Raw genomic sequence first — 72,089 nt, 5'->3', positions numbered from 1 at the left:
GAAAGCATATTTGATCTTAACTTTCAAAAGCAAATTGGATATGCACTGAAAAGGGAAAAATTTGCAAGGCAATGGGGAAAGGTGAGTGGAACTAATTGGAATGAAAGCGGAAAGTGCTGGAAAAGCTCAGCCAGTCTGGCAGCATCCATGGAGAGAGAAACAGAGTTAATGGGCAGAATTTTCCTGTTGGTGTGCGGGGGCAGGACCCGCACACCGATGCGTAAAATGAAACGTGATGACTTCAGGCGAGTGTCCCGACGTCACTGCGCGCCATCGCAATATTTCAGTGGCCGGGTGTGCTATGATATCCAATGCATGCCCGCCATTAATTAACAGGCCACTTAAGGCCCTGGAGGCGCCAATCGACACCGATTTTTCGGCGCCCGTGCAATCTTCGGGTCGGCCCATGGGTGCAATGGGCAGGCGGGTAGGAGACATTTGTATGAACCTCATCCACGGGCGGGATAAGAGGTCACTGGGGTCGCGAATGTGCTCTGTCAAATATTGATGTTTCAAAGTTGCTCATACTTGCCTGTGTGATCAGCAATACTTCAAAACACATACCAGCTGCTTGGGCAGGACTCACAACCTTCAGGTCAGCACTTTGCAATGAGGAATCTTTATTGGGCCTGCAGATTTCAGGAAGCCTTCCCTTAGCCTGGGAATGGGAGTCAAACTCTCCACTGGAGGCAGTTCCTCTGAGGGAGAAGGGAAGGCCAGAAGGGGGAGGAGGCCAGGTGTGCACATTCAGCCTCCAGGGGAGCCACCTTTGGGAAGACAGGCGCAGGCACAAGGGTTGCAGGGCTAAGAAGTAGTCCAAGGTGGAAGGGGCCGCAGAAGATGCCACTATCCTGCTGCCAGGCAGCAAAGCAGCTACCTCAATATGTCTGAGCTGCAGTGCCGAAGGAGGCTCCATCTCTCAAGGGAGACAGTCAACTATACCTGTCAGATGATTGGGCCTGAGATCTCCACGAGCTGTGTGGGTGGACACCCCATTCCAGTGGCTCTGAAGGAAACAGCTGCTCTCAACTTCTATGTCTCCGGCTCCTTCCAGGGCTCGATGGGTGATCTTTGCGGTGTCTCCCAGTCAGCTGTACACACTTGTGTCAAGCAGGTTACAGACGCTCTGTTCAGGTGTGCATTGACCTTTATCCACTAACGTTGGGACCAAACAAGCCAGACACAACGAGCCAGAGGCTTTGCAGCCATTGCTGGCTTCCCCCGTGTCCAGGGTGCAATAGACTGTACACATGTGGCCATCAAGGCGCCAGCAGGTGAGCCCGGTGCCTTCGTCAACAGGAAGGGCTTTCACTCCATGAACGTGCAGATAGTGTGTGATCACAGGATGCTGATTCTACAAGTCTGTGCAAGGTACCCAGGCAGCTCCCATGACGCCTACATCCTCAGACACGCCCAGGTGCCAAGGCTCTTCAATGCTCCAGCCCGGCTGGATGGATGGCTGCTGGGTGACAAGGGCTATCCCCTCAGAAGGTGGCTCATGACACCTCTCCGCAATCCAAGAACAGAGGCTGAGCAGCGGTACAATAGGAACCACACCTCCACAAGGGCTGTGGTGGAGAGAACCATCGGTCTTCTCAAGATGCGCTTCCAATGCCTGGACCGCTCAGGGGGTGCACTCCAGTACCCCCCAGGTCGTGTGTCACTGACAGTGGTTGCATGCTGCGCTCTCCACAATCTGGCGCTGGAAAGTGGGGACGCAGTGGATGATTAAGACATTAACGCAGTGGCTGCGGCTGCACACGATGGGTCCAGCAGTGAGTCCGAGAACGAGCATGCACAGGGAAATGCTGAGGGGGTAGACGCTGACCCAGGCATACTCCAGGGAGGCAGGGACACCCGGGAGGCTTTAATCAAACGAACCTTCAGCTAGCACAACACATATGGACCTCCAGGATAAGCTTGGGCTGTAGGGTCCATACTCGATGCCTGAGTGCAAAATCTGCCCGGATAGGTACATTAACTAAGGGCCTTGTTAATAAAGCTGAATGTCCCACAAATCACTCATAACAACATTAGTAACAAAAGGAACTTAAGGAAACAAATTGACAAATGTGTTAAACATCATACCAACTCATAAAGACCTCATATCGGGCCAACACAAAAGCACCAGTGATAAGCTCGTGGTGTGCCTAAGGTGCCTTATATTTTCGTTTGAGGGTGTTACGTCTTGGTGCTGCCCCATCGCTCGGAGTGGCATCTGAGACAGCCTGCTGACTCTGCTGTCCTGTTGGCCTTGATGACCTTGGCGGTCGTCCTCTGGCCCGTGGAGCCTGTGCTGGCCCCACCTGGGAGGAATCTGCCAGTGCCACAGCTGGCATCTCCCCAGTCGTCGTGGCCTCACTGGATGCAACGGTCACTGGCAGAGGGGCAGAGGAGCTGCCGCCCTCATCCAGAGTTCCCTGAGAGGAGCCTGCAGAGACAACAGGCAGCTGCTACGCCGACATGAGGTCACTTCGCATCTCCCTGCTCACTGTGGGTGGATGGGTACTGAGCTGGGAAACTTGGTGCCCACACCATCTCCTACACTGGCACTGACCAGCTGAGGTCAATGCTGATGTGAGGACTTGCTGGTCCACTAGCATCCCCAGGAAGCCCTGATTGGTCTCCTGGAGGAGCCTCTCCACGAGAGTCGCCACTCTCTCCATGGAGGACGCATGGCGCTCAGCCATGAGGCTCATTGCATTGGTGAGGGTCCGTGTGGACTGCTCCAGCACAGACACCAAGCCAAGCAAAGCCTCATTTACTCTCCCAGATGCTGCCGCACACCCGGCCGCATTTCCTGCCCCTGCTGTGTCACGGACGACTCCAGAGGCACACCATCAGGCACCGACTGAACATGTGCTTGGTCCCCTGCAGTCCTCCAGCTGCTGGCGCCATGGGCACACTCTGTCTCTGCCAGCTCCTTCAGCGAGTGTGAAGTGCCCTCACTGCTGTGCCCCAGGATACTATCCGATATTCTAATTCCCACTGAGGTGCTAGCATCTGCACTGGTGCCTGCCTGGCGGAGATGGTGTGACACTGGTGAGTCCAAGACTTCAGGGCCCTCAGGGTGTGAGGGGGCCACTATGCCTTCTCCTCCCGGCCCTGCTCAGGTGATGCTGAAAGGAAGAACAAGGACAGTGGATCAGTTAACGTGGAGACAATGACAAAGTGCATCCCTGTCCCCCGGATCATTATGCGCTCATCCTTCCATAAACAATGGTCAAGCCATGTTGCAAACTTCAATCACTGAACATTCAGCACTGCCATGGCTGCTGGGAGAACAATGGTCACCTCACTGCTGGGCATAAATACCTGTCCGTGGCACCCCAGCCTCACCGACACCAGTGGACCTGGGCGCATGGTGCCTCTCCAGATCCAGGGCCTCCTGCTCAAAGTGGCTGAGAATCACTAACTGGGCCGGCCCTCCGCCAGTCCTCACCCACTCGACAGCATTATGTGCATTCTGCTCCTGAAAAGGAGAGAAGAACATGGATTAGTGCAACTTGTACCTGGATTCTTTTCGCAGATGGCCCACCCCAACCAGAGTGGGACATTGCAGGGCTCCAGTGCCTCCTCACCCCGCTACTGCCGAACACTCACACAAAGATGCTAGGCCTGTTCCTCCCCCACCCATCCTCCTGGCCAAACGCTGCCTACATCACATTTGGCACCACACGGTCTAACCTTCCATAGCAAGGAGGCACGAGCATGTGGAGCACAGAGGGCAGCAGATGGATCGGTGCCACACCACCTTGAAGCTCCCCTCCCAGCATGTCATCACCCTGACTTGGACATGTCCTGGAGTTCCAGCACTGCACCTAGGTGCAGCTCCTCCAGGTTGCCCCCAAAACAGTCATGTGGATCTCCGTGTACCACATGCTGCGGGTGCAGAACCCATCTCTTCACCACCCTCTCAGGGTGACCTCGGCATGGGAAATATCTGCTGGACAACCCAGCGAAGGACACATACCGTCAATGATTCAATGCAGTCACTACACTCAGACTTGGTGGGGGGGAAGGGTGGCGGGGGGGGCAGTGGGGGCACTGGGGGAAAGCCTACCTGCTGGGTTCACTGACCAATGCCAACATGGTACTCACCCTTCCCGAGCGCAAAACATCATTGAAACGCTTGTGGCACTGGATCCAGGTGCGCTGTACCACGTCGCGAGAGCTCACCACCTCCGCCACCTCCTCCCAGGCACGGTTCATCATATGGGGGGGCCTCCTCCTCCCATCCTGGGGTATGAGGACCTCCCACTGTGCTGCCACCTCCTCGCGGAGGGGAGCAAGGCAATTGTCTGAGAAACAAGGGGCACAGTGCCCCCCTGCCCTACCCTCCTGCCTGGCCTGCTCACCAACAGTGCTCTGGGGAGCCCTTCCACTGGCCATGTTTCACAACCTTTGAAAGGCTGCAGCAGTTTTTTAAAACAGGCCACCAGGCTGCCATTGGACCCCGTGGTCATTGCAGTCCTGCCCACTCCCGCTGTCCTCGGGAGCCGCGATTCATGCTGGGTGGTCCTTAATTGGCCCGCCCGTGTAAAATGACGGCACCGACCTGATCGCGGGTGGCAATCGGGTCCACGCCCACCCGCACCTGGTCCCACTTCACCCGCCCAATAGGTAGAAAATTCTGCCCAATGTTTTGAGTCCAATTTGACTGTTCTTCGGAACTAACTGAATAACTCTCTCAGAGAGCCAGCACAGGGGCAATGGGCCGAATGACCTCCCACTGAGCTGAATGTTTCTATAATTTGATAAAATGATAGAAGGATTTGATATGGTAGAGGAAGTGAAATTAGGTCCTCGGGTAGGGGAATCCAGAACAAGGGGTACAATCTTAGAGCCTGGCTATTCACGAATGAAATCAGAAAGCAATCTTTCACACAAAGGGTAGTAAAAATCTGGACTCTCTCTCCACCACGCCCCTTATGGTTTCTGAGTCAATTAAAGTTTTCATGACTGAGATGAATATATTTTGTTAAGTAATGGTAATAAGGAGTAAGGAACACATGATCTAATTGAATGGCAGAACACGTTTGAGGATACGAGTGGCCCTCTCCTGTTCCTGTGTAACAGAGAGTGTTATACTGCGTGCTTCACTCTCATTATATGATGACATAGATGCGATTACACAGGAGCAGAGCCTGTGCTAAGGGGCCCTGTGCAACAGTTCAATTTGGGGCCCCAACAGTTTAATAGACAATTCTATTAAATAGTTCTTAATGAAGCCACATAGGGTCCCATGTGATTGTAGGAATGGCACGGTCATAAGACAGCCCTTACTATTACAACCAACTCTCAGCACTAACTTGCCTGCACCTCTGCCTTTTGGTGGGTCCTATGTTCCTCCAGCGCTGCAGGAATTCATCACTTGAAACCAGTGGCTTATTTAACACAAATTACATTTCAGGATTCAGATGCAGCCTCCTCTTGCAGTGCCACCATTAGCAGTTAGGGTTGCCAACTCTGGGCATATTCCTGGTAGATTCATCACATGATCTTCCAGCTTAAGCTGTCCCATCCCAACATTCCGGCCATTGGTCCATCCTCCAGCGTGGCCAATTGGAAAGTGAACAGTCTAACTGTTAACCAATTGGATGGATCTCGAATGTTAACCAAACCTCTTTCTCAATCTCCAATATTTCTGCAACTAATAAATGAAAATGGTCAAAGAACATGGAAAAAAAACTCAATTTTGTTTCATGTATTTTCTGTTTCGATGCTTGCAGCACTGTCCTGGATATTAATCTTCTACTCGTGGAGATCTGGGAAAATCCTGGAGGGTTGGCAAATCCTATTTCCAGGTGAGATATTGACACCTTCAAAACTTTGGCAGTGATCCAATAGGCTGCTGGCCTGTTACACACCTGCCTGATTTTATTATAACCATTGGGACAGTGGTTTCAGAATAGGGAGATGGCCATTTAGGACTGAGACAAGGAGGAATGTTTTCATCCAAAGGGTTGTGAATCTTTGGAATCCTCTACCCCAAATAACAGTAGATTCTCAGTCATTGAATACACTTAAATTAGAGATAAATTTATTTTTGGACACTAAAGGGAAGCAAGACATATGGGGATAGTGTAGGAAGGAGTGGCAGAGGTAGAAAATCAGCCATGAATATATTGAATGGTGGAGTATGCTCCAAAGGTCAAACAGTCTACTCCTGCTCCTATTTCTTATAGTTCTATGTTCTTATGTTAATCTAGCAGGTCCCAGTATGGCCAGTGAATTAGTCCAGCCAAGTTAATGCCTAGACGGGGAAGGTGGAAGTAACCTCTGATCCCTTATCTCTCACTAATTTGCACAAACTATGCCCATACCCAAATGGTCACCCAGAAGCAAATTACAGCAGATGCTAGAAATCTGAACTAAAAACAAAAACTGCTGGGAATGCTCAGCAGATCAGGCAGCATCTGTGGAGAGAGAAACAGAGGTTGGGATTATCCGGCCCTGCCAGCAGTGGGCATCATTGTAGGCGGGAAGGAAAAACTTGCAGTTCTCCAAATTTTCCAATCCCACCCACAACGCTGCCTGCCGGTGGTGGGGGGGGTGGGGGGGTGGGGGTGGGGGGGCGGAAAACCCCACCCAGAGTCAACGATTCAGGTTGTGACTTTTCATCAGAACTGGTGGTCCTTTGTGAGACAGTGCTACATATTGTGTATATACAGCTTCAGAGTCCAGTAACAGTTCAGACTATACAAAGGCAAAATACTGAAAATGCTGGAAAATCTGCCTCCTTTCCCTGCTTCTATACTTACTTGAAACCTGTTACATTTTCAGTTATTTCCTGTAGTGATGAAAGGTCATTGACCTGAAATGTTAACTCTCTTTCTCCCTCCAGAGATGCTGCCAGACCTGCTGAGTATTTCCAGCAATCTCTGTTTTTATTACAAGTCAGACCATGTTGTATAAACACCTGGAGAGCCACTGAACCATTGGAGATAAGAGATCTTCATTTAATCTGTCAATGTCAGATTGGAAAGCTGCCGTTGAGGTGAGACATTGTTATACCTCAGCAGACCATCATGTATATCATCGCCGTCTCCATAGCAACAGTACTGGGCCTAGCCTGGAACCGGACCACGGGAAGTCTCAAATGCTCAATGGCAGAAGATGAAATGACAGCCCGAGGTGTTTTTTTCTCATCGTCCTGCGGTAATATATACAACTCAAACATCACTAAGGAAACAAAGCAGCTTTATTCAGCCTGGCTACAAAAACATTTCAACCCTGTTCCCATGACTGACAAGCCAATTTGCATCATCTTGTAACCACCGGGTGCCAAAACAATCCATTATATAAAGTTCCCAATAACCAGTATTCGATTAAACATCATGCTACAAAAAACTGGGAGTAGGCAGGTCAAGTTAAAGATCATATCACAGACTCACAGAATCACAGAATCACAGAATCTTAACGGCACAGAAGGAGGCCATTCGGCCCATCATGTCTGCACCGTCTCTCCAAATGAGCATTATGACCTAGTGCCATTGCCCTGCCTTTTCCCCGTACCCCTGCACCTTGTTTCTATTCAAATAATCACCTAATGCCCTCTAGAATGCCTTGATTGTACCTGCCTCCACCATACTCCCATGCAGCGCATTCCAGACCCGAACCACTCATTGTGAGAAAAAGTTTTTTCTCACGTCACATTTGGTTCTTTTGCAAATCAGTTTAAATCTGTGCTCTCTCATACTTGATCCTTTTACGAGTGGGAACAGCTTCCCCCTATCTATTCTGTCCAGACCCCTCATGATTTTGAAAATTTCTATCAAGTCTCCTCTCAGCTTTCTCCTCTCCAAGGAAAACAGTCCCAGCTTCTCCAATCTTTCCTCATAGCTGAAGTTTCTCATCCCTGGAACCATTCTCGTAAACCTCTTCTGCACTCTCTCCAATGCGTTCACATACTTCCTATAGTGTGGCGCCCAGAACTGTACATAATACTCCAGCTGAGGTCTAACCAGTGTCTTATATAAATTCAGCATAACCTCCCTGCTCTTGTACTCTGTGCCCTCATTAATAAAGCCCAGGATACTATATGCTTTATTAACTGCTCTCTCCATCTGTTCTTCCACCTTCAATGATCTATGCACAAACACACCCAAGTCTTTCTGCTCCTGCACCCCTTTCAAAATTGCACCCCTTATTTTATATTGCCTGTCTATGTTCTTCCTACCAAAATGTCAAGTCCTTTAGTTGGCCTGCTGTCCAGCAATACTCCTAACACTCAAATGGCTATGTTATTTCTAGTTAATCACATTATCAGCAATGGTTTGAGCCTACACCTTGAGTGGGGCATTCTACTCTAACGAACAGCTCTCCATTGTTGCTGATACATTGGACACTAATGACTGGTTAACACTTCCCTCTTCTAGTTTGTTAGACCAGCTTTCAGGGACAATATCCACTGGACCTAGGATCGTAGCCAACCGGTTTTTGATGAGCAGGCTGATTATTGAATATCCAATCCACAGACCAAAAGCTGGATTCTTCCGATGGGTTTCTGAGTGTGAGTCAGAAAAGACTGCACTATATGGGAAACAGTCACTCGATGTGACTCTCCCTCGAGCATCCAGTGGCCAGAGGCGGCCTCACCGTCCCATTAAGGATGGCCGGCAGACTTCTGGAGCTGGAGGACCAACCAGAGCCCTTTCAGCTTGAAAACAGCAGCAAGATGCAACGGAAAGTGGGGGAGCTACAAAATGGAGGTACCATCTCTTCAACTTAAATAAAAAATGGCTTTTGCAGCCAGGCCACCGCTGTGTGTGTGCATGTGTGTGTGTGTGTGTGCAGAAACCTAGAGACCAACTGGAAAATCCCAGTCAGCCTCCATTAACAGGCTTTAATAGACCTTAAATTGGTTTAATCGGCCACCCACCACGTGCAGGCAGATAGGCCTGCCACCCCACATCCACCCCACCCCCCAAACCTGTCACCGGGAAAACGGCCGGGAGGCAGGAGTGAGCTGGGAAACCAGCACACAAACCAGCAGCACTATATTTAGCATCCACCCGCCTCCATTCTCTTCTCCCACGGAGGCTGCAAGTCAAACACTGGATGTCAAACACCATTTCTCACCACTTCTCCTATGATGTTAACATTAAGGTTAATGAGGTTTTCAGTGAATTCTCGTCAGCAGCAAAGCAAACAGCATAATTGATTCCACACTCCCACCCCTTAGCCACACTTTTCCCATCTGGACCTCCGGTTTTGGATTTGGCAGCCCTACCCTGGGCCTAACTATCCTCAATTCAACTTCAGTTCACAACATTCGGCCAATTAGAACACTGCACCTTCTAATGCTGAGATATGTGAATGAGAGAATCAGTCGACGTCAATCATTCAGTAAATGAACCACAGGCGCCAAGGCCAAAGCAAAATCAGAACATCCACCCACTCTTGCAGTTGGCACTAAAACTAGTCCTCTTTGGATTCTCCATGCTCGCTGACCTAGATTGGCTCTTAGCCCAGCAGTGTCTCCATTTCAAAATTTTCATCACTGGTTTCAAATCTGCCCATAGCTTGCCCTGTAATCTTTTCTACCCCTGCAATCCTCTGTTACCTCTGCTGTTGCACATCCCCAATTTTTGATTGTCAATTAGATATAAACTAATGAACCGGCTGAAATATTGGGGAAATATTTTCCAGCAATGCCATTGTCAGCTATACCCAGTTAAATAAGTGCAATCAATGTAGCATATAAACTAAGTGCCCACAACACCAATGGAGCACCTTGAAGCAACTATAGAGTTAACAGTTTTATTGGCAATCCTCTTTACCCCCTCCCACAGTAAGAACTGACTGCAGAAGCCCATAGTCATTGCTCATTTGCACAGAGCTGCCTGTGGTATAGCAGGGAGCCAGTTTGCAGACAGGACACAGATTAGCCAATTATAAGTTAAACAGAGTTTGCAACATGCACACAGATTTAATAACGAATAGTGGCGCAAAGTCAACTTCAAATATTTATAAATGGAAACATAAATCAGTCATCAAACCAGTTCATAAAACAAGTCATTTTCCTTTGTGAGTTCATTTAGATATAGACTGTCTCTGTATGTTTCCCAGGGACAATATTAACACTGCTTCAATAAATAAACTCGAAGCAATTGATGGCAAGGGTCATGAGATTCCACCATTTGATTGGAGCAGTCTGAGGTCGGCAGACTGGAGCCACGGAGCCAGCTTTGGCTCCTAATGAAATTATTGTTAGCTCTCAGAGTCAAACTGAGGTTCTTCAGTTGGCTGCAAGTCCTGAAACCAAGTTCCTCCTGAGCTAAGGCCAATGCGACATCAGTCTCAGGCACCTCACTCAATCCACATGATTCACTGAAGCAATGAGGAAAGATATATTGAGGCTATGATTGTGAGGAAGAATTCCTTAGTGTGGGGGTGTATCATTGACCTGTTCATGAAGCATGGATTAATGATTTCATGACCATGAACTTGGAGGATATATTTCCCACTGTTTGTCATGTCAGGGCACGAAGAAAACTTTTCTAGCTACTTAAATTCCATTTCAACCAAAGTTCCAAGCATAAGGAAAAAAAGGGCATTATACAGTTTGTCACTCAATTCTATAACATTGTGGGAGACAAATAGTCATTTGGTAGTACAGAACTTGAGTACTGCTGAAAAAAGAGACATACAATCAAAGCTTTTCATCTTGCACTCATCAGAATAGCTCACAAGAAATCAACAGTAGTAGTAGAGTAACAACAATTTATACTGCATGAAAAGAGAGTGCTGATAGGTTGGCAAGTGGACTCTGATTGGTGGAGACATTGCACGGAGAATGCAGCATGGAACAGTTAACTGCCCAGCATTGTTCAAATTCAAACCGGGCAGGTCGGCTTTGATTGGTCAAGGCATTGGGGACAATTATCATGACCTTATCATCAGCAATTTGCAATTTAATAGCACTTTTAGCATAATAATACATCCCAAAAGGATTCACAGGAAGGTAATCAGACAAAAATTGATACTGAGGCAGAGAAGATAGGCTTGGTTTAATTGAGGTGTTTTAAGTTGGTCAGAGGAGTCGATGAGATAGGTGTGGAGTCCAGAAGAAGGGGGCATAACCTTAAAATTAGAGCTAGGCCATTCAAGGATGATGTTAGGGAACACATCTTCACAAAATGGGTAGTCGAAATCTTTGGCTTTCTGCTCCAAAAAGCTGTCAAGGCTTCAGTTGAAAATTTCAAAACTGAGGTTGATAGATTTTTATTAGGGAAGGTTATTGAGGAATATGGAACCCAGGCAGGTAAATTGAGTTAAGATACAAAGTAGCCATGAGTTAATACAACGGGGGAACGGGCTCAATGGGATGAATGCCCTACACTGCTGCTCCTATGTTCAAAGAGGTAGGTTTTTAGGGTGAACTTAAAGGGGAAGAGGGAAGGAGAAGATACAATGAGATTTAAGAAAGAAATTTCAGAGCTTGGGACCTAGATGGTTGAAGATATGGCTGCCAATGGTGGGGTGAAGGAAACAAATGATATAAAAGAGGCCTGAATTGAAGGAACGCAGAGTTCTCGGACAGCTTTAGGGCTGGGAGAAGTTACAAGATAGGGAGAGGCAAGAAATAAAAATGAGAATTATAAATCCGAGGCATTGCCAGCTAGGCCAGGGGTCAATTCCCACCTCCTAGCACAAGGGTACTGGGTGAACAGAACTTGGTGCAAGAGCCTTTTCCAGAAAGAGAAGGGCAACATTCAAACCCACTATGTTGTAAGTGTTCCATTGGACCTTCATTCAGTCTGTCAAGGTTAGGTTGGAAAGCTGCCATAAAGGTGAGAGTCATGGTCTGCTGAAGTAGAATAATCATTAATGACATCACCATCTCCACGGTGACAATGCTGGATCTGGTCTGAAACCAAATCACAAGAATTCTCAAATGCTCAATGACAGGAGGTGAGAGTACAGCCCTAGGTATTTTTCCTAGTTGTGCTACCAATGTACTATACACAACCCAACATCACTGGGGGATGGGGAGAGAGAGAGAGAGAGAAAGCAGACATTCAACTAGCCTGATGGCAACACATTTCAGCCCAGTTCCTGTTACTGACAGGGAACTCTCACTATGTTGTAGTCATGTTCCAAAATGATTTGTTATATGAAGTTCTATTATATGAAGACTATTATTCAATTAAAAACCTCAAAAGCAAATTATAGCACTTGATCATCTTTCACAGGCATGTCCCAGAGTTTTTTCAGTGAAATAATAGGTAGGCAAACATGGCAGCCTTTTCTCACACAGCAAGTTTTCCACAAATGAGTTGAATAATCAGTTACTTGGATTGGTGATGGACGAATGCTGGAGCTGGATTTTAGGAGAACCCCGTGCTCTTCTTCAAATAGTGTTGTACGACCTTTAACTTCCATCTGAGCAGCCAGATGGAGTCTTCCTTTAACATCTCATTAAAGGGACAGCACCTCCAACAATGCAACGCTCCCTCAGTACTACACTTACCATTGAAATGTAAAACAGGATGAGGCCATTCAGTTCCCCCTTCCCTAAGTCTGTTCTGGAATTAAATTAGATCATTATCTATTATTAGATGATCTGTATCTTAACTCCATTTAGTTACCTTAGTGTCATAACCCTTAATACCCTTGCCTAACAAAACTGTATCAATTTTCAATGACCCTCCAGCCTCAACAGCATTTTTGGCAGAAGGAAATTACAAATTCGAGATCCCCCCACAGATAAAATCATTTCTGTCTATCTGTAATAAACTTGGTGTAGCAGACAGGTTTCTTACTTGAAACAGATAACTTTATTTACAGAGCGCTTGAAGAAGCTACATGCTTGAACCAGATCCATGACCAGAAAGCTCCACCCATAAGATTACTTGCATTTAGGGCTGACTCGTCAGTACAATCATGTGACCCCTAAAAGAGTAGGAAAGGTTTTACCCACAATTACTACATTCCTCCCCCTTTAATTTTTTTTTACACTTCTTATTTACAAGAATATCTTAATCCACAACATATATATATATATATATATGTATATACAGTTCATGTGATTATACATTAAGTCTCTGAGGTGGTTTTCTAATTCAGTTAGAGCAACGTAGCTCTACAACTTGAGATTGTCCCACTGGATCGACATGATCAGGAACTGTAGCATTAGGGACATCCTTAGACAATGGCAGTTCAGAATTATATAATTCAACAGAGACATCAGGTATGTCTATTCTAGGTCGATCTGGCACCTCAGGGATTAAAGGTTCAACATCAATAAGAGGTGGAATAACCAGTTGTTGGAATGTCTCTCTACTCCTTAGATGATCCACATGCTTTCGAACAATCTGGTCTTCCAATTCCACCTGGTCCAGGGTCAGAGACAATTATACCAGGAACCCAACTAGGTCCATTTCCAAAATTTTGCATGAAAACTGTATCCCCCACAGTAAATTTTCAAGCTTTGCTATGGATATCATGATTCACTTTCTGACTATTCTGGTTCTTTTCCACCTTCCCCCCTAAGTTTGGAATCACCAGACTTAAACTTATATGAAGGCAGCATTTCATCAGTATTTCAGATGGTGTTGAACCTGTAGCTGCATGAGGAGTCATTCAATAGTTGAGAAGAAAACATGAAATTCTAGTTTGTAATGTTCCTTCAGATAAATTCGTCATTCCTGTTTTGAAGGTTTGACCTGCTCTTTGTGCAAATCCATTGGATGAGGGATGATATGGTGCTGTTTTAATATGTTTAATTCCATTTAAACCCATGAATGTGTGGAATTCCATATTAGGGAAGTCAGTATGGTTATCGAAACAATGACTTCTGGTAGGCCATGTGCACTAAAACATTGGCACAGCTTTTCAATAGTTCAATGATGTCAGTGATCGAACTTCATACACATCCTTCCACTTAGAATGCGCATCACCCAGTTGTGGTTGGGATCCGCCGCGGGTGAGGTGGTGCCCCAGCCAGAAGTCCATTGACTTGCGGCGGGACCAGAAGATCAAGGCGGCGGGCAGGGGAGGAAAATCCCGCCCAAAGTACCTAAAAATGGACCTACATAGTCTAAATGTAACCTTAGCCAGGGTCGACCAGGCCACTCCCATGGATGCAGTGGAGCTGAAACAGGCAACTTCTGTTGTTGCTGACAGTGGAGACAGTGTTTAACCATTTTTTCTATATCGCTGTCTATACCTGCCCACCAGACATAGCTTCGCACAGGCACCTTTATCTTCGAAATGCCTGGATGTGAACAATGAAGTTCTGTCAAGATTTGATAGATTTGGATCCTGGTTTGTCCAATTCTTTATTTGCTTCACACGGGCCATCAAGAAATCCAGGAAATTCAATATAAATACAACTTCTTGTGACACTGGAGCATGTGCGATGCTATCTGGTAACAGAAGAAGATTGAGTGCGTCTGCATTTGCAATATGCACACCCAGACGGTGCATAAAGGCTCATACATTGACAAAATTAAGGCCCATCATTTGAATTCTGGCAGAGGCTATCGGCGGAATTGCTTTATTTTCACTAAATAAACCCATTAGTGGCTTGTGATCGGACACTATGGTGAAATGTCAACCATGCAAATATTGATGGAATTTCTTTACTCCAAATACTACGGATAAACCCTCTTTGTCAAGTTGCGAGTAACCCTTCTCGGTTGCAGAGAGAGTTCTGGAGACATAGCCGATGGGCCTTTCGGAACCTGAACCTTTCACTGCCTGAAAGGGTGATAGAGGCAGAAACCCTCATAACATTTAAGAAGTATTTGGATGTGCACTTGCGATGCCATGGCATACAAGGCTATGGGCCTAGTGCTGGAAAATGGGATTAGCATAGTTAGGTACTTGTTTGACCGGCGCAGACTCGATGGGCTGAAGGGCCTTTTTCTGTGCGGTAGGCCTCTATGATTCTATGACTCTATGACCATCTTCCATCTTGTGTGACAACACAGCTCCCACCCTGTAGGGAGATGCATCACAAGTTAATATTAATTCTTTTGATGGGTCATAGTGTACTAGTAGACATGATGAGTGTAATAGCTTCTTAACTTTTACAAAGGCTTCTTCTTGTTGTGCCTTCCATGACCAAAGATGGTTCTTTTTCAATAATAAGTGTAAAGAGGCTAACACTGTTGGCAAGTTTGGCAAGAAGCGACCATAATAATTTATCATGCCCAAAAAATATTTGAGTTCAGTGACACTGGTAGGAGAGGGCACCTCCTTGATTGCCCTATCCTGGATACAACCCCTGGACATCCATTTGGTGACCTAAGTAAGTGACTTCAGTCACTTGGAAAGCACATTTTTCTTTCTTCAATTGTATACGAGCTTCCAAAAATCTTCTTAAAGCCTCTTCTAAGTTGGTCAAATGTTCGACTTCCATTCTGTGATCAGGATGTCATCCAGATACACGACTACTCGAGGGAGTCCTTGCAATAGGCTTTCCATGGTCCTTTGGAAAATTGCACAGGCAGATGATATACCAAAGGGTAGGTGTGTATATTGGTAAAGACCTTGTGCATGTTGATGCTCACATACCCTCTAGATGTGCCGTCCAGCTCTGGTTGTTGGTATGCATGGCTCATGTCTAGTTTGTTGCAGGATTTTCCTCCATCTAGCTTAGTGTACAAATCTTCAATCCTCGGGGTAGGATATTTATCTAATTTAGCAGCCTTGTTCACAGTTAATTTGTATTCTCTACAAATGCAAATAGTTTGGTCTGGTTTCATCACAGGGACTATGGGTGCTGCCCATTCTGAAAATTGGACTGGCTGGATGACGCCTAGCTCCTCTAAGCAGCACAATTCTGCATCCACCTTCTCCTTTAGGGCAGAAGGTACAGGCCTGACTTTAAAGAACTGGGGTGTTGCCTCCGAATCTACATATTTTTTTTTATGCCTTTTATCTTTCCCAATTCATCACAAATTATGCAAGTGTACTTCTTTAACAGCCCAGAAATCCCTCCTGTTCTAACTTGAAAAATTTCTGACTAGTTGATCTTCATTTTTTGTAACTAATCACAGCCCAGAAGACTAGGAATCTTCATCTGTTACAATGATCACTGGAAGCTGGGCTGTCTGTTGCCTGTGGGACACAGGTACAGTGGTGATACATTTTACCTACATTGCCTCTCCTGTGTACTGAGTCATGGTTTGCTCCAGATTCAGTGGCTGGGTACCTTCGCTTAGGTATTTAAATGTGTGTTCTCCCACTACTGTGGTCGATGCTCCCTTGTCTACTTCCATGACTAGAGGCTTCCCATTCACTTGAAGGGTAACGGTGATTGGTTCAGTTTTTACTGCTTTGACATTGTCTAGGGAATAGATATCAGTATCAGCAGCTTCTGGTTCAGTTATATTGTGCACTTCACTCACCTTGGTCTGCTGTTTGATTGGCTGTCTCGATTTTGCCCTGCATTGCTTTATTACATGCACTTTTTTGTGGCAGGACTGGCATTCTGCCTCTTTAAATCTGCAGGTTTCTGGTACATGGTTACCTCTGAATCGTTAACAAATTAATTTCTGAATCGCTGGTGAGATGCTTCCAGTATGCCTTTTCATTTTTTGAGCAGCAGAGGCTGTCTCCCTCTTCGCAGTTGTCTCTCTGGTTTTGGCGTCAAGCCTGGTGATAGGCTCCTACTCCAACTGAAGAACGGCGCCATGTTACACACTATGCACAGCCTGCAAGTCCCTCTCAGCACTCTCCATTGCTAGCACTATTTCCATGCCCCACTTCAGATCAATATTAACTTCAGCAAATAAACGACACTGAATGGCGTCGTCATGTATGCCACAAACCAAGCAATCTCACCACATGTCATTGAGGGTATCTCAGTAGTCGCAGTGCTCAGTCAACTGTTTTAACTTTGCGATATACATTGCGATTGACTCACCCAGGGCCCTTACTTTGGAATTGAACTTAAGTCTCTGCATAATCACCAATGGTTTCAGCTGAAAATGTATCTTCACGAGGTCTACCAATTCGTTAAAAGATTTCAAATCAGGCGCATTTGGGGCAGTCAGACTGCAGATGAGGTTATATGTCTTGCTACCACAGACACTTAAAATAATTACTTTCTGCTTCTCCTCCGCTGTTATTTCATTCGCCACAAAATAAAAGCCTAGGTGCTCTATGTACTGGCTCCAGTCTTCCATGGATAAGTCATAAGGGCCGATTCTGCAGAAGAGTGGCTTGACTGGTGAGTATACTTTTCTTTCTCGCTTTAAGAATTGATGTACTCACATTCATGAGGTGAGGTGCAGCGTCGGAGCTATCCTATCCTCGTTGCCAATTGTAATAAACTTGGTGTACCAGACAGGTTTCTTACTTGAAACAGGTAACTTTATTTACAGGGCCCTTGAAGAAACTACATACTTGAACCAGATCATGACCAGAAAGCTCCACCCCTAAGATTACCTGCGCTTAGGGCTGACTCGTCGGTGTAACCATGTGACCCCTAAAACAGAAGGAAAGGTTTTACCCACCATCACTACACTATCTAACACAAAAGCAAAATCCTTGCAGAAGCCATGAGTCTGAAATAAAAACAGAAAGTACTGGAACCACTCAGCAGATCAGGCAGCATTTTCGGAGAGAGAAACAGTTTCAGTCTGATGACCTTTCATGAGAACTGGAAGAAGTTCAAGATTTATCTATAAGCTAGTACAGAGCTGGGGAAAAGTCAGGGAGAAGAGGAAATAACAAAAGGGGAGCGCTGTGATACAATGGGGGATGGGAGTGACCTCCAGGATTGGCCTGCAGTCTCCGGGAATTGAAGATCAATTTCCAAGACATTGTAGTGTGCAACCCTGGAGAAAAATCATTGGGAGATTAAAAACGATTGTTTTTTCAGTCATTTTCTTTGAATATTTTTCCTTACCAGATATAAACTTATTGAAAATGGGAAAAAGGTCTGTTTTGCTGACAGTCAAGCATCATCCAATTGGGTTATGAGTCTTTTTGCTTTCCAATTGGCGTAGAAAGGCCATACGTCACAAGGATGGGTGTGGGGGCAAGTCATGCGCTGACACCTCCAGGAATACATTTAACCACAGTTGGCAACCCTAGCTATCACTGAGCCACAGCTGACACTAAGTGACAGAGGCATAGCAGACTCCCTGAACTCAGTCTCCTACAATAAGTCTTTCTGCCTGTGTATCTATCAGCATATTTTGTTTCATTTCACACATTAGTCCATGTTAATACCTTCTTGGAGTTAGATTGCCAATTTCTGCTGTCTTATAGGCTGCTTCACACCAGCAAATTGGATAGTCTTGTCAATAGACACAGCAGCAAGTCTGAAGCATCAGTCAGGGCAGTAAGTTCACTGGGATGTTGAATCAAAGGAGCTTTGAAAAAAACATTTCTGAATATATATTTCAAAAAGCTCTCAGAATGAAAACATTTGTAAACTTCCGTTTCTTTCAAGATTTCAGCCAGACCCCACCCCCCTCCATATTACCCCACGTCCCAGGTAAAGTAGCTGAAGTGCACCAACTGCATTCAGGAGCTAGCACCTTCAGGACAGTAAGAGGTGGAGAATCAAGATGCAACGTGAGGAGGTATTCAATACTGACACATTAATTGGGGAGGTGATATTCAGCTTATTCTATATTATTGTAGATTGGTAGACATCCCCTGGCACTGCCCACAGATATACCTAGTTCTCAAGCCCATTTGTGATGTTCAGTTGTTATCTTGGCCTGCCCCTTTAAGTAACTGGATGAAGTAAGCAAATGCAGGTAACTGTAGCTACTTAAAAGCTACTGAGACCAATCAAAGCGAAATTACAGCTACAGTACTTGTAAATTTCAGACTGCAGCTCAGTGGCTGGCTCTACTAATTGTTTAGTATCTATAAGGACAGATGTACCCAGATTTTCCAATCATTTTCTTTTAACGCTCATGACAAAGCATTTGCTAGATGCAAGATTTTCTAAACATGTAGAAAGATACTATGGTGTATGCATTCAATTCAATAACATCACAAGCTCTGATTAATCCTAGCACATTCGGTGCAGTGTGAATTCTACAGGACCACTTTATTCCTAGCCAGTAATGATAAGAGCTTGCTGATATTGCTATTCAGGTACATATCTGCCATTAAGGTCAGGGTTTTTTTTAAAGGCTTGTGTCTCACAACTCATCCACTTTCACTTGCCAGTTTCTTTCATGCTCTGTTAATGTTAATTTGTGACTGGTTTATCAATCAACTTCCTCTCACTCAAGATCTCCGAATGATTTAGAAACTATCTGTAGCCCATGTTCATAGCGGGTGAGAGATTTCAGGGATAGTCTGCAGATTCTTCATCAATCCCTTAAGCTGTGGAGTACTTTTCCTTTACTGCAGTTTTCCTGAACTGCAACTAACAGGATGGACTTCAAAATGACGAGGAATTTGAGCTCCTGCTGAATGTGTCTGGCCCGCTTCCAGTGGGTTAAAGATCAACACAACATAATGACACACGAGGCAAGAATGTACAATAAGACTAGTTTTAGAATCCCAGTGCACTGTAAAGCTTGTTAATCACACCCCACCCAAAACTTCGGAAGATAAAGACATCACATAGTATAGTACAGAGCCAAACAGATTCCAGATTCACACGGGGACAGGGTGATGTGGTGGTAATGTCATTAGCAATGCAGCACTGCAGGCTAATGTTCTGGAGTCAGGGGTTCAATTCCCCCTATGAAAGCTGGTAGAATTTAAATTTAATTAATAAATCTGGAATCTAAAGTTATGACAACCATCATCAATTGCTGTAAAAACCCATCTGATTTATTAATGTCCTTCAGAGAATGAAATCTGCCATCCTTACCTGGTCTGGCCCAATGACAAACACTGACGGGATTATCGTGGGGATGAGGGGCTGGTTGGAGGGCGGAATCACTCTTAAGGCTTAGTACCACAAAATTAAATACTGTACTCTTCTCAAAATTCTCTTTTGAATTTAAGCCAGTATGTGAATAGCATTTAAATTTTCATTATGCCCTAAAGTAGACACAATTCTGATGACATGCTGTGTTCATGTACCAGAGGCTTGGGAATCTTGGGCCTCATCAAAATAAATGGAAGAAACTAAAAACCAGGAGTGAAGCAAAACACTATCACCTGTTTTATTACTCTTGCAAAGTCTGGGAATTAAATCCCTATTTATCACTAGGATATTGCTTAAAGAAAGGCTTTACAAATCTCTACTCCATCCTAGGTTCACCCTGAATAGGCTGTAAATTCATGGCGTATAACACAATTTGTATGACAGCTTTTGGTGTAAGTGAAAACAATCCAGTTCTTGACTTAAGTCCATACTGAATTTTTGTACCATTTATCATTCTTCTCTGAAAAATGCAGATTAACAATGCAATCTACATTTTTCCTGAAATGCTAGTGCAAGACTGATTGACAAATCCTGGGGATAATGTAATTAGCATAAAAGGGGCAGATGCCATTTAAGGTATATTATGGGTTAGCATCAGAGAGGTCAGAATGGTAAGGTTGTATTAGCTACAGAGTTGAATTGTTTTGCAAATGCAGTGATTTATTTGTAGCCACATTCCTAACATCAGTTGATTGTTCTGTGATTAATTGTCCTCAGAGAATCAGCATTGGGCCCCCAATTACACTACTGCTACAATCACTCTACCTACTGCAGGCAGGTATGATGAAAGAAAGACAAAACATACATTTATGCATCATCTTTCACAATGTTCCAAATCGCTTTACAGTCAATTCAGTACTTTTGAGTTGTAGTCTCTGGTATGACGTAGGCAATGTTGTCAAATGGCGGAGCAAGCTTGAGGGGCTAAATGGCCTCTTCCTGCTCCTAATATGTATGTTCATATGTCATTTTGGATGAATGAGATGAGCCAGGCTAGACGGCCTTTGTCATTCATAATTATCTGCGAGCATAGAGTGAAATCATGGCTGGAGTTCTGTTTATTTTGTTGCTAAAGGAAGTTTACTGGGTATAGGTTTGTGGGGTGAATTTGCCAGGGGAAATGGGCTCATAGTGAATCAGTAATTTGTTTTACCTTGCACATGATTCTCAAGAGTCTTTTCCATTGGCTTAAATCTTGTCCTTTTGTCTACTTACCTATTATTCCATTCTATTTTGGTGCTTTTATGGGTTTTTTAAGGTATTGAAATATCATGATAAAGCTGTGTTGCATAGATTTGAAAATATATTGTAGTGAGAAGCAACAATCAGCAGAGTCTTCAGGCTTACTGATCAATAAAATACAGATACAATTGTGAACCATTCAGTCTTTGTCCTCTGACCTCTTAAAAGCTGTATTACACAGAGACACCTGGGGGGTCCAACACTTCTCACTGACAGTGAAGACCTATGTTGTTCAATCTTTCCATTTTGTTGTTCAGGAGTCATTTGATCTTTCTACCCTGTGAGATTACTGATAAAATAAGGTCCAATTACACCCCTTGTGTGAAATAATTATACAGAATAATATGCACCCAGACAGGAAAAAGTCTTCTAATTCTTCTTCAGAATGGAAAAGATCTTGTGCGGTTTATCTGGGTTGCAAGTATTGGATCTTTCCCCAAATATGAATTTACTGTCACTGTGTACAAGTGGTGCAATGTACAGAACATGTTAATAAAGGCTGAAGCAATCACCGAAATCAGTGGCATTGTCTGCACAGTGTTATCAACAACTAAGGGGATATTTTCCTGTCAAGTTAACAATATTGCACAATGCTCTTAAAGTAAAATTTGTACTCTCTGGTTTGTTTAATAGTTGCATGGGATCACCTGTACAGAGCACACAAACTGACAGTGCATTATATTGTTGCTGCTCTTAATATTAATGACCCATGCTGCATATATATTGGACGATATTTGTAACCAAATGTCAACAGTGGATTTTACTAGGACATTTCTGTGATTGTTTGGTGAATTGGTTGGTGAATCTTGAAAGGGGAAAATTATCATGTGTGATTGAGGGGGGAGATTTGAGAGGTGTAGAGGAGGTGGGTGGGATAAGGGGCCCAGGAACAGGAGAAGCACCAAGGCCCATGATTTCTCTCCCTGGCCCTGGCCTGGCTGACATGTGGCTCCAGATCCACAGCACTGTGGTTGACTCTTAACAGCCCTCTGAGTGGCCTAGCAAGCCACTCAGTTCAAGGGTGATTAGGGATAGGCAACAAATGCTAGCCTTGCCAATTATGCCCACATCTTATGAAAGAATAAAGGAAAAAAGATTCCAAACCTAGCTAATCCCAGCCCAGACAACAGTAGGTGCACTTCAATTTGCTTAAGGGGTCGGGGAGCGGATTGGCTTGTTGGGGATATAGCAAAGCTCAGCACCTCAAAGTTCTCAATTTAGATGTTGCAAAGCAAGTCATACCAAGTCAGATGTGGATTTCCATTCAATTTCGGAATATGGGCATCGCTGACAGGGATGACATTGACCACCCATCTCTTGTTGGGTCAGAAAAAGGATGTGCCTTCTTCCTGGACTGCTGTGATGGTTTGGTATAACTGAGTGTCTACCAGGCCACTTCAGTTAAGAATCAACCACATTGATGTTAAACTGGAGTTACATATATGCCAGACTGGGTAAGGTGGCGGGTTTTGATTGCCAAAGCACATTAGTGAAATAGTTTGGTTTTTAACAACAATCATACAGCCTGGAAGGAGGCTGTATACATCCAATTATTGTTCTCTGAGATATTAGTCCAGAGCTCTGCATTTCTGGTCTAGTAATATAACTACTATCATACCCCGTGAACCAGGGGTTATTTATAACTATATAGCATTTCCTTCCCTGACATACTTCAGTCCTGCTACAGGCAAAGATGAGTCATTACCGAGCTATGGAAAGGCAGAAAAGTGGCTTGATCAAAAAGACAACCAGTTATTTATTTCCAGATTTTTACTGTTGCATTTAAGATAACCAACTGGGAATTTGTCCTACAAAGATTTTATGGGAGGAACTTTTTTTTATTCAGACACCATTTGCAATGGGTCTGTATGAGTGTAATAGAGGGATTGACATATTACTGTTTCCCCCCCAGTGGAAACCTGAAATAATTTAATGGGCATGCTCAATAAAATTGGACAGACCACCCAGTATAAACCTAGGCACCGTATTCAGGCATGGGAAAGGCACATTCTGTTCAGTCAACCCCGCAAAGTCCTCCTCATTAACATCTGGGGACTTGTGACAAAATTGGGAGAGGTCTTATACAGACTAGTCAAGCAATAGCCTGACATGGTCATACTCACCGAATCATACCTTACACATAATGTCCCAGACTCCTCCATCACCATCTCTGGGTATGTCCTGTCCCACCAGCAGGACAGACCCAGCAGAGGTGGTGGCACAGTGGTGTACAGTCAGGAGTGAGTTGCCCTGGGAGTCCTCAACATTGGCTGTGAAACCCATGAAGTCTCATTGCAACAATTCAAACATCAGCAAAGAAAACCCTTGCTGATTACCACTTCCCATCCTACTAAGCTGATGAATCAGTACTCCTTCATGTTGAACGCCACTTGAAAGAAGCACTGAAGACAGCAAAAGCACAGAATGTACTCTGGGTCATGGACTGTAATGTCCATCATCAAGACTGGATCAGTAGTACCACTACTGACCAAGCTGGCTGAGTCCTGAAAGACATATCTGCCAGACTGGGCCTGCGGCAGAGAACCAGCAAGAGGGAAAAATCTACGGACCCTGCCCTCACCAAATCACCTGTCACAGATGTACCTGTCCATGACAATATTGGTAGGAGTGACCACCACACTATCCTTGTGGAAACAAAGCCCCATCTTCACAATGAGAACACCCTACATCATGTTATGTGGCACTACCACAGGTGAATAGGATAGGTTCAGAATAGATCTAGCAGCTCAAAACTGAGTAGACATGAGATGGGCCATCGTATACAGCAGAATGTTAGGGGAGGCTGTGCCATAGTGGTATTGTCACTAGACTAGTTTTCCAGGGACCTAGGGCAATGCTCTGGGGTCCAGGTTCAAATCCCACCTGAGCAGATGGTGAAATTTGAATCAATAAAAATCTGGAATTAAAAGTCTGATGATGACCATTGCTGATTGTCACAAAAACCCATCTGATTCACTAATGTCCTTTAGGGAAGGAAATCTGCTGTCCTTACCTGGTCTGGCCTACATGTGACTCCAGACCCAGAGCAATGTGGTTGACTCTTAAAAAATGCCATCTGAACAAGAGCATTTAGGGATGGGCAATAAATGCTGGCCTAGCCAGCAATGCCCACATCTTATGAACAAATTTTTTTTAAAAGATTTGTAATCCACCAAAATACAAAATCCTCATAGCCTGGCATTTCCCTCACTCTATCCTTAGCATTATGCCAGGGGACCAACCTTGGTTCAATGAGGAGTGTATATATTACCAATCCTTGCTTTTCCTTGAGGAGGTGGTGGTGAGCCACTATCCTGAACTGCTGTAGTCTGTGTGGTGAAAGTACACCCATAGTGCTGTTAAGTAGGGAATTCCAGGATTTTGATTCAGTGACAGTGAAGGCAATATATTTCCAAGCCAGGATGGTGTGTGACTTGGAGAGAAACTTGGAGGTGGTTGTCGTCAGATGCACCTTTTTTCGCTGAAAAATAGAGACTTGCTGTTGAAGCTTTTAGTCTTGCACTCATCAGGACAGATGCAAGAATCCTAAGACAGAGGTACAACAAAGATCAAATTTGGTAATCTTCCGTCTGCCCTGATGAGTGCAAGATGAAAAGCTTTGACAGTATGTCCCTTTTTCAGCAATACTCAAGTTCTGAACTACCAAGTCACCACTTTTTTTATTCATACACGGAATGTGGGCATTGCTGCCCACCCTAATTGCCCTTGAGAAGGTAGTGGTGAGACACCTTATTAAATGACTGCAGTCCATGCGTTGTAGGTGCACCCACAGTGCTGTTAGGGAGGGAGTTCCATGTTTCTGACCCAGTGACAGTGAAGGAACTGTGTATGTATTTATATAATTAAATATATTTCCAAGTCAGGACGGTGCGTGGCTTGGAGGCAAAGTTGCAGGTGACGTTGTTTCCATATGCCTGCTGTAGTATAAGGGTTAATGTGGGACTGGAGAACAGTACTGCCCACATTGTGAAGTAGAGAGTCACTTGATGGTAGACTGTGTGTAGACAGAGTCTGAGAGAAGTAGACATGAATATAGTACCTAGACAGAATACAGAGCCTTGGAGTAATGTATATAGTTGTGTGTTAACAATAAACAGTTTATGTTAAACCACACAAGCCTCCAGACAACCTTACAACACCTGCTACACTTGATATACTAGGTGGTAGAGGTAATGGTTTTGGATCTGCTGTCAAAGAAACTTTCGTGAGGTGCTGCAGTGCATCTTGTATAGATTACACACTGTTGCCACTGTGCACCGATGGTGGAGGGAGTGAATGTTTAAGGTGGTAGATGAGGTGCTAAACAAGCGCGAATGAATAAGAATAACACCAAATAATCTACAAGGTCACTCTTGAATTTAAGATGGTCCCATTATAAAATAATAAGCTGTTTATCTAAAACTAAAAAAAGTCTTTTACAAATCCATATGTATTATATTGCATATAGGAACAGAAAGTGCTGGGAACACTCAGCTGGTCAGGCAGCATCTGGGGAAAGAGAAGCAGAGTTACTGTTTTGGGTGTGTGACTCTTCATCAGAAACATGTTATATTGTGGTTTGCTAGCAAGAGTCAATTATCCAACTGACATCCTGGGTGTAATTTTTGATTAAGCCCTCAAATTGATTTGGGAGTAACTCGCTGCTTTTGTTTCCAAACCCTCTAAAATTACCCTGTCAAGGAGTTAGAAACAAAATCAGAAGAAGACCTCGGAGCGGAAATGCTAAAAGGTCCTTTCTTCCACCAGGGGAGCCATCTAGTGTTCCGTGAACAATATGCAAGTCCCACAATTATCACAGCAGGGGCCGTGAGTGGTGGAACATAAACTCTGGAGGTAGAGTTTCTCTTTCTGAGGGAACAGGAAAGAAAAGGGAGCTATTGTAAAACAATCCAATATCCCAGGAATACTCTATTCCAGTTTTAACAATTCAATACTTAGAAGTCTCTTAGACATTAACACAATGTACAATCCCCAGTTCTTACATCATCCATGCTTAACACCAGCAGCAGCCTTTATCAGGTAAATGATGCTAACTAGTTGCCATTCCCATTGAAATCAATCATAATGGCAGCATTTATAATACATTCAATGCGCTGGCCATTTTTTTACCTCAGTAGACTTCTCACACCTTGTTGAAGTGCGATTAATTGCTGTGAACTATTCACCTGAGAAGCTGAGTGTTTCCGGGTCCTGTCCACCCCTTTTATGTACTTTTATGCTGTAGGGTTGGCTCCTCAAAGTTGCTCAAAGTTTCCACTTTTCAACTGCCTCTCTTTGTCATTTGCAGCCCAAACAACTTATGGAGACTTCAGGGAGATTCAATCAGCCATTCACTAAATGGAGATACTTGTCGGCTTCCCTTTAAATAAATCATAATCTGATTCTGAATCAATATGGCATCATGCAATGCAGTCCCCACCACAGAATCACAGAATTGTTACGGTGTAGAAGGAGGCCATTCAGCCCATCATGTCTGCACCGGCTCTCTCAGCATTTTAACTTAGTGCCAATCTCCTGCCTTTTCCCTGTAACCCTGCACATCGTTTCTATTTACAAAATCATTCAATGTCCTCTTGAATGCCTCAATTGAACCTGCCTTCACCATACTTCCATGCAGTGCATTCCAAACCCTAACTACTCGCTGTGTGAAAAAGTTTTTTCTCACCTCGTATTTGTTTCTTCTGCAAAACACTTTAAAACTGTGCCCTCTGGCTTTCGGTCTGTTTATGAGCTGGAACAGTTTCTCCCTATCTACTCTGTCCACACCCCTCATGGTTTTGAAATCTTCCATCAAGTCTCCTCTTAGCCTTCTCCTCTCCAAGGAAACCAGTCCCAACTTCTCCAATCTTTCCTCATAACTGAAGTGTCTCATCCCTGGAATCATTCTCGCAAACCTCTTCTGCAGTCTCTCCAATGCGTTCACATCCTTCCTATAGTGTGGCACCCAGAACTGTACACAATAGTCCAGCTGAGGTCTAGCCAGTATCATATATATGTTCATCATAACCTCTCTGCTCTTGTACTCTATGCCTCTATTAATGAAGCCTAGAATACTGTATGCTTTAGAAACAGCTCTCTCTACCTGTCCTGCCACCTTTAATAACTTATGTACATATACACCCAGGTCTCTCTGCTCCTGCACACCCTTTAGAATAGTATCCTTTATTTTAGACTGTCTCTCCATGTTCTTTGTACCGAAGTGTATCACCTCACACTTCTCCGCATTGAACTTTATCTGCTACCTATCTGCCCACTCCACCAATGTGTCAATGTCCTTTTGAAGTTCTACACTGTCCTCCTTACAGTTTACAATTCTGTCAAGTTTTGTGTTGTCCGCAAACTTGAAATTGTCCCCTGCACGCCAGGATCTAGATCATTAAGGAAAAGCAAGGGTCCCAGTACCAACCCCTGGGGAACTCCACTACAAACCATCTTCCAGCCTGAAATATACCCATTAACAATTATTAACTGTTTCCTATCCCTCAGCCAATTTTGCATCCACATTGCTACTGTCCCTTTTAATCCATGACCTGTAACTTTCCTCACAAGTCTGTTGTGTGACACTGTATCGAACGCCTTTTGGAAGTATAACTAGGCTAGGCATCCTAGGTTCTTAACCCCTTCAAAATCTTGGACACTAGGCACATACAATCAGCCATGATCTAATTGAATGGTGGAATATGCTTGAGGGTGAATGGCCTCTTTCTGTTCTTATTCTACTATTTAGCCTCCAATGTGTTAGTATAAATATGCCCTCATTTGCAGTGGGGACTGTATTGTTAAACTATAAGTGCAAACATTCTAAACGCAATGAGACAAACTAAATACACCTTCATAAAAGATGATGCATTAACTCGGCCTCACATCAGGGGCCCTGGCCCAAGGATGCAAAAAACATCAGTCTGATTTCTGCTCTGGATCCATATCCAGTTAGTCCTGATGGGAAGACAACCAGTGGGAATTTCGGTGAGGACAAGAATGGGCTTAACTGTGATATTTTTATTAGCAGAAACAAAAGCATGCAAAATTGGTATAACCTTGTTCCCCAGGGATCTATACTGGACCCTCAGTTTTTTTTTTATTCTTTCACAGGATGTGGGCATTGCTGGAAAGGCCAGCATTTGTTGCCCATCTCTAATTGCCCTTAAACTGAGTGCTCAGCCATTACAGAGGGCAATTAAAAGTCATTCACATTGCTTGGATGTGGAGTCACACGTGGGCCAGACCAGGGAAGGGTGGCAGATTTCTTTCCCTAAAGGACATCAGTGAACCAGATGGGGTTATTACAACAATCGATGATGGTTTCATAGTCACCATTGTTCAGACTCGCTTTATATTCCAGATTTATTAATTGAATTTAAATTCCACCAGCTGCTGTGGTGGGATTTGAACCCATGGGCAGAATTATCCCCCCGTCGAAGGGGGGAAAGTTCAGGAGCGGGTGCGTGGAGGCTCCGATCGGTGCACCCAGTCGGGGGTGTGCTGCCATTTTACGTGGATGGGCCAATTAAGGCCCGCCTAGCATGACGTCTGCCAAGAAGCGCTATGCGCTCTCTGTACGGGAGGGGGGGGATTCCCTCAGCCGAGAGTGCGCTCTTTCGCACATGCAAATTAAAGAGCGCATTCATCTCCCTGAGACTAAGTGCTGCCTCAGGGACATCAGCTCCACATTAAAAAATGTTCAAAATAAGAAAAAAAAAATTCCCTGACATGTCCCGTCATGTGACACTGTTAGTTACACTTCTATTAAATTTTTAAAAACCTACATGAAACCTCATCTCGCCCATGGAAGAGGTTTCATGCTTTCTCTGAAGCCTGCCAGGGCTCCCGGCCTGCCCGCCAAGTTTAAGGTTGGACGGGCAGGTCCATTAATTACGTTAAGTACTTTGTCAATGGCCTCAACAGGCCATTAACAGGTCGGCGGGTGCACAGCTGATTCGACTGAGCCCCCGCCGACCTGAAAATTGAAATGAGGCGGGGTGACGTCGGGAGTTCTGCCTGACATCATCCTGCATCATTTTACGCGTCGACAAGCGGGCCCCGCCCCCTACTCGCCGACCGGGAAATCCTGGCCCATGTCCCCAGGGTATTAGCCTGGGCCTCTGGATTACTAGTCCAGTGACATTACTACCATGCCACCATTTCCTCTTTTCACCATATATATAATCAATCACTTGGATGAGGGAATACAGAGTAGCATATCCACGGTTGCAGATGATACACAAAATTAGGATGCACAGTACCTTGTGTAGCTGGGAGCAGGAAGTTACAATCAAACATTGATTAAGTGAGTGGACCAAACTGTGGCAAATGGAGCTCAAAGGGAGGAGATGTGAGTTTCGAGAAAGACAAATCAGAATATCTTCCTCATGTCGAGGAACTGAGAAGGAGCAAAGGAATTTGGGTGTCCAGGTATGAAAATCACTAAAAGCTAATGGACAGGTAAAAAAAGATTAATCAAAAAGGATAATGGAATGTTAATTTTTATCTCAAAGAGGCTGTAATACTAAGAGGTGGAAGCTATGCTTCAGTTATATAGAGTCATGGACAGATCCCATATAGAGTACTGCATTCAGTTCTGGTCACCGAACCTCAGGAAGAATATATCATCCTTGGAAGTGTAGAAACACAGATTCACCAGAACATAACAGGGCTTAAAGGGTTAAATTATGAAGCCAGGTTGGGTAAACTTTGATTATCCTTGCATTTAGAAGGTCGAGGGGTGATCTGTTTGAGGTGTCTAAAATTATAAAATAGAGTCAGTACAAAGAAGCTCTTTCTTCTGGTGGGGTAATCCAGAAGAAGGGGAACAATGTCAAAATTAGAGCCAGAGGCTTCAAGAGGGAAATCAGGAAGCACTTTTTCAGATAATGGTCAGGAGAAATCCAGAACTCTCTTTCCCAGAAGGCTGTGGATGCTGGGAGTCAATTGAAACTTTCAAGACTGAGATAGATTGATTTTTGTTGGGAAAGGGTATGGAGCAAAGGTGAGAAAGTGGAGCTGAGGTGCACATCAACTGGGATCTAACTGAATAGCAGAACAGGTTTGAGAAGCTGAATGGTCCAGTCTTTGTTTCTATGTTCTTTGCAGTTAACCAAGTTTCTAATGCTCAGTTCCTGACATCATATCTCAATAGCAAGCAACTGGCACATGTAGCATTTAGGAGAGGAGGGTTGGAAACCTGTGAATAATCATTAGCTATGAACCAATCAGGGTTGATTTATTGTGTTAAATGATTGATTCACTGATTAATTGACCAACATACTAACTGACAGATTTACAGACTGACTCAGATTGATTGATGGATTGTTTGACTGATTTATTGATGAACCAATAAACTGATTTATGACCGTGACTTACTCTCTGACACTTGACTGATTGATTAACTGATTCAATAACTCACTGAGTGATTGACAAACTGCCTGACTAATTAACTGATTTACTGACTGACTTACAGTGATTGACAAACTGGCCAACTGATTAACTGATTTACCAACTGACTGACTGATTGATTGACAAACTGATTGATTTAACAAAAGAAATGTTGCAATATTTCATCCTTGTTTTTAACCGTTCCCATCCTTGGCTGAGTGCAGGTGGATGGTTCAAACATCATGGTGAGAGGTTTGATCAAGGGCTGGACTCAGCCTTGGGCCCACTCACAATTTATTGTTAGAGATACAATTAGTATTCTACTGGATTGCCACATAATCCCAAGCGTTACAAAGGTTGTTCAGCTTTGTGATATTGCAAATAGAAATCATAAACTGCACAGCTCTCCATTAAGAATCTGATTGGAATGGATTTCATGGTGTCAGATTACGGAGGAGTTCTAACCCTTACAACAACTACATCATGTTTCTATAGCCCGTACTCTTATGGCACAAATCATGATAACAAAGGTGACTGACATAAGATGGCCTACTCCTATTCCTATGTTCCAATGGTAGATCAAGTCCTTCTCACCACATCTATGTTTTCACTCTCTCTCTCTTAATCCCTCTTTCCATAGAATGACATCCAATACATCTCTTGAGCCTAGCTATATGCAGCCTGCTTCAATGGCCTGCCCTAGTAACACTCCGCAATGTTACCATCCTTTGAGCACAAAATTCCACCGGTTTCTGTTCTTGCTCCTTACCTAAGTTGTAACCATTGTTCCCTGGTTCCACATCTGGAATAGTTTGTGCAGTTTTGGTCTCCATGTTTTAGAAAAGATATATTTGCATTGGAGGCGGTACAGCGAAGCTTCACTAAATGGTCCCTGGGATGAGGGTGTTGGCCTAAGATGAAAGGCTGAGTAAATTAGGTCTTTTTTCTCTGGAATTTAGAAGGATGAGAGGCAATCTCATTGAAGTATACAAAATTCTGAAGGATCTTGAAATAGTAAACACTGAGGGATTGTTTTTGCTGGTCGGGGAATCTAAAACACTGGGGCACAGTCTCAGGATAAGGGGCCGATCATTTAGGACTGAGATGAGGAGAAATTACTTCACTCACAGGGCTGTGAATCTTTGAAATTCTGTACACCCCAGCGCCCCCCCACCACCCCAGAGGGTTGTGGATGCATCATCGTTGAATACATTTAAGGCTGGGATAGACAGATTTTCAATGTCTCAGGGAATTCAGGGATATGGTAAGTGGGCAGGAAAATGGAGTTGAAGCCCAAGACCAGCCATGATCGTATTGAATGGTGAAGCAGGCTCGACAGACCGTATGGTCTATTCCTATTCCTATTTCTTGTGTTCTTGTGTGTTTGAGCCTCTCACCTCTGTGAACAATTTGGGTCAATCCCATCATAATCTTGAAAACTCCAGTGAAGTCACCTCAAACCCTCTTTACCAAAAAGATCAGTTCACCTCAATGCTCTTTTCTGTGCAATCCCAGCTCCTGATGCAGCTGAATGCATGAATGCAAATTTAAATTGCAACAAGCTGATGCATGCAAGCCTTTCACCTCACGTGCCTGGATTCAAACTCCACCCATGTGGATGAAAGTCTCCCTCACCGGTGGGCTAAGTGCAAAGTATTTACAGCACAAAAACAGGCCATTCAGCCCATCACGTCCATGTCAGTGTTTATGCTTCACACAACCCCCCTCCATCCCCTCTTCATCTAATCCTATTGGCAAACCTTTCTATTCCATTCTCACTTGAGTACATAATCAGCTTCCTCTTAAATGTATCTATGCTATTCGCCTCAACTACACCTTGTGATAGTGAGTTCCAAATTCTAACTACTCTCTGGATAAAAGAGGTTCTCCTGAATTCCCTATTGGATTTATTTATGACGATCGTATTTATGGCTCTGAGTTTTGGTCACATCCACAAGTGCAAAGATCTTCTCTACATCTACCCTATCAAACCCTTTCACAATCTTGAAGACTATAGTAGTATAAGGGTGCTCGGTGGAGCAAGGGTTAATGTGGGACTGGGGAAACAGTACCTCCCACATTGTGATGTACAGAGTCACATGACAGTAGACTTTGTATAGAAGAGTCTGGAAGGAGCAAGCATGGAGACCATGCAGAGCTATACCTTGGAGATGTATATAGTTATGAACTATTAGCAAACACTTAATGTTCAACCATACAAGCCTCCAGAACGCTCTGTGAGATAGCAAACAACCTTTACAACAACTACAATACCATCAAGCCATTGCTCTGTCTTCTCAAACAGCTCTTGTGAATTCAATTTTTCTTGATAGGTATAACATCTCAGTTCTGGTTTCATTGTAGTAAATCTTTTTTACACCTTCTTCAGTTCTTATGTACTCTTTTTATAATATTGAGACCAGAGCTGTTCACATTACTCTCAGCACAGTCAAGCCAAACCAAGGTTCTGTACAAGTTAAACATAGCTTCTCAGCTTTATAATAGCTTTAGAAATGATCCTAGTGGTTTGTTTTGTTTTCCTTCTTATTCTGGGTTGTTATTTTTAGAGATCTATGTATCTGTGCCCCCGGAGTATCTATCCATTTAGACACTTATTTTCCAAGGAGTACTCTTTATTCTTCCTACCAAAATGTGTTACCTCATATTTGTTTATGTTGTAGTTCATTTGCCAGTTATATGCCCATTCTGCAAGTTTATTAATGTCTTCCTGTATTTTGTCACAGTTCTCCTCCCTATTAACCATACCTGCAACAGCCCCCATCCCCAGCCTAATTTGGTGTCATCCACAAATTCTGAAATTATACCTCTGACCCCTGAGTCCAAATTGATTGTGTAAATAGAGATCAAATGTGGTCCCAGCACTTGTCCTTGAGGAATACCATTCCCCACTATTTGACAAACACAATAGCTACCTTTAACCTCTTACTCTTTGCTTTCTATTTTATAACCAGCTTGCTTTCCATTCTGAAACAAAAACAGACAATGCTGGAAAAACTCAGCAGGTCTGACAGCATCTGTGGAGAGAAAGACAGAGTTAACGTTTCGAGTCTGTATGACCCTTCTTCACTCTGAAGAAGAGTCATACGGACTCGAAACGTTAACTCTGTCTTTCTCTCTGCAGATGCTGTCAGACCTGCTGAGTTTTTCCAGCATTTTCTGTTTTTGTTTCAGGTTTCCAGCATCCGCAGTATTTTGCTTTTATTTTGCTTTCCATTCTGCTACTTCTACATGTCGTGACCTTAGTTGTGTGTCTACTATGTAGTACCTCATCGAGGGCTTTTTGGAAATCCAAATATATTACATCTATTACATTGGTCATACCTACCCACCCATTCTCTACCTTCTTTAAAGAATTCAATAAGACCTTCCCTTTTAGAACTCATGCTGCCTATTCTTTTTTATAGCTTCAGTTTCAAGATGTTTTTCTATTACATCTTGGATTAAGGATTCCATTACCTTTCCTACCACCAACACTAAACTAATTGGTCTATAGTTTTCTGGACTTGTTCCATCTCCATTTTTATATATAGCAATCACATTAACATTGCTCCTTTTTCTAATGAATATATATATGTACATGTAATAGAGTCTCTTATATCTCTGCCCTAATTTCTTTTAATATGCTTGGATGCAATCCATATGGACCATGGGTTTATGCTCTCTAAGTTTCATTTGTTTATTGATTATCTCCGCCCTAATGCTAAGGCAGAGAGTTGTGGGTTCAAGTCACACTCCAATACATAACCTAGGCTGACACTGCAATGGAGTACTGAGGGAGTGCTGCCCTGTCAAGGTGCAGCATGGACTCGGGCTGGGAGAGAGATAATCACAAACTGGAGAAGTTCATTTCAACAACAACAACTTGCAATTGTATAGCACCTTTAATATGGGAGTATGTCCCAAGGCCCTTCACAGGATTATAATCAAACAAAATTTCACACAGAGCCACATAAGGAGATAGAGGAACAGATGAGACATGTTTTAAGTGGCATCCTAAAGGAGCAGAGAGAGATGGAGAGCTGGAGAAGTTGAAAGAAGGAATTCCAGATCTTAGGGCCTAGGCAGTTTAAGGTACAGCCACCAGAGATGGAGTGATTAAAATCTGGGATGCACTAGAGGCCAGAATTGGAGGACCACAGAGATCTCAGAGGCCTGTAGGGCTGGGGGAGATTATAGAGATAGGGAAGGGGTTTGAAAACAAGGATGAGAATTTTAAAATCCAAGCATTGCCAAATTAGGGGGCAAAGTAGATCAGCCAGCACAGGAGTGATAGGTGAACGAGACTTGCTGTGAGCTATGATAGAGCAGCAGCAGAGTTTTGGATGAGCCCAGTTTATGGCAGGTGGAAGGTGAGAGGCTGGGTAGGGGAGCATTAGAATAGTTGAGTCTAGGCAAATAATATCCTATGGGCTCTGGTAAAAGTTAAATGTTTACCATTTGGACAATTATGCAAATGAACTGAGTGAGTCACTAGGATTGACAGTTTGTAAGCATGCTGTTTCACAATGTTTGTTTCAGCTCTATTGAGAGTAAGTAATAGGACCCCGGCCTGGCACTTGATTACTGCAGGGCAGAGTTACAGCTGTCTTGCTCAGAAATATCAGCCTCTGTGCACACATTGCATGTAAGAAGGAAAGGACTTACATCTATGTAGCACCTCTCGCATCCACAGGATATCCCAAAGCGCTCACAGCCAATGATTTGCTAATGAAATATAGCAACTCTTGATACGTAAGTTAGCGTGACAACCAATTTGTGCACAGCAAAATCTAACAAATAGTAACAAGGCGTCTTCATTGGTTGACTACTCATGTTCCCATGCATGAAGCATGCTGAGGGGAACCAGCCAAGAGGGCAATGGTTCCTCACTGTGAGAAGTGAAGTCCCAATCCATCTGTCCACCGGCAATGCCCCAACCTCTTGGACAACTAGGGATCTGAGTAGGGGATACTAAAGAACTTGAATCCTAGAGTGCTCCAGAGACCTGAACACTTAATTTAGCTTGTCCAGAGCAGTACTGAAGGCATGGTGCACAGCCAGAGATGCTGTCTCTCAAATATGTTGAACCGAGGATCTGCCTATCCTTCCAGTTCAATGAAAAAGATCGACAGCATGATTTTGAAGAAGAGCAGGTGAGTTATCCCCAGTGATCTGAGCAATAGTTAATCCTCAACCTACACTTAAAAAAGATGATCTGATCATTTACTTCATCACTGATTGCGGGATCTTGCTGCTCATAAATTGGCTGCTCCTTCCTACATTATAATAGCAAGTACACTTCCAAAGTACATCATTGGCTATAAAGAAATTTGGAATGTCCTGAGATCATGAAAGGGGCTACATAAAGGCAAGTCTTCCTTTTTAATTTTATATTCAGTTCCTCTGTGTCACAAATCATTCTTGTTAGTGTCATCATCCTTTTGATTTTGAGCCAGGCAATCTGCTTTTAAATAGGCTAACTGGAAGCTTCCAAAATATAATCAGAACACTAACAGTTCAATTTTCATTTCTCTTAGTGACAGCAGCCTAGAGGCAAAGTGCAAACGTGCCTGTAAAGTATAAATAAATGAGGTTTTAATTCATTTTTAAGGTTTTCAATGTGTTCTCACCCTTAGCAAAGCAAACATAATCCCTATGAAGGTATATTCATTTTAAGTATGAGCTCACCCGTAAATACTTTGACAACATTGTAATTAAACAACCAGTTAGTTTCAAGCTTAAGTCAGTATGTCTGCAAGATGGATTCTTCAATAGTAAATCTGCAAAGAGCTATGGAGAACCAGACTAAAAGGCCTTCCCCCAGAGTTTTCACAGATTCTTCCACCGAGTTAGAGGTTGATGGGGAGAATCGCTATACATATTCAACCCTCCCCACCCTCTCTAGTGCCCCCGCCACATTTGGCACAGCCCCAACAATTTGTCTCAGTGCCAACTGCAGAAGACTGCCAGTGTGGCGGTGAGGCAGGTCTCTGTTATCACCACAACATCGTATTCCCATGTGCTATCTGCGCCTGCAGCTCATCAACCTTATTTACCACACTTCACGCATTCACATACATCCACGGTTTCCCACACCAGCCATCCTGTGGCCTCGCTGACTTAGAGACAGTCCAAAGCCATTTCACACAAGATTCTTAAAGACAACTGACAGAAGACTTTTATCTCATTGGTCTGCTTCTAGGACCTGACATAAAACATTCATGTCCAACTCAGCGTGCAATCCAGTTCCCCCAGTTCTTGGGCGGAGATGGCATCATATGAAAGATAAGTGGTTTAACAGGTAATGAGGTCCCTCCGCTCCTGCATTCGCTTCAACATTGTAACCTTTATTTTATATTGCCTCTCCTTGTTCTTCCTACCAAGATAAATATTTCATTCTTCTCTGCATTAGATTTCATCTGTCATGCGTCCGCCCAGTCCACCAGCCTGTTTGTATCATCCTGAGGTCTATCACTATCCTCCTCATAGTTCACAATACTTCCAAGTTTTGATTCATCTGCAAATTTTGAAATTGTGTACTGTATACCCAAGTCCAGGTTATTAATGTAGACCAAGATAAGCAGGGCTCCTAACACTGACCCCTGGGGAACCCCACTATATACTTTCCCCCCAGTCAAAAAAAAAGTTCACCACTGCTCTCTGTTTCCTGTCATTCAGCCAATTTAATATCCATGCTGTCAATGCCCCTGTTATCCAATAAGCTTTGACTTTGCTGACAAACCTGTAATGCAACATTTTATCAAATGCCTTTTGGAAGTCCATGTACACCACATCAACTGCATTCCCCTCATGAACTCTCTCTGTTACTTCATGAAAAAAATTCAATCAAGTTAGTTAGACACATTTTGCCTTTAACAAATCCATGCTGGCTTTCCTTAATTAATTACATTTGTCCAAGTGACTGTTAATTTTGTCCCGAACTACCGTTTCTAAAACTTTCCCATTACTGAGGTTAAACTGACTGACCTGTAGGTGTTGGGCTTATCCTTACCCCCTTTTTGGAACAAGGGTGTAATATTGCAATTCCTCATTGGGCCAGAAACAAACCAATCAAGAAAATTCTCCTGAACACATTTCAGAAACTCTTCTCCCTCTCGGCCCTTTACACTATTATTATCCCAGTCTAAATTAGGATAATTAAAGTCTCCCATTCTAACTACTCTATAATTCTTGCACCTTTCTGTAATTTCTCTTGGAAATTTGTCCCTCTATTACTTTCTTACTATTTGGTAGCCTACAGAATACACCCAGTAGTGTAATGGTACCTTTTTTGTTTCTTAGCTCTAACCAAATAGATTCTGCCCTTGACCCTCCAGGATATTCTCTCTCTCTCTCCAGCACCGTAATATTCTCCTTAATCAATACTACCACCCCTCCTGCTTTCTTTCTTTCTTTCCTTCCCTATCTTTCCTGAGCTCCTTATATTCAGGAATATTTAGTACCCAGTCCTGCTCTTTTTTGAGGCAGATCTCTGTAATCACTACAACATCATATTCCCATGTGCTATCTGCGCCCACAGCTCATCAACCTTATCTACCACACCATGCATTCACATACATCCACAGCAAACCTAACTTAGATCTTATTACATTCCCTCTTACTCTGATCCCACCTAATGCTTACTATTTCTGACCCTAGTACTACCTGCCTCTCCCAATTCTTGGTGCACTTTGCTTTTCCTCCCTAATATCACCTCCTGCTTTCCACACCAAGTTAAAGTGGTTTCAAAAAGAATGGGAAAATGTAAAAATGTCAGTGAGTTGAACAGGGTTCTGGTCCAGGTAGACTGGTTAAAAAAATGGAAGCCCACAGGATCCAGGGGAACGTAGCAAGCTGGATACAAAATTGGCTCATTGGCAGGGAATAAAGGGTAATTGCTGATGGATGTTTTTGTGACCGGAAGGCTGTTTCCAGCGGGGTTCCACGGGGCTCCCTACTTTTTGTGGTATAAAGTAATGACTTAGACGTAAATGTAGGGAGAATGATCAAGAAGTTTGCAGGTGACACAAAAATTGGCCGCGTGGTAGACAGTGAGAAGGATTGCTGTAGACTGCAGGAAGATATCAATGGACTGGTCACGTGAGCAGAAAAGTGGCAAATGAAATTCAACCCAGAGAAGTGTGAGGTGATACATTTGGGGAGGTCAAACCAGGCAAAGGATCACAGAATAAATGAGAGGGTAGTGAGAGGTGCAGAGGAAGTGAGGGACCAGCTGTTCACAATATATATCAATGATTTGGATGTTGGGACCAAATGTAATACCTTCAAGTTTGCAGATGACACAAAGCTAGGTGGGAATGTGTGTTGTGAGGAAGATGCAAAGCAGCTTCAAGGGGATGTGGACAGACTTACTTAGTGGGCAAGAACGTGGCAGATGGAATATAACATGGAATAATTTGAGGTTTATCTACTTTGGTAGGAGGAACAGATGTGCAGAGTATTTCTTATATGGTAAGAGATTAGAAAATGTCGATATACAAAGGGACCGAGGTGTCCTCTTCAATAAATTACTGAAAGCTAACGTGCAGGTGCAGCAAGCAATTAGGAAAACTAATGGTATGTTAGCCTCTATTGCAAGAGGATTTGAGTACAGGAGTTGCTTCAGTAGTATAGAACTTTGGTTAGACCCTCACCTGGAGTACTGTGTGCAGTTTTGGTCTCCTTATCTTAGGAAGGATAGTATTGTCATTGACGGAGTACAACAAAGGTTCACCAGACTTGTTCCCAGGATGGCAGGACTGTCCTATGAAGAGAGGTTGGAGAAACTGAGCCTGTATTCTCCAGAGTTTCGAAGAATGAGAGGTGATTTGATTGAAACCTACAAAATACTTAAATGGATAGACAGGGTAGATGCAGGTAAGATGTTGGGGAGTCTAGAACCGGGGACACAATTTCAAAATAAGGAGAACTTAGTACTGAGATGAGGAGAATTTCTTTTACTCAGAGGGTTGTGAATTTTCGGAATTCTCTACCGCAGAGGCTGTGGAAGCTCGGTCATTGAGTATGTTTAAAGCAGAGATTGACAGATTTCTAAATACCAGTGACATAAAGAGATATGGGGATAGTGTGGGGAAAAAGGCATTGAAGTGGATGATCAGCCATGATCGTATTGAATGGTGGAGCAGGTTTGATGGGCTGAATAGCCTACCCCTATTCCTATGTTCCTATGAATGTCCACAGATCACTGAAGGTAGCAGGCCAGGTCGATAAAGTGATTCATTCCATTATTCAAAAAGGGAGGGAAACAGAAAATGGGAAACTACAAGCCAGTTATCTTAATTTCTGTCATAGGTAAAATGTTAGAAGCTATTATTGAAGAAGCTATAGAAGGGCACTTGGGTAAGTTCAAGGTAATCAGGCAGAGTCAACATGGTTTTGTGAAAGGGAAATCGTGTTTAATCAACTTATTGGAGTTCTTTGAGGAAGTAACATGTGCTGTGGATAAGGGGGAACCAGTGGAGGTACTGTACTTAGATTTCCAGAAGGCATTTGATAAGGTGCCACATCAAAGTTTATAGCGGAAAATAAAAGTTCATGGTGGAGGGGGTAACATATTGGCGTCGATAGAAGATTGGCTGGCTAACAGGAAGCAGAGAGAAGGCATGAATGAGTCTTTTTCAGGTTGGCAGGGTGTAATGAGTGGTGTGCCATGGGGATCAATGCTGGAACCTCAACTGTTTACAATTTAATTTATATCAATGTCTTGGATGAAGGGATGGTTGCCAAATTTGCTGATGACACAGAGATCAGTAGGAAAGTAAGTTGTGAAGAGGACATAAGGAGGCTACAAAAAGATATAGATAGGTTAAGTGGTTGGGCAAAGATCTGGCAAATGGAGTATAGTGTGGGAAACCGTGAAATTGGTCATTTTGGCAGGAAGAATAAAAGAGAAGCATATTATCTAAATGGTGAGAAATTGCAGAGCTCTGAGATGCAGAGGGATCTGGGTGTCTTACTGCATGAATCACAAAAGGCTGGTATGCAGGCACAGCAAGTAATTAGGAAAGCTAATAGAATGTTATCATTTATTGTGAGGGGAATTGAATACAAAAATAGGGAGGTTATGCTTCAGTTGTACAGAGCATTAGTGAGACCACATCTGGAGTACTATGTACATTATTGGTCACCTTACTTAAGGAAGGGTGTAAATGCATTGGAAGCAGTTCAAAGAAGGTTTACCTGCCTAATACCTGGAATGGGTGGGTTGTCTTATGAGGAAAGGTTGGGCAGCCTAGGCTTGTATCCACTGGAGTTTAGAAGAGTAAGAGGTAACTTGATTGAAACATATAAGATCCTGAGGGGTCTTTACAGGGTGGATGCGGAGAGGATGTTTCCTCTTGTGGGAGAATCTAGAGCTAAGGGTCATTGTTTAAAAATAAGAGGTTGCCCATTTAAAACAAAGATGAGGCAAATTATTTTTCTCCCAGAGGGCTGAGTCTTTGGAACTCTCTTCCTGAAAAGGTGGTGGAAGCAGAGTCTTTGAATATTTTTAAGGCGGAGCTAGATAGATTCTTGATAAGCAAGAGGGTGATAGGTTATCGGTGGTAGGGAGGATGCAGATTTCAGGTTACTATCAGATCAGCCATGATCTTATTAAATGGCAGAGCAGGCTTGGGGGGCCGAATGGCCTACTCCTGCTCCTTCTTCATATGTTCTTATGTTTGTATGATTAAGAAGGCATATGGAATTCCTTCATTTATTAACCGAGGCACAAAATATAAGAACAGGGAGGTTACGCTGGAACTGTATAAAACATTGGTTAGGTCACAGTTTGAGTACTGTGTGTAGTTCCCGTCACCACAGTACAGAAAGGATATAAAAGCAAGATACTGCGGATGCTGTAAATCTGCAATAAAAACAGAAAGTGCTGGAAAAGCTCAGCAGGTCTGACAGCATCTGTGGAGAGAGAGAGAGTTAACATTTCGAGTCCACATGACTTGAAGCTCTGAAGAAGAGTCATATGGACTTGAAACATTAACTCTGTTTCTCTCTCAACAGATGCTGTCAGACTTGCTGAGTTTTTCCAGCATTTTCCGTTTTATTACAGAAAGGAAGTAATTGCACTAAAGAGAGTACAGAGGAGATTTACAAGGATGTTGCCAGGACTGGAAAATTGCAGCATTGGATAGGCTGGGGTTGATCTCCTTGGAACAGAGGAGGCTAAGGGGAGATTTGATTGAAATGTACAAAATTGTGAGGGCCTGGATAGAATGGATGCAAGGGCCTATTTACTTCAGCAGAGAGGTCACTGACTAGGGCGCATAGATTTAAAGTGATTGGTAGAAAGATTAGAGGAAAGACGAGGGCAAGTTTTTTCAGCCAGAGGGTTGTGGGGATCTGGAACTCACTGCCTGAAAGGGTAGTAGAGGTACAAACCCTCAACTCATTGAAAAAAAGTGTCTGGATATGCACCTCGCTGTAATCTGCAGGGCCACAGACCAAATGCTGGAAAGTGAGATCAAGCTGGGTGGCTCATATTTCAGCCATGCAGACACGTTGGGTCAAATGGCCTCTTTCTGTGCTGTAAACTTTCTATGATTCTATGAATCAAAGATTGCCAGGTAAAACAGTAAATGAGAAATGGGAAGTCTTCAAAGCGAAGATAGCCCAGGTACAGACTAGTCACATGTCCATGAGGGTGAAAGGACATACAAACATAGGAATTAGGAACAGGAGTAGGCCAGTTGGCCCCTCGAGCCTTCTCTGCCATTTGATAAGATATGGCTGATCTAATTATAACCTCATTCCCACATTCCCACCTACCCTTGATAACCTATCACCCCTTTGCTTATCAAGAATCTATCTAGCTCTGCCTTAAAAATATTCAAAGACTCTGCTTCCACCGCCTTTTGAGGAATATAGTTCCAAAGGCTCACGACCCTCAGAGAAAGAAATTCTCCTCATCTCTGTCTTTATTCAGCAACCCCTTATTTTTAAATCACGAAGCCTAATTCTAGATTCTCCCACAAGGGGAAACATCCTCTGCAAATCCACCCTGTCAAGACCCGTCAGGATCTTATAAATTTGTGAGGGCATCCCAAGATAGAGACTAAAAGATAGAGATGAAAATGAAACAGGAAAAGAGGGTTACAAATAATGTCAGATTCAAATTTCAGGACAGAACCAAGCAAATACAGAAAATATAGAGGGAAATTAAAAAGGGACATGTGAGATGCAAAAGGAGAATATGGGAATAGATTAGCTGAAACCAAAATTCTTTTATTAACTTACTAAAAATGTGAAAGGGCAGCCAAAGGAGGTGTCGGGCTTATTAAGCACCAACGGACCAATCACTGTGAAGGTAGATATCAATGTCTTATCACATAGAAACATAGAAACATGGAAAATAGGAGCAGGAGTAGGCCATTCGGCCCTTCGAGCCTGCTCCACCATTCATTATTATCATGGCTGATCATCCAACTCAATAACCTGCTCCCACTTTCTCCCCATATCCTTTGATCCCTTTTGCCCCAAGAGCTATATCTAACTCCTTCTTGAAAACATACAATGTTTTGGCCTCAGCTACTTTCTGTGGTAACGAATTCCACAGGCTCACCACTGTCTGGGTGAAGAAATTTCTCATCTCAGTCCTAAATGGTCTACCCCATATCCTCAGACTGTGACCCCTCATTCTGGGCTCCTCCACCATCGGGAACATCCTTCCTGCATCTACCCTGTCTAGTCCTGTTAGAATTTTATAGGTTTCTATGAGATCCCCCCTCATTCTTCTGAACTCCAGCGAATATAATCCTAACCGGCTCAATCTCTCCTCATATGTCAGTCCCGCCATCCCAGGAATCAGTCTGGTAAACCTTCACTGCACTCTCTCCAAAGCAAGAACACCCTTCCTCAGATAAGGAGACCAAAACTGCATACAATATTCCAGGTGTGGTCTCACCAAGGCCCTGTATAATTGCAGCAAGACATCCCTACTCCTGTATTCAAATCTTCTCGCTATGAAGGCCAACATACCATTTGCCCTCTTTACCGCCTGCGGCACCTGCATGCTTACCTTCAGCGACTGGTGTACGAGGACACCCAGGTCTCATTGCACATTCCCCTCTCTCAATTTATAGCCATTCAAATAATAATCTGCCTTCCTGTTTTTGCTACCAAAGTGGATAACCTCACATTTATCCACATTATACTGCATCTGCCATGCATTTACCCACTCACTCAGCTTGTCCAAATCACACTGAAGCATCTCTGCATCCTCCTCACAGCTCACCATCCCACCCAGCTTTGTGTCATCTGCAAATTTGGAGATATTACATTTAATTCCCTCATCTAAGTCATTAATATACATTGTGAATAACTGGGGTCCCAGCACCGATCCTGCAGTACCCCACTAGTCACTGCCTGCATTCAGAAAAAGACCTGTTTATTCCTACTCTTTGTTTCATTTTTGCCAACCAGTTTTCTATCCATCTCAATACACTACCCCAATCCCATACGCTTTAATTTTACATGTTAATCTCTTATGTGGGACTTTGTCGAAAGCCTTCTGAAAGTCCAAATAAACCACATCCACTGGCTCCCTCTCATCAACTCTACTAATTACATCCTCGAAAAATTCCAGTAGATTTGTCAAGCATGATTTCCCTTTTGTAAATCCATGCTGACTCTGTCCAATTCTGCCACTGCTTCCCAAGTGCTCAGCTATTAAATCTTTTATAATGGACTCTAGAATTTTCCCCACTACTGACATCAGGCTGACTGGTCCATAATTCCCTGTTTTCTTACTACCTCCCTTTTTAAATAGCGGGGTTACATTAGCTACCCTCCAATCTGTAGGAACTGTTACAGAGTCTATAGAATCTCTGAAGATGACCACCAATGCATCCATTATTTCTAGGGCCACTTCCTTAAGTAATCTGGGATGTAGATTATCAGGCCCTGGGGATTTATCCCATCAATTTCCCCAACACAATTTCCCTACTAATACTGATTTCTTTCAGTTCCTCCCTCTTACTAAACCCTGTGTTCCCCAACATTTCTGGTATGTTATTTGTATCCTCCTTTGTGAAGACAGAACCAAAGTATGTATTTAGTTGGTCAGCCATTTCTTTGTTCCCCATTATAAATTCCCCTGTTTTTGACTATAAGGGACCTGCATTTGTCTTCACCAATCTTTTTCTCTTCACATATCTATAGAAACTTTCACATTCAGTTTTTATGTTCCCCGCGAGCTTACTCTTGTACTCTATTTTCCCCTTCTTAATCAATCCCTTGGTCATCCTTTGCTGAATTCTAAACTGCTCCCAATCCTCAGGTCTGTTGTGTTTTTCAGGTGCTTTTTCTGGCCAATTTGTATGCCTCTTCCTTGGATCTAATACTATCTCTACTTTCCCTTGTAAGACATGGTTTGGCCACCTTTCCTATTTTACTTTTGTGCCAGGTAGGAATAAACAATTGTTGCAGTTCACCCATGTGCTCCTTGACTGTTTGCCATTGCCTATCCATCGTCATCCCTTTGAGTAATGTTCCCCAATCCATCATAGCCAACTCGCGCCTCATACCATCGTAGTTTCTTTTATTAAGATTCAGGACCCTAGTCTCAGAATCAACTACGTCACTCTCCATCTTGCTGAAGAATTTTATCATATTATGGTTGCTCATTCCCAAGAGGCCTCGCACAACTAGATTGCCAATTATTTATTTCTCATTACACAATACCCAGTCTAGGATGGCCTGTTCTCTAGTTGGTTCCTCAATGTATTGGTCCAGAAAATCATCCCATATACACCCCAGGAATTCCTCCTCTATGGTATTGTTACTAATTTGATTTGCCCAATCTATATGCAGATTAAAGTCACCCATAATTACAGATGTTCCTTTATTGCATGCGTCTCTAATTTCCTATTTAATGCCATTTCCATCATCACCACTACAGCTTGGGGGTCTATATACAACCCCCACTAACGTTTTTTGCCCCTTAGTGTTTCTCAGCTCTACCCATACAGATTCCACATCGTCAGAGCTAATATCTTTCCTCACTACTGCGTTAATTTCCTCTTTAACCAGCAATACAACTCCACCGCCTTTTCCTTTTTGTCTGTCTTTCCTAAATACTGAATACCTTGGATGTTTAGTTTCCATCCATGGTCATCCTGCAGCCATGTCTCCGTAATCCCGACTCTATCATACCTGTTTACATCTATTTGCGCGGTTAATTCATCCACTTTATTGCGAATGCTCCTCACTTTAAGGCACAAAGCCTTAAGGCTTGACTTTTTAACATTACTTGTCCCATTCCCACTATTTTTCACTGAGGCCCTGATTGATTCTTGTCCTTGATTTCTCTGCCTATCACTTTTCTTATTCCCCTTTCTGTCTTTTGTTCTTGTCCTTGATTCCCCCTCCTCTGACTCCTTGCATAGGTTCCCATCCCCCTGCCATTTTAGTTTAAACCCTCCCCAAACACTCTAGCAAATATTCCCCCTAGGACATCAGTCCCAGTCCTGCCCAGGTGTAACCCGTCCAGTTTGTACTGGTCCCATCTCCCCCATAACTGGTCCCAATGTTCCAGGAATCTGAAACCTTCCCCCTCACACCATCTCTTCAGCCATGTATTCATCCGATATCTCCTGTTATTTCTATTCTGACCAGCACGTGGTACTGGTAGTAATCCTGAGATCACTACCTTTGAGGTCCTACTTTTCAACTTACTTCCTAACTCCCTATATTCCGCTTTTAGGACCTCATCCCTTTTCTTACCTTTGTCGTTTGTACCAATGTGTACCACGACCACTGGCTGTTCACCCTCCCCCTTCTGAATGTTCTGTAGCCACTCTGAGACATCCTTGACCCTAGCACCAAGGAGGCAACATATCATCCTGGAGTCCTGTTTGCAGCCACAGAAACGCCTGTCTATTCCCCTTACAACTGAATCCCCTATAACTATTGCATTCCCACAATTTTTACTCCTCCCCTGTGCAGCAGAGCCAACCGTGATGCAACAAATTTGGCTGTTGCTGCTTTCCCCTGAGAGGTCATTCCCCCCAACAGTATCCAAAGTGGTATATCTGTCTTGCAGGGGAATAGCCACAGGAGATTCCTGCACTGTCTGCCCATTCCTCTTGCTCTGCCTGGTGGTCACCCATTCCCTTCTTGCCTGTGGACTCTTAGCCTGTGATGTGACCACCTCTCTATACATGCTATCCACAATACTCTCCGCCTCACGGATGCTCCACAGTGTCCCCAGCCACCGCTCCAGCTCCGAAACCCCAGCTTCCAGGAGCTGCAGCTGGAGACACTTCCCGCACACATGCTGGGCCCGGGCACTGGAAATGTTCCAGGCTTCCCACATAGAACAGGAGGAGCACACCATGGCTTTGAGCTCTCCTGCCATGACTTACCCCTTTAAATTAAATTAAACCTTTTGGAAGATACTTAATATCAAATAATATCAATTATTCTAGGGCCCTTCTTCCCTGCTCCTTGTTGTTATAGAATATAGCCCTTACAAATGATGAACCACGGAATAAGACCTTAAAAACTATAAGCAATAAAAGCAGTAAATACTTATTCGACCGTACTCACGGTACTCAAAGGATCACTTCATTCCCTCCTCACTGAATTCCCTCAGTCACCAAATTCCAAATTAAGCACTCTGCTGCAGCCCAAAGTAGCACACCAGTGCAGACCTTGTTACGGTAAGAGAAACAGGTGAAGGGTATTAATTGTCTTGGAGCACATATTACCCCTTTAAGAAGCTGTCACTTTGTTAACTAGTTTATTTTATTGATTTATTGTTTATTTATATTGTTTGTTATATAAATAGGGGATCCCCTCTCATTTATTAAAAGCCCCTCTCATTCATTGATTTTAGTTTAATGTATTGATTTTGCTTTCCAAGAGTATAAATAGGGGCTGCCCCACCAGGGGCTGTCATCCCCTCTCACTGATCGATTTTTGTTTAATTTATTGATTTTTGTTTTGACTAAAAGTGTATAAATAGGGTAAGCTACGGTACACTTGAGGCCTTCGCTACTGGTGGGCACCACGGGCACCGGGATGTATCATCAGCCCTGGGATTTGATTTTGTAAGTTTCCTTTGATGTTTTGTTTTAGTTACAATGCCCCACCGGGGGCTGTCATGCCCTCTGATTTTTTTTTTTTGTTTATATATTTTGTTCATCAAAAGAGTCTATAAATAACGGATACCCTCTGTGCCTTTCCATTCGGAGCGGAGGGGTTTCCTGTATTTCCTGCTGCTGCACACCCTCCACTTCCTTGCCTTCCTCCACCCTCAGGACCTGCTGTGGGGGCGCTCTGTCCTGCTGCCTGGCAGTGGGGGAGGTCCCCAGTGGAGGGCTGTCTACGTGGGAGTCCTCCCTTTTTCCATCGGGGACTTGGTGTGGAGGGAGTTGGATGCAGCAGTGCCATGCAACCAAGGGTTAAGGTGGTTCATGGACTCCCAGGCTGCATGTGTTTTCTGCAGCCTGGACAAGTCTGTGTCCCACGTTTATGTAGACGGCCAGAGGCTGCAGGCCTTTTTTAGTTAGCCGAAAGGGCAGCTCCTCAATTTTTGGTTGCACTTCAGCCCCACGCTCCTGATCTTTGGTTACCTGGTGCAGAGGGGGGTGGGGAGGGAGGAGGGCCTCCCTGTAAGCCTGCTCCTGGGCCTGGCCAAGGTGTCCATCAACAAGCCCAGGCAGTGGGCGGTCAAGGACGTCGTCCGACCCGACTGTCTGTCCCTCTACTGCAGCTATGTTGGCAGCTGGGTAGCCCTGGAAAGGGAGCACGCGGTGTCCACTGGTACGCTTGAGGCCTTCTACGACCAGTGGGTGCCACATGGGCTGGGGTGCATCATCACCCCCAGGAATGATATTTCCGTTTTGTTAGCTAAGTTTCCTTTGATGTTTTTGTTTTAGTTACCGTGCCCCACCAGGTGCTGTCTTCCCCATTATTAGTTTATTTTATTGTCTTTTTTATTTTATTTCTTTAAAAGAGAATATAAATAGGGGATAGCTGGGATACTGGGTAGTGTGGAAGGAGAGCGCTAAGACTGAGCAAGTCAATAAACTCTCTCAATAAAGAAAATCCCAATGTCTTGGTTTCAGCTTCACCAACCAGCTTGGATCCTGTTCACAGCTGAGGGGATGGCTGAGGTACTAAATGAGTACTTTGCATCTGTCTTCGCTACAGAAGAAGATGTTACCAATGCCACAGTAAAGATCGAGGTAGGAGAGAAATTATATAGGATAATATTAGAGAAAGAAAACATATTTAAAAGGTTGGCAGATTTAAAGCAGAAAAGTTACCCAGATGGTATCTTAGGTTGCTGAGGGAAGTAAGGACGGAATTTGCAGACATATGAACATACGAATTAGGAGCAGGAGTAGGCCACTCAGCCCCTCAAGCCTGCTCCGCCATTCAATAAGACCATGGCTGATCTGATTGTACCTCAACTCCACATTTCTGCCAACCCCTATACCCTTTTACCCCTTGCTTATCAAGAGCCTATCTACCTCTGCCTTAAAAATATTCAAAGACAGCTTTCACTGCCTTTTGAGGAAGACTCATGATCCTCTGAGAGAAAAAATGTCTCCCTAAATGGGTGACCTTTTAATTTTAAATGGTGATCCCTCGTTCTAGATTCTCCCACAAGAGGAAACATCCTCTCCACATCCAACCTGTCAAGTCCCCTCAGGATCTTATAAATTTCAATCAAGTCACCTCTTACTCTTCTAAACTCCAGCAGATACAAGCTTAGTCTGTCCAATCTTTCCTCATAAGACAGCCTGCCCATTCTCTCTCCACAGATGCTGCTGGACCTGCTGAGTTTTTCCAGCATTTTCTGTTTTTGTTTCAGACTTCCAGCATCTGTAGTATTTTGCTTTTATCTGCCCATTCCAGGTATTAGTCAAGTAAACCTCTCTGAACTGCTTCCAACGCATTACATCCTTCCTTCAATAAGGAGATCAATACTGTGGTCTCACCGATGCTTATATAACTGAACCATAATCTCCCTACTTTTGTATTCAATTCCCCTTGCAATAAATGATAACATTCTATTAGCTTTCCTAATTACTTTCTGTACCTGCATACTAATCTTTTGAGATTCATACTAGGACACCCAGATCCCTCTGCATCTCAGAGTTCGGCTTCTTTTTCATTCTTCCTAACAAAATGGACAATTTCACATTTTCCCACATAATACTCCATTTGCTAAATCTTTGCCCAATCACTTAAACTATTTTTGTCCCATTTGACCCTCATGTCCTCTTCACAACTTACTTTCCTACCTATCTTTGTGTCATCAGCAAATTTAGCAACCATGTACATTTGGTCCCTCCATCCAAGTCATTTAAATAAATTGTAAAATGTTGAGGCCCCAGCACTGATTCCTGTGGCACATTACTCATTACATCTTGCCAAACAGAAAATGACCCATTTATGCCTACTCTCTGTTTCCTGTTAGCTAGCCAATCATCTATCCATGCCAATATGTTGTTCCCTACACCATGAGCTTTTATTTTCTGCAATAACCTTTGATGTGGCACTTTATCAAATGCCTTCTGGAAACCTAAGTACAGCTTATCCACAGCACATGCTATTTCTTCAAAGAGCTCCAAAGAGACTCTAGCCATAAAGTTCCAATTCTCCTTAGACATGGGAGTGGTGCAGGAGGAGTGGAAGACTACAAGTCTTACCCCCTGTTTCAAAAGAGGAGAGAGAGAAATCTACCAACTAGAGACCAGTCAGCCTAACTTCAATGGTGGGAAGACTTTAAGGGAGTATAATTCAGGACAAAGTTACTTGGCGCTTAGAAAACTATGGGTGAATAAATAAAAGCCAGCATGACCTTGCAAAAGGCATTTCATGTTTGATTAATTTGAATGAGTTCCTTGGTGAAGTAAGGGAAAAGATTGATGAAGGTGGTGCATCTGATTTAGTGTATATGATTTTTCAAAGGGCATTTGATTAAATGCTTCATAATAGACATACGTATTAGCAAAATTGAATCCCATTAGAATAAAGGGTCAGTGTCAATGTGGACACAAAATTGGCTGAGGGACAGAAAGCAGAGTGTAGTGGTGACAGACTGCAGGGATGTTTGCAGTGGAGTTCCCCAAGGGTCAGTGTTGGAACTACTGCTGTTTTTTATCTATATTAATTACCTGCACTTGGGCACACAGGCCATAATTTCAAAGTTGGCAGGTGACACAAAACTCAGAAATGTAACAAGCAATGAGGAGGATGGTAACAGACTTTAGGAGAATATAGACAGACTGGTGAAGTGGACAAACATATGGCAGATGGAATTTAGCACAGAGAAGTGTAAAGTGATTAATTTTGATGGGAAGAATGAAGAGAGGCAATCTAAACTAAGTGGTACAAATTTTAAAGGAGTGGCAGGAACAAAGAGACCCTGCAATTATATATAAACAAGTCTTTTAAGGTGGTAGAACAAGTTGAGAAAGCCATTAAAATGGGGTACAGGATCCTTAGCTTTACTATATAGAAGCATATAGTATACAAAAACAACCTTATGCAACACTAGTATACCTCAATTGGAGTATTGTGTTCAAGTTTGGGCACCACATTTTAGAAAGCATGTCAAGGCCTTAGAATGAATGCAGGTGAAATTTAATGAAGAACTCCAGTGACTTGGAGATACTGGAGAAACTGTGATTGTTCTCCTTACAGCAAAGAAGGCTAAGGAGTTATTTGATAGAGGTGTCCAAGAGTTTTGATAGAGCAAATAAGGAAAAAAATTGTTTCCAGGGGCAGAAGTGTTGGTAACCAGAAGACATAGGGCAGAATTTTCCCGTTGGCGTGTGGGGGTGGGCCCCACACGTCTGTGTGTAAAATGACGCGCGGTGATGTCGAGCGAGCGTCCCGACGCCACCTTGCGTCATCGCGATATTTTGTTGGGTGGGCGCACAATGATTTCTGCTGCGCACCCACCATTAATTAACAGGCCAGTTAAGGCCCTTGACCCACCCATTGACACCGATTTTTCGGTGCCTGTGCAATCTTCGGGCGCAACGGGCAGGCGGGTAGGACACATTTGTATAAACCTCATCCACGGGTGGGATAAGAGGGCTCACTGGGGTCATGAGTGCGCTCTCTCAAATGTTGATTTTTCAAAGTTTTTGAAACTTGCCTGTGTGATCTGCAATACTTCAAAACGCACAGCAGCTACTTTATCTGGACTCTTAACCCTCATGTCAGCACCCTGCAGTGAGGAATCGTTTTTGGGCCTGCAGGTTTCTGGAAGCCTTCCCATTGCCTGGGAATGGGAGCTGAACTCTCCACTGGAGGCGCCTCTGAGGAGGAGGAAGGGAGGGCTAGAAGGGGGAGGAGGCCAGGAGTGCACATTCAGCCTCCAGGGGAGCCACCTTTGGGAGGAGAGACGTAGGCACAAGTGGTGCAGGGCCAAAAGGTAGACCAAGGCGGAAGGGGCCACAGAAGATGCCACTATCCTGCTGCCAGGGTATACAGGCGGCGAAGCAGCTACCTCAATATGTCTGAGGCGCAGTGCCGAAGGAGGCTCCGTCTCTCAAGGGAGACAGTCAACTATATCTGTCAGATGATTGGGCCTGAGATCTCCCCTAACTGTGTGGGTGGACACCCCATGCCAGTGGCTCTAAAGGTCACAGCTGCTCTCAACTTCTAAACCTCTGGCTCTTTCCAGGGGTCGGTGGGTGATCTTTGCAGTGTCTCCCAATCAGCTGTCCACACTTGTGTCAAGCAGGTTACAAACGCTCTGTTCAGGCATGCATTGACCTTCATCCACTGCTGCTGGGACCAGGCAAGCCAGACACAGCGAGCCAGAGGGTTTGCGGCAATTGCTGGCTTCCCCCGCGTCCAGGGTGCAATAGACTGTACACATGTGGCCATTAAGGTGCCAGCAGGTGAGCCCGGTGCCTTCGTCAACAGGAAGGGCTTCCACTCCATGAACGTGCAGATAGTGTGTGACCACAGGATGCTGATTCTACAAGTCTGTGCAAGGTACCCAGGCAGCTTCCAAGACGCCTACATCCTCAGACATGCCCAGGTGCCGGGTCTCTTCAGTGCTCCAGCCCGGCTGGATGGATGGCTGCTGGGTGACAAGGGCTATCCCTTCAGAAGGTGGCTCATGACGCCTCTCCACCATCCAAGAACAGAAGCTGAGCAGCGGTACAATAGCAGTCATGCCTCCACAAGGGCTGTGGTGGAGAGAGCCATCAGTCTTCTCAAGATGTGCTTCTGATGACTGGACCACTCGGGGGGCGCACTCCAGTACCCCCCAGGTCATGTACTGCGCTCTCCTCAATCTAGCGCTGGAAAGGGGAAACGCAGTGGACAATGAAGATGTCAATGCAGTGGCTGCGGCTGCACACGATGAGTCTAGCAGTAAGTCCAAGGATGAGCATGCACAGGGAAATGATGAGCAGGTAGACGCTGACCCAGGCATACTGCAGGGAGGCAGGGTCACCCGGGAGGCTTTGATCCAATGAACCTTCAGCTAGCACACCACAGATGGACCTCCAGGACAAGCCTGGGCTGTAAGCTCCATACTTGATACCTAAGTGCCAAATCTTCCAGGTTAGGAACAGTAACTAAGGGCCTTGTTAATAAAGCTGAATGTCCCACAAAGCACTCCTAACAATTTTGGAAACCATACACATGCATAAGAAAAGAGGCATCCTCAGCCATAGTCACATGTCTGAATATAATATCACAGGCAAAGAAATTTAATGAAACAAAATGACAAGGGTGTTCCAATTCAAAGCAAATCATAAAGACCTCATCTCAGGCCAACACAAAAACACCAGTGATAAACCCGTGGTGTGCCTAAGGTGCCTTATGTTTATATTTCCGGGTACTACGTCTTGGTGCTGCCCCATCGCTCGGAGAGGCATCTGAGACAGCCTGCTGACTCTGCTGTCCTGTTGGCCTCGATGACCTTGGCGGTCATCCTCTGGCCTGTGGAGCCCGTGCTGGCCCTGCCTGGGAGGGAGCTGCCAGTTCCACAGCTGGCATCTCCCCAGTCATTGCAACCTCACCGGATGCTACGGATACTGGGAGAGGGGCGGAGGAGTTGCCGCCCTCATCCGGAGTGCCCTGAGAGGACCCCGCAGAGACGACAGGCAGCTGCTGCGCCAACGTGAAGTTACGAAGGACCACCCTGCTCAACATGGATGGATGGGCACTGAGCTGGAAAACTTGGTGCCCACACCATCTCCCACACTGGCACTGACCAGCTGAGGTCAATGCCAATGTGAGGGCTTGCTGGTCCGAGCACATCCCCAGGAAGCCCTGATGGGTCTCCTGGAGGATGCTCTCCACAAGAGTCGCCGCTCTCTCCATGAAGGACACATGGTGCTTGGCCATGTGGCTCATTGCTTCGGCGATCATCTGCGTCGACTCCTCCACCATGGACACCAAGCCAAGCAAAGCCTCATGTATCTCCCCCAGATGCTCCTGCACACTCGGCCGCATTTCATGCCCCTGCTGCATCACAGACGACTCCAGAGGCACAACATCAGGCACCGACTGAACATGTGCCTGGTCCCCTGCAGTCCTCCGACTGCTGGTGCCATGGGCGCTCTCTGTCTCTGCCAGCTCCTCCAGTGACTGTGAAGTGCCCTCACCGCTGTGCCCCAGGACACTAGCTGATGTTCTAACTCCCACCAAGGTGCTAGTATCTGCGCTGGTGCCTGCCTGGCAGAGATGGTGTGATGCTGGTGAGACTTCAGGCCCCTCAGGTGTGAGAGGAGGCCTCTGCTGCTCCTCCTCCCGGCCCTGCTCCACTGATGCTGAAAGGAAGAACAAGGACATTGGATTAGTTAACGTGGAGACAATGACAAAGTGCATCCCTGTCCCCTGGATCATTATGCGCTCATCCTTCCATAAGCAATGATCAAGACATGTTGCAAAATTAAATCACTTAACATTTACCATTGCCATGGCTGTTGGGAGAACAATGCTGACCTCACTGCTGGGCAAACATACCTGGCCATGGCACCCTAACCTCACTGACACCAGTGGGTCTGGGCACATGGCACCTCTCCAGATCCAGGGCCTCCTGCTCAAACCGGCTGAGAATGGCTAACTGTGCCTGGCCGCCGCCAGTCCTCACCCGCTCTGCAGTATTATGGGCATTCTTCTCCTAAAAAAGAGAGAAGAGCATTGATTTGTGCAAATTGTACATGGACTCTGTTTGCGGACGGCCCACCCCAACCAGAGTGGGACATATCAGGGCTCCAGTGCCTCCTCACCCCGCTGCTGCTGAACACCCACACAAAGATGCTAGGCCTGCTCCACAACCCCCACCCCCCCTTGGACACATGCTGCCTACATCACATTAGGCACCACACGGTATAGCCTTCCATAGCAAGGAGGTGCAAGCACGTGGAGCGCAGAGGGCAGCAGATGGATCGGTGCCACGCCACCTTGAAGCTCCCCTCCCAACATGTCATCACCCTGACTTTGACATGTCCTGGGGTTCCAGCACTGCAACCTCCAGGTTGCCCCCAAAACAGCCATATGGGTCTCAGTGTACCACATGCTGTGGGCACAGAACCCATCTCTTCACCACCCTCTCAGGGTGACCTTGGCATGGGAAATATCTGCTGGCCCACCCAGCGAAGGACACAACTCATCAATGATTCAATGCAGTCACTACACTCAGACTTTGGGGGAGGGAGGCAGCAGGGGGGAAGCCAACCTGCTGGGCTAAATGACAAATGCCAACATTGTCCTCACCCTTCCAGAGCACAACAAGTCACTTAAGCGCTTGCGACACTGGGTCCAGGCGTGCCGCACCAATTCGAGGGAGCTCACCACCTCCACCACCTCCTCCCAGGCATGTTTCATCATGTAGGGGGGGCGTCCTCCTCCCATCCTGAGGAACCAGCACCTCCCGCCGTGCTGCCACCTCCTCGAGGAGAGCAGCAAGGCAGTCATCAGAAAAACGAGGGGCACACTGGTCCCCTGCCCTATCCTCCAGACTGGCCTGCCCCGGTGGCCTACCCTCTGGACTTGCATAACCTCCATTGCCCCTCTGCAGAGCCCTTCAACCAGCCATTGCGAGCAGCCTTTCCAAAGCTGCCAGGCCTTCCTTTATACAGGCCACCGGGTCGCCATTGGACCCAGTGGGCTGAGCGCACCCGCCTCCTCCCGCCCACTCCCGCTATGCATGGGAGTCGTGAAGTACGCCGGGCGGGCCTTAATTGGCCCGTCTGCGTAAAATGGTAGCATGGACCCGATCGCAAGTGGCGATGGTGTCCGCGCCCACCCATGCCCCTTCCAGTTCTGCCATCCAGAAAATTCTGCCCATAGATTTAAGGTGATTAGCAAAAGAACCAGAGACAATATGAGATAGACACCTTTTATCACAGTGAATTGTTCTTATCTGCCTGAATGGGTGGTAGAAGCAGATTCAATAGCCAAATTTACTAATGATACAAAAATAGGTAGGAAAGCAAGTTATAAGGAGGATGCAAAGGCTCTGCAAAGAGATACAGATAGGTTAAGTGAATGGGCAAACATTTGGCAGATGGAGCATAATGTGGGCAAATGTGAACCTGTTCACTTTGACAAGAAGAACAAAAAAGCAGCATATTATTTAAATGGAAAGAGATTGCAGAACTCTGAAGTACAGGGGGATCTGGGTGCCCTGGCACACTAATCACAAAAAGTTAGCATGTAGGCACAGCAAGTGATTAGGAAGGCAAATGGAATGTTAGCGTTCATTGCAAGGGGGATGGAATATAAAAATAGTGAAGTTTTTCTACAGTTATACAGGGTGTTGGTGAATCCACATCTAGAGTACTGCGTAAAGCTTTGGTCTCCTTATTTAAGAAAGGACATAATTGCATTAGAAGCAGTTCAGAGAAGGTTCACTGGGCTGATTCTTGGAATGAAGGGGTTATCATACGAGGAAAGGTTGGATAGATTGGGCCTGTATCCATTAGAGTTTAGAAGAATGAGAGGTGATCTTATTGAAACATAGAAGATCATTAGGAGAGCTGACAGGGTGGATGCTGAAAGGATGTTTCTCCTCATGGGGGAACCTAGAAATAGGGGACATGGTTTAAAAATAAGGCGTCTCCCATTTAAGCTGGAGATTAGGTGAATTTTTTTTCTCTCAGGGGGTTTTTCGTCTGTGGAATTCTCTTCCCAGAAGAGCAATGGAGGCTGGGCCATTGAATATATTCAAGACTGCGTTAGATAGATTCTTGATTAACAAGGGTGTCAAAAGTTATAGGGGGAAAACAGGAAAGTGGAGTTGAGGCTACAATCAGATCAGCCATGATCTTATCAAATGGAGGAGCAGGCTCGAGGGGCCAAATGACCTGCTCTGCTCTTAATTTGTGTGTTGGTATGTTTATATGTAGGAAGACTTTTGATTGAGTAAATAGGAGAAACTGTTTCCTGGTTGGTAACAGGAAGACACAGATTTAAGGTAATTAGCAAAAGTTCTCAACTTCTTAGGCAGTCCCTCAGAATCGAGGATGACTTGCTTACACTCCAGTTCAATGGGTCCTGAGTTGGCTGATAAGCCCAATGTGATCTGCAGACTCTGCTACATGCAGGGCAGGTGGTGCTTGAAAGATCAGGCAGATGAGATGTTTGGAGGTTTGTGCACTATGTCTGACGCCTCGACTTCACCTCTGTATGATCCCATCGAGGTCTCTTAATGTGTTCCATGCCTCCCAAATAATCCTTCTCCATTTTCGTTGGTTACAAGCCAGGAACTCCCATGAGTCAACATGTATGTTCAACCTCTTCAGGGATGCTAAGAGGACATCCCTAAAGCATCTCTGCTGTCCTACTGGGAGTCTCCTGCCTTGATGAAGCTCCGAGTAGTGCAGTTGCTTCGGGAATCTGAGGTCAGGCATACAAACGAAATGTCCCACCCAACAGAGCTGCTTTTGTGTGATTAGCACCTCAATGCTGTCTTGGGAGAGGACACAGCTGTTGGACTGCCTTTTTTGCCACCAGACTTGGAGGATCTTGCAAAGGAACCTTTGCTGGTATTTCTCCAGTGCTTAAAGATGCCTGCTGTAGGTTGTCAAGTCTTTGAAGCATATGGGAACAGGAGGATCACTGCTGCCAAGTAAACTATGACTGTAGACTCGGGTTTGAGATCCTTGCCCTCAAATACTTTTTTCCTCAATTGACCAAAGGCTGAGATGACGCATTGGAGGCGATGATGGATTTTGTCATCTATGTCTGCCTTTGGCAAGAGGAGGATCACAAGGTAGGGCTAATGGTCCACATTTTCCAGGATCTCCCCACTGATCTTAATCGACGGGGGAGGGCTTGTGCTGTGGGAGTTGGTTAGAAGAGGACCTTAGTTTCTGGCTGTTTAATGAAAGGCCCATTTTCTCATATGCTTTGGATAATTAGCCAACGATGACCTGGAGCTCAGTTTCTGAGTGAGTGCACACATAAGTGTCTTCTGTACAGTGAAGCTCTATGACTGAGGTTGGGGTGGTTTTGGTTTTGGATTGAAGGGCAGCGTAGGTTGAACAGCAAAAAAAATAAACACATGAAAAAAGTGAGTTGTTATGATCTGGAATGTGCTGCCTGAAAGGGTGATGGAAGCAGATTCAACAGTAACTTTTAAAAGTGAATTTGATAAATACTTGAAGGGAAGAAATGACATGTCTACGTGGAAACAGCAGAGGAGTTGGATTAATTGGATAACTCTTTGAAAGATCTACCATAGGCACAATGGGCCAAATGGCCTCCTTTTGTTTGGTATCATAGTATTACACTATGCCACTATGATAAAGTACCTCCAAGATCTGATGGTGACTATGGAGGTGTCCAGTGATGCGGCGATGTTTCACTGCTTCACAGAACTGAAGAGTGTGATACCACCAGGGTCATTAGCAGGGGACCCATACAGAGATCTTAAGACAGTCAAGGACTTTCTCAGCAGCATATCCAGCGATGGTCAGAGACCATGGGCACCAACATAGAGGAGGCTGCTTCATGCAGATACATCCTGCTGCAGAATTGATGGACATTCATAAACGATTTCAATGGGCATAATTGAAATCAAAATATCAGTCTAATGAGTTTAATGACTTATTTTGTGGAGTGGGGGAGGATGTTAGAAACACACACACATGCACACGCACATGCACACGCTCACTCCTATCTGCCAATGGCATTTTGCTAAAATAAGCTATGTTTTATATAAATTTTACCTTATGTGTTACGCAGACTGTGCCTTGTGTGTTATACAAACAGTACCCTGTGTGTTACATAGACTGTACAGTGTGTTACTGTACCCTGTGTTACATAGACTGTACCTTGTGTGTTGCTGTACCCTATGTGTTACATAGACTGTACCCTGTGTGTTATTGTATGCTGTGTTACATAGACTGTACCCTGTGTGTTATAAAAACAGTACCCTGTCTGTTACATGGATCGCATCATTGATGCTCTACAGACTTTTCTCTGTGTGTTACATAGACTGCACCCTACGTGTTACACACCATTTTACATAGTCTGTACCCTGTGTTACTGTACCCTGTGTGTTACATAGACTGGATCCCTTGTGTTACAGTACCCTGTGTTACATAGACTGTACCCTGTGTGTTACTGTACACTGTGTTACATAGGCTGCACCCTACATGTTACTTACCATTTTACATAGACTGTACTGTGTGTTACTGTACCCTGTGTTTCATGGACAAACAGTACCCTGTGTGTTTCATAGATTGACCCTTGGTGCTATGCAGATTGTTCCCTGTGTATTACATAGACTGTACCCTATGCGTTATATGAATTATACCTTATGTTATATAATCTCTAAACTGTATTTTACATAAACTGTACCCTGTGTAAACTGTGCTCTGTACTTTATATAAACCATACCCTGTATTTTATATAAATTCTACCCTGTATTTACTGTACCCTGTGTTTTATATAAACTATACTGTGTTGTATGTAAACTGTGCTCTGTGTTTTATATAAACTATACCGTTTGTTACATAAACTCTAGGCAGTGTGTTGTTTATTGTGTCTCTCCTCGGGTGGAATAATTCTTATTGCAGCAGAATTAATGAGAACAATTCCAGTGCCAGGTGTTTCTGGAGTTACTCAGTGGCTGCAGAATTAGTTCATACACTTGGGCCCAGTTAAATGACGCAGAGAAACTTCGGCAAGATTTTCTCAGTATAACACATATCTGAGGAAGTGTCAGTACAGGGAGTGTCTGACTCGCTCTGCAGTTTGGCAGCAAACTCAGACATTACCTCATTGCCAGAGCCAGACAGCTGATCGCTGTGCCAAGCTCGGCTGCTGCAGCATGTGTTGCGATCGCCTGCCTGATTAGCACTCCTGCCAGGTCGAGATGTTTTCTCCGAGGTGGGTAGCCGGGTACTGAGTGTTCTTTTAATGCGGACAAATCTGCAGGGGCGGCTCTCGATGAGGCAGCAGCTCTGGTCGGTAGGTGGGCTGGCATGCTGCCCAGTGCCCACCACAAACTTCAGGGGAGGGTAGGATGGGGAGAAGGAAGCAGCTGTCATTAGGATAGACGCAACGGCAGGTGGAATACCTGTGCGATGAGTGCAACAGTGCGTTTCGAAAGAAAAGAAAGTGTCTTGCAAAAGAAATGGCGTGACTAGGCAGACGATATTTCAGCTTGTACAAAACACAGCTGGGTCCGAGTCATCACGTCTGTGACTGCCTCGGGAACATATTTGTATGTTATGGGCATGCCCAGGGTATGATAACATCATTAAACATGCGGTCTGGGTGTCTGTCTTTCTTAATTACAAGTTCCTCTCAATATATAATTTTTAATAAACTATTTCCAGATACATGAACCACGCAATTTTAAAAAAGTCAAACAAATCTTTGGGAATATGCACACTTGGCAAAATAATAGCTGAGTTTTTTTTTTCTTTTAGACTATATCTATAAATCAAGGGTAGCAACTGATTCAACGAAGTCTTCCTAATCTTTGTACAGGTTTTGTTGTAGAGCAGGCTGCCTGCTTTCAGTTCAGGTCTCTCAAAAGATCTTGGGCGGAATTTAATTCTTCCCTCCCCTCACCCGGAGGTGAGTTCAGAGTTGGTGGGGGGGGTGTTGGTGTGTTGGTAGTCCGTATCGTCGGACAGGAGAATGCAGGATGGAGATGCCACCACCTTCCTGGCTCTCCCCGATCAAGCTCCGGGTGGGAAGGCTGGATGACTGCCTCCCCACCCAGAGGCCAATTGAGGCCCTGAAGTCCCTCAGGACCAAGGGATGATTTGTGTCCACTCCGGTTCAATGGGTTCTGAGATGGCTGGTAAGTCCAAGTCTGCAGAGTCTGCCACATGTAGCGCAGGTGGAGCTCGGAGGGTGGGGTAAATAGATTGTTTGGAGGTTTGTGCCTTCTCTCCAATGTCTCAGCTTCAACTCTCCAGCCAGCAACTGACACCTCATCACCTCCAGAAGGTTCCATCTGGCGTTTTGTTTCTGACTGCACAGTTTTAGTTCAACTCTAACAGTCAAATTTGGTAGAATGAAACTCAAATGTGATCTTAATCCTTGCTTCATTGAGAGCTCAGCAGGGATATAGCTAGTGGTATAGCGTGGATTGTTCTACACTTCAGCAGGAAATTAGCTAATCTCTGTTTCAAGCAGAAACTTGAATACCCATGCAGCACTTGTTTCTTGAGTGTTTCCTTGACTCTGCTCAGTTCGTTCTGCTGCTCCGTTTGACGCCCAGTGATAATTGGTGGAGTGGGGGTGTTTTTGAAATTCTGAAAGGAAGTGAACAAAATTGAGGACCGTTATCTGAGACAGGCTCCTCAGGTAAACCATTACAAGCGAAATGGATCATTTTGACCCATACTTCATTCCACTCAGAGTGACTATTGGTAAGCACCAAGAAATTGTCATTTTCCTTTTTGCAAAATTCAATATGCACACTTTGAAATGGGCAAGTCACCCATACCATGGTTGTAAAGGAGTTTTTGGTGGCTTTTTCCTGTTATTTTGATGAATGGTGCATTTGCTAACCAATGATTCTTAAATAAAAGCTCTGATTATGGACGTCATGGTAATTATCCCTGTTTGTGTGAAGTTCTACCAGAATCTTGTCTCTTAATGAACTAGGTACCATCACTCTGTGAGCCCCTTGTTACGGACAGGGGGCAGTTAATTTAAAACAGCCCTTCTTTCTCCTCTCACCACCTGTCTGTAAACAGAAAGGTGTTTTTGATTTTTGATTTCCCCCTTTATAAGTGGTTGCATATTTTCTCCAACCCCTCAGTTTTGGAGTGACCCAATCCTCTGTTAACAATCCCAGAGCAAACTCGAGATAGGGTAAAATCAGGGGCTTAGTTTATTTTACACACACTCAAAAACGCTGGAAGGGGGTTTGCAATGTGGCCCCTGGTACATTCTCACAACAGATAGAGTGATAAGGGAAAGAAAGAGATACAAGGCAAAGACCACAGACTAAAATACAAATTATTGTTTTGCGTGAGTCCAGAGACCAGAATCAAAAGTCCAATGGTTAGCCAGCTGGAACTGATGCAGGGTGATCTATGACTTCCACAATGGGAGAGGCATGTACAGTTGAATCAGTCTTGCAGTGGGCACTGGTACAGAAGTTCAGACATTTCAGTAGGAAACAGTGTAGATGAGGGCCAGGCAATTTAAACATGGACAGAGCCCTGGTTCTACTGCTGCTTTGTCACCAGAAGACGACAGACTACCTGGGTTCAGCTCCACAAGGTCTTATCAGCCATTTCAGAGCCCATCAAACCAGGAGTGGAAACAAGTCATCCTTGACAAAAACAAAAACAGAAATACCTGGAAAAACTCAGCAGGTCTGGCAGCATCGGTGGAGAAGAGCACAGTGACGTTTCGAGTCCTCATGACCCTTCAACAGAACTTGACCCTGAGAAACTTAAGGGCTTCAATTGGCCACTGGGTGGGAAGGCCGCCATACAACTTTCCCTGCCAGAGCTTGATTGGGGAGGGTCAGGGAGGCAGCAGCATCTCCGCCCTGCATGCTTCTGTCTGTTTGCACAGACCACCACTCCTCCAGCCTCTGAACTCACCTCCAGGTGCAGGGTGCATTAAATTCTGCCCAAGATCTTCTGAGAGTCCTGAAAGTAGACAATCTGAAACCTGACTCTACAACAAAATCTGTACAAAGATCAGGAAGATTTTGTAAATCAGTTGTTACACTTGATTTATAGATATAGTTCTAGCAGCTTGAGGGCGGGGAGATGTCATGTGACATAACTCCCACTTCATCCCCTTGGTTTGGACAGACGATGTATATTCTTAGTCTGGATTCTTGCGATGGTTAATGCTGCATCCATTAATAAGTTTCAGAGGTTTTAGGGCCCCCTTGTCCCCGCAGACTTATCATCTCCATTGGCCACAGCTCTGCCTTGGAAGTGTAAAGGGTGTTTGTGCAATTCCTTGGAATTTGATTTCTGCAGTTATAGGGGGTATTGGTGCCTCTTTAGAGATAATGAGATCTTTGCTGTTTTCTGAAGGCTAGGAATTTATTTTGTGGGAGCTGTAGCTAGTCAGGCTTCAGTCAGTGTAAAGCCTTAGTCCATTTTAAAAAAAAGATAATTTTATAAAGTAGCCAGGATGATGTAGACTTTTTTTTTCCTTCATGTCTTCTGGGCACGACACCCCTAATGCAGCCCTGTTCACAAGACAACTTACATCCATTGTGATAAAGGTTTCAGTTCCCTGTCTGTACACCAGTCAAATTCGGTCTAATCTCAAAGCCAGTTTGTAGACCCTTTCTAAAAACAGACTTTCTGAGTTTCAGCTGCAATTTCAGTTGCAGTAACTGGAATGTCCTCATCTACTACTCTTTTGTCAAGATTTCACTTTCACGGCCTACTTCAGAGTATTCATGAGGCAAACAAAATTGTGCATCAGCTGTAGCATTCTCCTTTGAACTGCCATATTCAATGTTGTAGTCATAGTGTGAGAGAGGCACAGCCCACTACTGTATCCATGACATTGCCATTGTTAGTTTTGAAGACTTTGGTCCCAGAACAGCTCCTAGGGGTTTATGATCTCTTTCTTGCATAAAGTTTCTACCCAACGAAAACCGATGACACTCCGAATTCCTATCTATGCATAGTTACATTCACCCCTGGTCAATGTATGTGTCACAAATTCTATGAGGTTCTCTTGACTGTCATCCATGATCTCTACCCCAGCTCCATAGTTTGAATCATCTCATGCTAGATTCAGGTCATGATTTATGTCATTATGAATGAAAAGTGGATCACTAGTTAAGCATCTCTTACATGCATCATAAGCATCTTGTTGTACTTTAGGCCATTCCCATTCCACATCTTTTTTCAACAACTCATGTGATGGAGTTAACGCCACTGTAAACTCAGGTAGAAATTGTAAGTAATTTGAACAAATTACAAGGCTCTAAGCTCAGACACATCTGGTTTCGGAGCATTGTCTACAGCCCCTTTCTTCTCTTTCATTGGCTGATTTTGATTTTTCTGGCCAAGGTGCACTACCACACAAAGAAACACTTTCTCCTTTTCAATTTCACATTGTGATCATTGAGCCTTTTTAACACTTCAACCAACACTTGAATATTCTTTTCCTCTAAGGAATGTGGTACTCCTTGTCAAACCTTATCCATTGTTGCTTGGAAAATCTTTGGAGACGATTTCACACTATAGGGCAGCTTCAGGTAGGAGTATAACTCCATGCATATATAAATCTTGAAATACTGTTTACTTTCTTGGCCAATATTAAGCATGGGACAAATCTAACTTTGTGAATCTCTTAGACCCCACTAACTCCGCATACAAATCTTGAGAAGTTGTAGTGGTTCTTCTTATCATCCACTGGCTGGCGGACTGTAAGTTTGCAGACCTGCATAGTCTTATGGTTTTGTCTGACTTAAGTACAACAACAAATGGAGTTGCCCAATCACGAGCACACCATAATCTCTTGAGCTTCATTAGTTCCTCTTCTGTCTAGGTTTTGAGGGTATAAGGAACCAGCCTAGTCTTGTGATACACGGGTCTTGCATCAGGTCTGATTCAGCTGTTCACTTTCACACAGTTTATACTTTCATAACTGTCAACAAAAATGTTGCTAAAGCTGTTCAGTAGCTGCTCAAGCCTCCTGGTCATCCTACTTCAAAATCATGCTTCCAGTCTAACTTCAGCAGGCAAAGCCAATCTATACCCATTAACATTAGTTTGTTCACATATTTTGCTAGAACAACAGGTAGCTTGAGGGACTTGGTTATATTGGACATTGCACTCAATTTTTCTACATGTTTCTAACACCACACCTGAGTAGGTTTACAACTGAACTGTGTTCTCAATTTGAGGTTGTCAGTCTCCCTTCATTATTGAAGATGGCCATTTATTGCATTTGTAGAGCTATCTGTTGTGCATTCTAACGCGGCTGTGGAGCCCTATTTGAGGTCTGTATGGCCTTCCACACTACAGGCAAGGATGAATTTTGCAATATAACGGGATATGTATGAAGGAGTCAGTAAGGTGTACCTGTACCTGAGTTAATTACAGTGGAGATGGATTGATTTTGGCCTGCCCCACTCTCTCGGTCTTGCAAATTTGCTCCTGGTGGCTTAATAAGTCAAGACAACTGGAGATATGGTTAACTGCAGTGGATGATCTGCAGCACCTTCTGTGCCCATGCTGATGAACTATACAGCTGTCCATGCAGCTGTGTTGCAATGCTGTCGGTACCAGTAAGGGACCGTCATTTCCTCTGCTCCATCCATCGAGGCAGCTTTTTTGGTGCACTTGAAAAGGGTAGTTGGAGATAAGAGTTCTCCCTCACATGTGGACACCAGCTCACATGCTATCCTCACCTGGTTTGGCCTGTGAATTGATCCAGCTACTGGGGTATGGCCGCTGTCGTGCACAAGCAGCTAGGCGGATCCACAGGTGAGAGCTGGGTGAGTGTCAAGGACCAGGTGCAGTTATCTATCCAGTTATGAAGTAGGATGCAGCTGGCTCCTGCAGAAGAGACGACTTCTGACACACACCCCACACTCAAACACTCACACACACACATAATGCAGATTGACGTATGTCACTGAACTTTTTTCTCATAATTGCCTCTACTCATAATAAAACAACCTGTAGTCATATCAATGCACATGTTGATGCACAATTGATTTACCAACCCTTTGTGTAAAAGCTTCTGTCATTTGAGTGATTTCAAGTGGCATAAATACCTTACAGCCCTCGCTCCACTTCACTTACGCACCCTGGATTCACTTTATTAAGTAGCAGAGGCCAGCTTGATGGAGCACAGCTTCATCAGAATACTTAACACAGGAATTTGGTGAGTGAGGGAATGCTAAGTGGTCTAAGGGTAGATCTCATTCTAGTCAAGTTTTGTATTTAGTTTTCAACTTAACTTTAACCTTGTAGTTTCTTTCACAGTGTTAGTGATAAACAAGCTGCTTGCTAGTGGCGCTGCATAGTTAATTAGGACTGAATTTACATAGAACCTTTAATATAGTAAAATGTCCCAAAGTGCTTCACACCAGTGTTATCAAACAAAATTTGACACATAAGGGGATTTTAGGGCAGATGACCAAACACTTCATCAAAGAGGTAGATATTAAAGAGTGTTTTAATGGAGAAGAGAGAGGGGCGTAGAAGTTTGGAGAAGAAATTCCAGAGTTTAAGGCTTAGACAGCTGAAGGCATGGCCACCCATGGAAATTGGCGATTGCTCAAGAGGCCAGAGTTAGAGAAGTGGTGACACCTCCAAAGGTTGTGGGGTTGTAGGACATTCCAGAGATAGAGAGAGGCAAGGACATGGAGGTATTTGAAGACAAGAATGGGAATTTTAAAATCAAGATGCTGCCAGACCTGGGGCCAATGTAGGTCAACAAGCACAGGGGTGTTGGGGGAACAGTACCTGGTGAGGTTTAGTAATAGAGTAGTAGAGTTTTGGCTAAGCTCAAGTTTACAAAAGGTGCAGATGGGAGACGGCCAGAAGAGCACGGCAATAGTCGAGCCTTGAGGTAACAAAGACATGGATGAGACTTTCAGCAGCAGCTCAGCTGAGGCAGAAGGGGAGTCACATGATGTTATGGATGTGGAAGTAGATGATCTTAATGATGGTGCATCTTGGGTTCAAGTACAAAAGCAAGGTTGCAAACAATCTGATTACGTCTCAGACAGGTGCCAGGGAGAGGAACAGAGTTGGTAGGTAGGGAGTTTGTGGTGGGAACCGAAGGCAATGGCTTTGGTCTTCCCAATATTTAGTTGAAGGAAATTTCTGCTCATCCAGTATTGGATGTCAGATAGGTAGTCTGGCAAATCAAAGACAGTGGAAAAGTCAAAACAGGTATCAGTGAGGTAGAGCAGAAGCTGACACTGTATTTTGAGATGATATCACCAAGGGGCACCATTAGATGAGATATAGGAGGAGGCCAAGGACAGACCAGAGGTAACGGTGTAGGAGCAGGAAAAGAAGCCATTGCTGGGGATTCTCTGGCTACAATTAGATAAATAAGAATGGAACCAGGTGAGAGCAGTCCCACCCAGCTGGACAACAGTGGAGAGATACTGGAGGAGGATGGTGTGCTTAATCATGCCAAAGGCTGCAGACAGGTTGAGAAGAACGAGAAGGGATAGTTGACCTTTGCCATAATCACATAGGATCTCAGTTGTGACTTTAATAAAAGCCGTTTCAGTGCTATGATAGGGAGGGAAAGATGAGCATGGACTCAGGAGTTAACAGCGCATTCAAGGACTTTGCAGAGGAAAGGGAGGTTGAAGATGGGACAGTAATTTACAAGAACAGTGGGGTCAAGGGTGGCCTTTTTGAGGGGTGCTTCAAATTGAGAACACAGTTCAGTTGTAAACCTACTCAGGTGTGGTGTTAGAAACATGTAGAAAAATTGAGTGCAATGTCCAATATAACCAAGTCCCTCAAGCTACCTGTTGTTCTAGCAAAATATGTGAACAAACTAATGTTAATGGGTATAGATTGGCTTTGCCTGCTGAAGTTAGACTGGAAGTACTTCAAAAAGTACTTCACTGACTGGCATCAACTAGGTTGCAGTAACATTTTTTATAATCCTTTGATGGTATATGGGCATCGCTGACAAGGCCATTTGCTGCCCATCCCCAATTGCCCTTGAACTGAGTGGTTTGCTTGGCCTTTACAGAGAGCAGTTAAAAGTCAACCACATTGCTGTCAATCTGGAATCAAATGTAGACCAGACCAGATAAGGATGGCAGATTTCCTTCCCTGAAGGACATTAATGAACCAGATAGTATTTTGCAACAATTGATCATAGTTGTCAATTCTAGGTTTTATTAATCAAATTTAATGATGGGATTTGATACCATGGTAGGATTTGAATCCTTGTCCCCAGAGCATTAATTTGGGTCTCTGGATTACTACTCTAGTGGTATTATCACTACATCACTGTCTCCCCAGGCACAGAAGCAAATGATTAGCTAAACTTCACGTTCCTTATTGTTGTTCCATTTCCCTTATCATGAGGTTCTCATCTGTTATTACAGTTCTCCCCAAGGTGAAATCAGTTGCTCAATACTCACTGTCTCAATCTGTTTCTTGTCAATTCACTCCTCTCCTCACCTGAAGGCACACACTATATTGATGGAGTAGAGTCACAGCTTCAAGTAACTCCCATCATGTGACCAGCCCTCAGACATGTACCTTGAAGTTTCAGCCATGGCTCAGTTTGTAGTACAACTGCCCCTTACTCAGAAGTCTTTAGGTTCAAGTCCCACTCTAGGAACTTGAAATCCAGGCTGCTGCACCAATGCAGTACTGAGGGGGTGCTGGATTGTCAGAGGTGCTATCTTTTGAAGCTGCATTTATATGAACCCCAAGAGATTTGGGAGAGATTTATGATTGGTCCTCTTGGAGGACAAGGCACATCTAACATTTTGTCTGGAGTGTGTAATTTGATCCTCTGTTGTAGAGTTGCAGTAATTCAAGGTCTCTGCAACGTGTAATTTGATCCATTCATTGTCAGACACAATGCTCACAAACACTACTGCTTTCAGAGAACAGGCAGGGCCCACACTCCAATTTAGCAGCACTCACACAATACCAGATTCAGTGAATGCAGTCCTCACGCTTTTGAGTTCAGCTGATAAGGGGTGAGGGATGGACGGATTTCAACATGAAGAAATTAACTGCGGTGTTACTGGAGCAGAAGTCAAAATGTAGGTCAGCGAGCAGAGGGGCAATGGGGATCATAGAAGGCCGAGGAGAAAGCTTGTGTTGAGCTTCACTGAAATGGTGTAAAAGGACAAAGGTTAGAGTTAGAGTGGGACAAGGAATTTAACTGGTGAGTGACATGGAGCTCATGGTCACATTTGCGCAATCAGTGGAGGTGCTTGGTAAAGCAGGTACCAGCGCTACAGTTGTAGCCATACTGAGCTGGAATCAATCCAGATTCACTGACCAGATAGATTAGAATAAACAGTGGCTGATAATTCTAACAGACGATTACACAGACCCTGTTCACAGGAGCAAATACTTCTGTTGGTGGGTGACATCATTCCCAAACCTCTCCGCCTTTACTTACTGTCACTGAGCAACACAGGCACCTTGCAGTATCTCACTTGCTCAGCCATCCTCAATGGTTGAACCTCATCTTACAGATTTCCCACTCTCCTAATCCAGTGAGAGTGACATCCATGCCCTGCCCACCCCATTTGAGGAGGTGCCAGTCATGCCAGATCCAGAGTGGAGATAAGCCCCTCGCTTCCTCTTTTCGAAAACTGGCTCCGAGGCGCCACAAACTTACAAATCTTCCACTAATGTTGGGCAGATTTTATTAAGGAATTTAGGTCATGGAGGTCCTCTTCCATTGGCTACACTCCTATTGTATTAAAGTAGATCCACAGTTTAGTGAGCAACATATATGATCGTGAACAACAAAATCCCGAGACTAATCTTTCATTCTCCCAACTAAATCATACCGAGCTCCATCTTGCTGTCTCTTACTGTTCACATACACGCGACTTACAGCACAATGTTCTGTGATGTGAGTGGAAGCTGGACCTCTGACTCACTTTCTGCTTTCTAGCCCAGGGGTGCGGAGGTCAATTGCAGCATTGCAGCTGAGATTGGCTGGCGAGCCTCAGGATATGAAGCTGAGACATTCCTGTTCTGCATGGTTCAGTCCTGAAGTGACCAGTGACCTTTGCTCACCAGACCTTCAGGGTGTTTAACTCATTGCATGACCTTCAGACATTTGTTTGCCTGAGTAATGAATCAGTGTCACGCACTGTAACAGCCGACAGTACTTGGCAGCAGGTTCACATCCTAATGATATATTGAGGGAGTGACAAAATGCGTGTAATGAAGCGAAACTTGACAATGCAGCCATGTTATTTCATGCTGGGACCTATAATTAACCAGGATAATTTGGATGCATTTTGCTCGGAGGAAATGCTTACTTAATTTATGTTCAAAGCATTGAAAAGGGAGAAATGGGCATGAGAGGCTACTGGCTTTGCCTAGGTTGGAACACAATGCTACAGGCTGGGTCATGGCTGCCAACCAGCCAAGAATGTTAAACCTAGTGGACTTTGTCCTCCACTCCATGAACCCTCAGTCTGAGGCATGTCTTGTTCGACTTCAGGAGGAAGAAATGATTTAATCTAATGCCTGGGTGGTGTGTTGGCAGGTGTTCCTTTTGGATGACGCTGGCATGTTTTTGCAGCTGCCAGGGAAACAAGTAAATACTCAGGCTAACTGCCAGACACACGGAGAGATGGTCAGATTCCACTCACTAAAATAAAAGAAAATGGGTGCAAGGGTGCATTAATCTACATGTATATGTACATATAGCAGGACATCATTTCAAAGTTTGCAGATGATATGAAACTCAGAAATGTAGTATACAGTGAAGAGGATTGTAACAGACTTCAGGAGGTCAAAGGTAGAACCGTGAAACAAGCAGACACATGGCAGAAGCAAATTAACAGAGAGAAGTGTGATGTGATTGATTTTGAAAGAGAGAGGCGACCAAATGGTACAGTTTCAAAAGGGAGAACTGGGGGGTTACTTTGAAGGTTGCAGGTCAAGTTGTGAAAGTTGTTAAAAATAAAGAATATGGGGTTGTTTGGCTGTATAATTAAAGGCATGGTGTACAAAAGCAAGGATGTTATACTAAACCTTAATCACTGGTTAGACCAGAGGTGGCGTATTGTGTCCTACTCTGGTAACCACACTTTAGGAAGGTTGTCAAGGCCTTAGCTAGGGTGCAGAAGATATTTACGAGAACAATACCAGAGATGAAGGGCTTGTGATGCATTAAGAGAAGCTGTGGTTCTCCTCAGAGCAGAGGGGGTTTAAAGGAGATTTAAGGTTTTCCAAATCATGAAGGATTTTGATAGAGTAAATAAAGGAAAACTGTTTCCAATGGCAGAAGGGTTAGTGACCAGACGTCATTGATTTACTGTGATTGGCAAAAGAACCAGAGACATCATGGGAAGAAATGTTTTTATGCACTGAGTCGTTATGGTCTGGAAGGTGATGTAAATAGATTCAGATGTAAAATTCAAAAGGGAATTGGATAAATACTTGAAGGGGAATAATTTGCAGGGCTCCGGGGAAAGAGCCCATGGGAATGGGACTAATTGGATAGCTATCAAAGACACAATGAGCTGAATGACTGGAGCTGAGGAGATTGAGGGGGGACATGATTGAGGTGCATAAAACTATGAGGGGCATAGATAGGGTAGACAGGAAGGAACTTTTCCCCTTGGTAGAGGGATCAATAACCAGCGGGCATAGATTTAAGGTAAGGGGCAGGAGGTTTAGAGGAGATGTGAGGAAGAATTTTTTCACCCAGAGGGTGGTGGGAATCTGGAACTCGCTGCCTGAAAGGGTGGTAGAGACAGAAACCCTCATAACATTTAAGAAGTATTTGGATGTGCACTTGCAATGCCATGGCATTCAAGGCGATGGGCCTAGTGCTGGAAAATGGGATTAGAATAGTCAGGTACTTGTTTGACCAGTGCAGACTCGATGGGCCGAAGGGCCTTTTTTTGTGCTGTAAACCTCTATGACTCTATGACTTTGTGACCTTCTTCTTGGGCTGTATCATTCTATGATTGTAAATGTCATTCTCTGCAGAATTTGTACCAGATAATCGAAAAACCAAAGCCTTATAGAACAGCTGGTCTCAAGGCTGAACCTGATACACTTTGTATCAGAGAGAATCATAGAATCATAGAATGGCTGCAGCACAGAAGGCAGTGCATTCCAGACCCTCACCACTCGCTGTGTAAAAAGGTTTTTCAAGGATAATAGAATACAATTGCTCACACATTGATAAAGGGAGATCGAAGTTTCGATCTCACTCTGCTTTCCAACAAATGTTCATGTATTTTTGTTTCAAGTGCATAGGCTGTTTCTTTAAGTGCATGCCCCAGCACAAGTGGTAACTAAAAGGGGTTGCCTTCTGCACAGACACCTTTGCATTGCCACCAGACCTGCAGCTTAGAGGGAACAACAATGCATCGAGAAGTTTTACAACAATATTAAAGAACAAACTCACAAAGCATCATTCAGAACATCACAAAGTCCCAATGTGCTTTACAGCAACTAAAATACAT

This window comes from Cetorhinus maximus, chromosome 13 (assembly GCF_964194155.1).
Source record: "Cetorhinus maximus chromosome 13, sCetMax3.hap1.1, whole genome shotgun sequence".
Lineage (NCBI taxonomy): Eukaryota > Metazoa > Chordata > Chondrichthyes > Lamniformes > Cetorhinidae > Cetorhinus > Cetorhinus maximus.
This window is presented reverse-complemented; position numbering follows the sequence as displayed.